This window comes from Pan paniscus, chromosome 14 (assembly GCF_029289425.2).
Source record: "Pan paniscus chromosome 14, NHGRI_mPanPan1-v2.0_pri, whole genome shotgun sequence".
Classification (NCBI taxonomy): Eukaryota; Metazoa; Chordata; class Mammalia; order Primates; family Hominidae; genus Pan; species Pan paniscus.
Genome location: NC_073263.2, coordinates 106,946,107 through 107,018,195, shown reverse-complemented (window position 1 = coordinate 107,018,195; position 72,089 = coordinate 106,946,107). Strand labels below are relative to the sequence as shown.

At 36.0% G+C, this 72,089-nt stretch overlaps 1 protein-coding gene across 1 annotated transcript; it reads right to left on the bottom strand.

Moving 5' to 3' along the window:
* Positions 1–29,469: 29,469 nt before the first annotated feature.
* On the bottom strand, positions 29,470–46,935 carry DAOA (D-amino acid oxidase activator). Its single transcript, XM_055096986.1, is given in 3 exon segments — positions 29,470–29,582; positions 29,585–29,746; positions 46,848–46,935. Coding segments are annotated over 3 exon segments (363 nt in total).
* Between the last annotated feature and the right edge of the window lie 25,154 nt (positions 46,936–72,089).

The following is a 72,089-nucleotide window of genomic DNA, read 5'->3' as shown; positions in this document are numbered from 1 at the left end:
AAGACTGAAGAGGCTGTTGAGAGTTAGATCAAAAAGACAAGTGGACGGATTAGTGTTGGGATAAGAAAGGAAGAAAGAAGTCATTGATAAGGCCATGTTTCAGAAGGTTTAGGGGTGAAGGCTGATGCCATTCATTGAGACCAGAGCCTTTGAAAGATAGATAAGCATGCTTGGGTGCAGTGGTTCACATGTGAAATGTCCTACGAAACATAAAAGTGAAAGGAGGAGATAAATATAATAAAAAATATATATTCTTGATGTCAAAACTAAAATATAAATATTTTGGAGACTTTTGTGTGTATTTGGATGCTATTCTCATGCTCTTTTTTCTGGAAAAAATAATACAAAACAAAAATTATTTCACGGGTTCTCAATTTTTGTCCTTCTGTTTTTATCAGATAAATGCTAATAACTTTCATATCTTTCTTCTCCTGCAGTTTCCCATGTCTTCCAAATTTATTTCACATCATTATCTTACTTTTCCTCAAGGCCATTTTTTTCTCTTGACTACAGCAATGCAGATTTCAATTCTGCCATTGAATTCCCAGACATATTCGTCATCCCCATTTTCATCTCCTACCACCCTGCCGTTTTCTTCGTGTTAACTTGTTTTCCTGACTCACAGAAATCACCTTTTCCTGCATACATTTTTAGGATGTCAGACTTTATTCTAATGATTTCTCCTAGTTGCCCCCCAAAAATGTATTCTATGGTGTGATTTTAAAGCTGAATTTTCAAGATGATATTTCATATCTGTATTTTCACAAGCTTTTCTTCTATGAATGTTATTGTCAGCTGTCAGGGTGTGAGATGGTTCTTGATACTACATTCTTTCCAAGCTGTTGCCTGAATCAGTTTAAGACAAAGTCATTACTAGGCTGTAAATTGTTGCTCTGCAAAATTGAGCAGCGTGTATTTAACCACTCATACTTCTTAGCTCTCCAACACTTTGAGTCAATGGAGTATACAAACACCTGTAATTTCCAGTGAGCACAGCTCCCAGGCTCTCTCTCTGTCTCTCTCTCTCTCTTTCTTTCTTTCTTTTTTTTTTTTTTTTTTGCCTCAGCCTATCGGGCTTTATTTATGGGATTTACACCTTCACCTTCTGCATGCAGTGTGCCATGGCTAGTTCCTCTTACATTTTTGTCATGATTTTGGTAGAGGCAATGATTTTCTAGTTGTAGAAAAAAGGGCAGCAATGTAGGATTACAAAAGTATTGCTAAGAAATTCCAACAAGCTACTTGCAGTTTATGTATGATCACTCACAGCTTTTGGATGGTGCAACCCTTAATTTCTGAACCAGCAGGTGAAAGATGAGAGAAGAATAAGAGACCTTTCTATAGATCTTCAGGCAGACAGGCTTGTTGGCTTCCTAATATTTCGGTGGGATACTGGGATGGGTTGGAGGCAACATACTGTTTAAATAAGTAGACAGTTTTTAAAAAAATAATGAATTGTGTCTCTAAGATATATTTTTACCAGAATGATACTATATAGGAATATGTGTAAACCCCTGGACTTTGATCTCAAGCAAAACCTTTTCCCTATTATCCCTCCCTCTTAAGTGCATGAGTTTGGTAAAGTACTGCAGAAATTTGTTCTCTCACAGTTCTGGAAACTAGAAGTCTGCAGTCAATGTGTTGGTGGGGTTGGTTCCCTCTGGAGAATCTGTTCTGTGCTCCTGCCTTAACCTTAGGGCATTGCCGGCAACCCTTGACTTGTAGATGCATCACTTCAATCTCTGCCTGCTCCACAAGGTGTTGTCCACTGTGTCTGTGTCCAGTGTCTTTGTCCAGTGTCTGCTTTTTCTTCTAATAAGGACATTAGCTATATGCACTCACCCTAATTAAGTATGATCTCATTATAACTTGATTGTATCTGCAAACACCCAATTTTCAAATAAGGTCACTTTTCCTAAGGTTAGGAATTTTTTTTTTTTTCGAGGAGGGAGAAAGGAAGGAAGTGGGCACAATTCAATTCATAACACCAACTAAATATAAATGCCACTGTGGTAAGATCAGCTTGACCATGTAGATTTTTAAATGGTGGTTTTCTTTGTTTCTATTGCGTTTTTTGCTCATCTTATCAGAAAATTTGATAACTTTAGATAATGAATATGAAAGAGTAAATCATTAAAAATTTAAAGTGAAGGCCAGGCACGGCGGCTCACACCTGTATTCACAGCACTTTGGGAGGCCGAGGTGGGCGGATCACCTGAGATCAGGAGTTTGAGACCAGCCTAGCCAACACGATGAAACTCTGTCTCTACTAAAAATACAAAAATTAGTCAGGTGTGGTGACAGGCACCTGTAATACCAGCTACTCGGGAGGCTGAGGCAGGAGAATCACTTGAACCTGGGAAGTGGAGGTTGCAGTGAGCCGAGATCATGCCACTGTACTTCAGCCTGGACAACAAAGCAAGACTCTGTGTCAAAAAAATAAAAATAAAAATAAAAAAATAAATAAAAAAATAAAGTGAATCCCACAGATTTGCTTATATTCTTTATAACTAGATTAAGTGTCTACAACAGGGCTCTTTTTGAGTAACTTTATGGGGATATACAACAGGTGCCAACCGCTCCACATTCCAAAGGGAGGCACAGACTTGCTTTGCAGGACTTGCAAAGAGGTGTCCAAAATGTTTTCCTGGCCTTAGGCTCAACATCCCCCTGAAGGTTATGAAGGAAGAGCTGTGGTCTCCACTTGGAGAGATTGGATGGATTCTGAGTGCTTATCTTCTTCCCCTTCCCTGACAGACAACTTGATGTGCATCCCTGGACTTACAAGGACAAAGAAGTGTCCGATTTATTCCAGAAAATATTTAAAGGATGAGAGGCTTGCAAAGAGGCCCAGAGCAAAATCAAAGAAGGCTATAGCCTGAAAATAATTTTATTCCCCCAATAGCAGGCCAGATTGCATCTTTCTTATCGCTTTCTGGTGGGAATCGTGAGACAGAGCTTAGCCTGGGATTATCTTAGATCTTGTCAAAGAAGGCCCTGGCCAATGAGGCGATCTCTGCAGGAAGCAGCTGGAAGTACATCATCCCAGATCCTAGGTTGAGAGACCAGCCTCAGGAGAACAGCTGAGGTTGAGGGATTCATTCTACCTGGGAAAACTGCATGTGACGGATAACCATTCGTGGGCAGGGATCTCAAAGAACCCCCAAGTATGCCCTGAAGAATTCAGCACCCAACCTCCTATTACTTTCAAAGGAATCAAACAACGGTTTCTAAGGGGGCATGCCAATGCTAGTGCCGTGCTCTCCCTTTCTCTGTAACACCTCTCACTTCAGTCCTCTGTGAGCCATAGTGTTTCAAGGGTGTGTGATGAAGCGATGGAAGCCTCAGGTCTGGAAATAGGAAGAAAGTTTACTACAAGTAGCCTGCTGATTAAAGTGGGCCCAAACATGTGAAGAGAACTTGGATCAAAGGTTGGCATCTTGATTCTTATGGAGTACACAGAATTGCAACTGATAAAAGAGACAATTCTTGAGAGGAAGGGTGATTAGAGGACATTTTGTTACCTGGGGGCGAACAGATACTTTATGAGAAATGCTCTATATTTCATTAAGCAACAGGGGTTTGCCTCTCAAAGTGGGGGTGGTTTTAAGTAGGCAGTCTGTGGGGGCGGGGTAAGAAAATGGATTTCTGATTTTATCTTTGCTCTTTTTCCAGGTTACATAAATATTAAGAACGTTGTTAATTTACTTTAATAAAGAAGTTTATAAATAGTCCAATATTAAAAGTTGATTAAATAATACTTTTGGAAATACATGAATTTTACTGAATGCCCTCTAGCCTTACTATAAAAAGAATGCTTTGCAAATAATGAAAGCTAAATAAAAATAAGCCAGCTCCAGCCACTTTAAGTGACAGAACACACTCTGTAACTTGGGGATGGGGACAGGGCAGGAAATGAAGAAATTAAAGGCAAGGGCGTCTCACTGAGGTATATCAAATCCTATTAGACCAGGTCATTTCCTTGGCTGGCAACTGGACAGAGCTCCTATTGTCTTGTCTACTTTGGCTGAAATCTTTTATTTATCCTCCACATTTGTTTCGTTTGCAGGTAATTCTATTCCTGTTTCTACATTTACCATGCTGGATCAGTTTTTTCCCTGATTTTATTTTTAAGTTACTATGATATTCGTACTAAATATGTAAATGTTTATTATTGGGTTTTAGCTGTTTCTATAATAAAGAGTTGTATTTATTGTAAGTTGCATCGCACTAAGCTTTAAAAATGTATTTCTCCACTGAAGAGAAGTATGTTCCATTGAAATTTGATTGCACACAAAGCTTGACGTGAGGTTTATTCTCTTTGTGAAATAAACCATTCAATCTGGACTGCATCCACATTCATCTGAAACTTGAAGGAAATGAGTCATCTTTCACTTATGTTTTAATATGCCATATTTCTATTAAATTAATGGAAGGTTAGACCTAAAGCTCAATTATTGGACACTTATTATTAATGATTCTTTGCACATAGAGTGCATGGATAGCTCACAAGAAAATTTCACCAAAGTCATCTTATATATTTCTCATAATAATCCTAAGAGGTAGGGTTGATAGACATTAGCATTCTGACATCAGAATTGGAGACAGATTCTTCTGTCTCATTTAAGGGATTTGCCCCCAAATTAATCAGTCCATGGTAAAGCCAACTCTATAATATTACTCTTAAGAATATTCAGAAGGTCCCGGGCACAGTGGCTCATGCCTGGGAGGCCAAGGCAGGTGGATCATCTGAGGTCAGGAGTTCAAGACCAGCCTAGCCAAAATGGTGAAACCTCGTCTCTACTAAAAATACAAAAAAAAAAAAAAAAAAAATTAGCTAGGAGTTGTGGTGAGTGCCTGTAATTCCAGCTACTAGGGAGGCTGAGGCAGGAGAATTGCTTGAACCCGGGAGGCAGAGGTTGCAGCGAGCCAAGATTGCGCCACTGCACTCCAGCGTGGGCGACAGATCGAGACTCTGTATCAAAACAAAAACAAACAAAAAAGAATATTCAAAAAGGTGCATGGGACAAGGAGAGGTCATTTCACATCCTCTTGAGGAACACAGGTCACTCCAGACCACATTTCTCCTAGATGGCCGGGGGCCCCTGCTCCCCTCCTTTTGGTTCTAGGGACTTGATTCCTGAAGAGGGGTCATGCTCCAACATCTAGTTTAGAGTTTTTCTACTACATCACCTGGTCTCTTATTTTAATTTGTTTCCCTGATTTTTTTTTTAATCTCCTGGATCACAATATAATCGTTTGAATTTTTGTTGTTGTGTATACAAGGGCTCCAAGAAAATATGTAATAAACGTGGTTGGTGGGAAAATCTTGCTAACAGAATCCAGTAGATTAATAACTAATAAAATAAGGCACACACAACAAAAGGTTGTGCATGGCTGCAAGTTCAAGAGTGGGAACTGATTAGAGTGGTAGAATAAATACATGTGCATGTGTTCTGAATCGATTAGACATATAAAAAGATATCTAGATTCTTTGAAAAATTAAAAAGAAACTTTTTTTTCTAAGCAAGAAATATGAAGTTCAAGTATAAACTTAGCAAACAACAGAGAAGTGATAAAGTGCTAGCATAAAAAATTAGCATCATGATTATTCTGTATTGTTTACATAGATCTATCAAGTCAAATGTTGGGTCAGAGCCATTCTTTATTCAGTTATCAAAATGGTAGAGCCATTTGGATGAGTTCAGAGACTTCGGCTTTATGATAAAAAAGATAATTGTAAATCAAAAAAAGTTTAAAGGCTATACTAATTAAACAGCTAATTGGAAATTAGAAGATTTGTTTCTCCAAACTTCTACTATTTTTGATTTTCTTTTCTGTTTGTGGAAGTTTTGGAAAGCAACATTTTATTCTGTGATTAGCATCAAAGAGTTTCAGGCATGGGTTATAGGACTGGACCATGCATACTTGAAGTGTACTTCAAACCATAACATTCTATGAGATTTCGTGAGCAACTACCTCTTATTGATAAAAAGAATTGCTGTTTAAACCCTATTTTAAAGTACTTACTTTTTGCTTTCTCAAATATAAGGATGATGTACTATGGATTTGTAATATCATTACCTATGGAAACAAAAGATATAAAAATTTACTGTTCACTCACTTCTCCTTAATTTCCAAGAATCTTAATCTTGAATTTAAGCTTAAACTTACTTTAAACATTATCTTTATTGTTTTATTTTCTATGAAGAAAATAATCCAACCTATCTACTAGTATGCCACTTTAAAAACGTTAAAAGCCAGTGGATAACTGCAAAAGAAGGGCTTTTAATTTTATATAAAATAATAAAATAATTTATTCTATTGATAATTCCAAACTCTCAAATAATATATTGCTGCAGTGCTAAGGAAATGCACAAAGGAAGAAAAAACAGCTTTTCATGCCTTTCCTGAAACAATTGTAGGAAATTTTTGTCATGCTACAATTATTCTTTGATCATGAAAAATTCTTTTAAAGACACGATAGCCACAACCATTTTATCTTCTGACTTACTAAGCAGTCTGAGGGTGAATAGAGAGTTTTGATTCCAGGTTATGGTTATAATTACTAACTGCAAAAATCCTATTGCCTTTCATTAAGCAGTTAAAATATTTAATTGAGACTATGGGGTGTCTACACACAGCGTTGTACCATGCATAATTATCCCTACACATACAGGAACACTGAGGGTACTTTTAACAATAAAACAGATTATCAAAAAATTACATTTTTAATTTAAGTTTTGACTTTAATCTTCTCCGTGATTAAATACATATCTCTGCATGTTTTCTGCAAATGAGGACATTAAGCTAAAAAAAATGAACCATAAAGTGATGGAAAAAAAAACTTTGCACTGTTAACATAAATGGATAAATCTTTAATATGTATTAACCATTGCACTATGTCTTTATTTTCTAACAGCTTGTATGAGAAAGAAGAACTGGTGATGCAGGAAGTCAAATACCGCCAGCTTAGCGGGTCAGCATCCTCTCCTCCCACATAAGCAGAGATCGGAGCATGAGATAAAATACCTGGATGCCCTTTGCTCCAGCCTCGTGCTCCCACAACTTTGCTTCTGACAGAGTACTTATCTCTCTGACCACTGGGAAACTGCTAAAAGAGAGAAACTTGAAAAGGATTGGACTTTTCTGTGCAAATCTCTTTGAAAATTGCCACCTCCCAGGTTAGCTTTTAAGAGAAGCCCAATATATTAGGAACCTGAAAATAAAGGAAAGTTTGCACATTGAAACATCACTTGCTAATAGTTCTATTATTGGAAATGGAAATATGGAATTCTAGAAAAAGAAATGTCATTATGGGGTTAGGAATTAACCACTTGCTACTTATGTTAATGTAACGTGGTTTAAAAAAGCTGCAGGAAGTTCCTGAAATTATTGAAACAAAAATAAAGTATTTCCCCCTGGAATCTAAGTAATGCAAGTGAAATTCTTTAAACATTCTCTTCAACTTTATATTTCAAAATTGCTTCACAGTAATTTCTTATGTTATCCATCACTTGTCTAACTGGAAGGCAAGCATTTTTATTGTTTTAGTTACTATTTAGCTTTATGAACAGCATTCTTGCTTTGTTGCAATTACAAACATTTATTTCCATAGGGATGGAAAGATTATGCTCTGCTCTCTCTGCCAGGTACCAATTGTCAATAGAAAATAGAGCCAACTAGAGTAACTTTAGCTCTTCAATCAACACATCCAGTATTAAGAAAAAAATACATTGATATTTGAGACGTAAATTCAAATCTTTATTCAATACGCAAGAAGTGTAATTGTGGGAGATTAGGTTGGGAAATAATAAAAAGCCGTATAATTAGAGTGTCAGGATTTACACCCTCCACTGGAAGCTACTATATCAGGTATAACTCTGCAAAATTGTAGATGGTTTGCAAATAATCCTTGCTCACATTTAATGATCTATTACTATGTGCCAGGTGTTCTGTCTGAAACAGCATGGGAAGAGGAATCAGAGACAGAATTGCCACCGATGTGGGGCCTTGCTGGGGTGCAGAAATTTTATTTCTCACATTTTTGAAATGTAATACTTTGATTTGAATTTTACTCCTGCTTAAGGACACCAAGATGAAAGCGGATGGCACCCTGCCCCCCACGCTGCTGTAGTTTGTTAAGAAATGACTTTAGTTCTATGAAAGTGGATTCTTAGTTACAAACATAAAGAACTATCACCGGCTAGTGAGAAAGGATTTTATTGAAAAGATGTTGGGAGTTCATTTATCTTCAGGGATTCTGCAGATGGGCAGAGAGACTAGAAAACCAAGAGCATGAACCAGGCATAATTCAAAGTTCACAACAGTGAGGGTACCAGAACAGCTTCTAGGGAACAATGCAGGCACGACTGCCTGGAAGTTGCTGGTACCGGGTGCTTGATTGTCACTATTTCCTGGCATTGCCAGCTGCAGAGGCAGCTAACTAACAGAGCCAGGGGTGCATCCGGGGCTCTCTTTATGGGGGCATCCACAGTGGGAGGTAGTGGGTTTTGATGCAGGAAATTACTGTGTTGTACCTTGGGTTTTCTCAATTTATACAACAAATGTATACATAGGTTCAGATGGAAGTAAGAAGTACCACATCTGAGAGCGGAAGAGGCACTGTAATCACCCATCCCAAAGGAGATGATTTCTTAGGAAAAGAAGTGAGTTTGGGAAATATATTAGATGTATTCTCCTGTCTCTTCCATATTCTTGGGAATTTGAGCCATCACTTATCTCTGATGTGCCTTGCTTGAGAAGTGGTTTCTATACTATATTTGATGATGTGGATCTGATAACACAATATTCAAATATTTTCCAGCTGTGTTAACTGAGTCTCTAGAGGCAGATCTCCTGAGAATTGTCAGTTGTGTTTATTTTCCAGTTAAGTCTACTTTCAGAGAGCCATTATTGAAAGAGAAAAGTTTCAACAGAAAGATGATTATTGTTAATATTATCGTGGTAAGACCACTTAATGTGAGATCTATCCTGTTAGCACATTTTTACACACCCACTGTTGTGTTGTTAACTATAGGTGCAATGTTGCACAGCAGACTTCAAGAGCTTATTCATCTTCCATAATAAAACTCTGTACCATTACTGTTGAACAGCAACTTGCCATTTCTCCCTCCTTTCACCTCTGCAACAGAATGATAAACCTGGAGAGCATTATGCTAAATAAAATAAGCCAGTTACAGAAGGACACATATTGCATGATTCCACTTATATGAAGTATCTAAAATAATAACGCTTATACAAATACACGGTGGGATTTTTACTGGGAAAAACATTCGCTCTTTTTAAAAAAAAATTGAGAGAGATTTGCTTTAGTTGATCAAAATTATAAGCTACCGGAAACTCCCCAAGATGGCATATTGTTGAAGCCATAGTATGTGCACAGGTGTTGAATAGGCCCTTCAGAGATAAGAAGAGTAAAGTGTGGTATAAAAAAGAGAAAAAGTGCTAGAATGCAGTCATTGCAACATTAAAAGAAATGCTTTATCTTGGGGGAGATCCTTTGGCCAAACTATTTCAACTTGGAAAGATGTAGTAATATAAAAAGATTTCAATACAAGGAAATAAAGAAATTGCAACTGTGCTACTTCTCAAAAGAGTAAGAATTTAACTGCTAAGGTTAATTATTATAAAATTAACTTTTACCATCTACATTAAAATTAGGAATTTTCTGAGAATTTGTATTCTTTTTGTCCTTTCAATAAAGGACTCAATATGTTTAACTCTATTTTAAACAGGAATGGCTGCCTATGTCTTGCAGTTTGAATGCAAGACCCTCAAATGCTCAGGAATTATCAAGTAAAGTTTATGTTAAGAAACTAGCATTCTGTTGAATCACTCAATAATGGTTATTATTTAGGATGCGCAAAAGTTAATCACAAAAACTTAGACTGAAAGATACTGCTTACAATTATGGGTGGGAAATACCCTAAAATACAAACTTTATTTATTTTGGAACTCGTTTTAATGCAGAATAATCCTAGCGCTCTATTTAGTAACAAGAAGAAACCAATTTAAATATCATGCTGATTTAAATAGTATAAATAATAAAAATGACAATTTTTTGTTAATTTTCAGACTCTACATAGCTATTTTTTCTCTATTCTATTCTTATGAAATATTCAGGGAAGATATTATTACTTTCACTTTACAAATGGGATAACTGAGAACTCAATAAATTGTAAAATTTGTCTCAAGACACAGAGCTGGTTCATGGTAGAGCTATCATCAGAAATCTCACGATTATTAGTTATCCCTTTCCAATTCTGAAGTCCTCTGGGAAGTGTCAGAATTTACACTCCTCACTAGGAACTACTATTGCAGTTGGAACTCTGAGGCTTTATTTAGGAGTTTTTCCTGATTACAGAAAATCTCTTCTTAAGAGAGGTTTTAATAAACAAAATAAGTCGGGGATATTACCAGATAGCCCCTATATCCTCAGAGCTCCCAGCATCACACCTTTTATAAGAACAGTATAGAAAAACAAAGTTCCTTCCCTCCTCCTGCCCTGTGTTATTTTTCCAAAAAACAAACAAACAAAAACCTAACTACACACTAAGTGTGAAAGTGATTGGAGTGGGGGAAGGCAAGCTGGGGCTGTACCAAGTCAAGGGTTGAAAAGAATTAGGGGATTATTACAGTTCTAGTTCGAAGACAAACACTTTTCAATGTATGTCAATGAACTTTATTGAACAGCCGCCATGTACTAGTAACCCTCTTAGGTGTGTTGTACACTTACACATCGAAACCAGGGTTTCCCAGATTTCTTATGATGAAACAGATAGAAGGTGATAATGCTGGCACAGCACACATGGACAGTGTGATGGAAGGAGACCAATTAAGGATGAGCGGGTCCGTATTTCTACACACCTGCCACCAGCTGGACGGCTGTGCTGGAAGTCTAAGCCCTGGATGCTTAGCTGTGTGATCTGTGAACCGGCAGCATCAGCGTTCCCTGGGTGCTGGTTAGAAATATACCTCTCAGGCCCACCCAGACCTGCTGAATCAGAATCTGCTGTTTCCAAAATTCCCAAGTGATTCTCATGCACCTTAAAGCTTTAGAAACACTGTTCTAATTAGTGTTCTTAAAATATTGCTATGGGATACAGGCTTTAGTAAATTCTCAGGATATTCTACCATGTACTCAAGTTTGAGAAACAGGAGATTTAATAAATACTGATGTTTGGATCCCATCCATAGAGATTCTGTTTTGATTGGTGTAGGGTGTAATCTGGCATTAACATTTTTAAATTGCCCCTGGTGAGTTTCATGAATGGCAATGTTTGGGAACACCTGCTTTAAGTTAAGCCATGAGCTAATTGTTCTTCATCATATTACAGATGTGGGAACTGAGACGTTATAAGGAAATCCAATTTGCGAGTGGTAGAGCCAGACTTAAGCTTAGACCCTTAACTCACTTATTCTCAAAACTGGTCTGTGCTGTTTATTATTTTACAGGAGAGTTCTATATTGCTATGTTCAATACATTAGTATCATTTAAATATATTTTAATATATGCCGGTGATGGATAATACTGAGTGTCCACTTGATTGGATTGAAGGATGCAAAGTATTGATGCTGTTGTGTCTTTGGAGGTGTTGCCAAAGGAGATTTGAGTCAGTGGGCTGGAAAGGCAGACACACCCTTTATCTGGGTGGGCAGCACCTAAATCAGCTACCAGCTCGGCCGGGATATAAAGAAGGCAGAAAATCATGATGGTTAAGCAAACTAAATATGGCCTGAGAAGGACTCTGTACTTCTATAGGTGAGTCCTTGTGGATGAACTGTAACCTAGCTTAATAGTCAGACAAAATTTAAAACTTAACTTAATAGTATGCACTGTAACAATGGCTGAATGTTGCCCAATCCCAGTGGGATTCAACCACTCATAGACTGCTTTTGTTCAAACTGCGTTCAAATAAGGCAAACGCCGAGCTGGAACCAATCTCACTGTTTCTGTACCTCGCTTCTAATTCCTGTACGTCACTTTACCTTTTTTGTCTATAAATTTATTCTGACCACAAGGCACCCCTGGAGCCTCTGTGAGTCTGCTGTGGTTCTGGGGACTGCCCGATTCGCGAATCGTTCATTTCTCAGTTAAACTCCTTTAAATTAATTCAGCTGAAGTTTTTCTTTTATCAATGAAAAGACTAGACTGGCTTAGCCTTCCAGCCTGCACCTTTCTCCCATGCTGGATGCTTCCTGCCCTTGAATATCAGACTCCAAGTTCTTCAGTTTTGGGACTCAGACTGGCTTCCTTGCTCCTCAGCTTGCAGATGCCCTACTGTGGGGTCTTGTGATCGTGTGAGTTAATACTTAATACCCTCTCCTTTATATATACATCCTGTTAGTTCTGTCCCTCTAGAGAACCCTGACTAATACAATGTCTCCATTGAAAAGAAAAGAAAATCTATTAATAAACTGATATAGTCAGAGCCCCTCAAGAAAAATACCAAAGAAACTCCAATGTTGTAGAGAATTATTTTGTTATTGCTCTAAAGACATCAAAATAATTACATGCCTTGTTTACGATGCTTTTAAGTTGATCACATTCAAAGATGTGTCCTATCCATTCATGTACATACATTCAATTTCATATTGACTCTTGCCTTTTTCAGCAGTGATCAGTAAAAATTATCTAAAAATCAATCCTGAAGGTTATACTTTATTTTTCCACTTTGAACCTTGCCTTTGAAAGATCATTTATATATTTTAAACACATTTTTAAAAATGAATCTCCAGAAGTCTAATTGCTCATGCTAACCAAATTAGAGAGGTTAATTCGATGACGAACTCTTAGAAACAATCATCATTAGAACTTGGGTATTATTTCAAACGCATCTCTCTTCCAAATCTTAGCAGTTGAAACAATTTCACAGGTTAAACCAGCCAGCTTGACAGCCCGTGAATGGCTACTCACTAAAGGGTCCAAGCAGAGGCAAAATGATGGTCCTATCTCTTAAAGACAGAGCAACAGAATATTTGGAATTAAATAGAACTGGACTTAAATCTCATCCCAGTGGACAACTGGGAAAACTTGGAAACATTAATCCTGCTGAATGTTTGTGCATCATTTAATAACTAATACATACTGAATTAAGTAGTTAGCAGGATTTACAACACTGTGTATAAGGAGCCTGGCATGTGTTTCCTGATCTTTGGTGTTTTTAGAGTTAATATTATGACAGTGTGTAAACTTGGTGTCGAGAATTAAAATTTGCTTAACAGTTCTAGTGTTCTGTACACTGTTACCTATGTTCATCGCCTCCAACTCATTGAGGCTCATGATGCTAAGGTGAATTCTGGATTGAAACCCAGGTCTGTCTGCTTATAGGGCCTTTTTCCAACTTCAGGGTTTCCTGCTTTTGCTCAATTGATCCTTTCAAGGCTCAATCACGTTTGAGCTACAGCAAATCATGGCGTCCATCGTTCACTGATGGGCTATGTTCCAGAAGTTGCAAGAAAAGTAAAGGGGGATAAAAGAAGAGAGAGAGAGAAGACCCATAAATATTCTGAAGTATATGACTAATCTAGTATAATGGAAGCTCAGAAAATAAATTGTATTTCCAAATAAATATTTCTGAATTTTTTGGTATTTGTTATTGGTATTCTCTGAAGGGCCACTTTCTTTTCTTTCTAATGCTCTATGTCCTACAAAGGAATGACGATTAATTCACTGGAATAAGAATCACACTAATTGGCACACAGTCCCCATCTGCTTGGCATGTCATTTAATGTGCAGCCATTTACCTGGTCAAGTGAATACTTGAAAATTAAACAGTTTTCTTGCGCTATGATTGATGGCAATGCAGTCTAGGGTTAAGTCTTAAACGTAATCCCTTATAGGATTTCCTAGGTTCTCCCTCAGAGTTTCTAACTCCATAGATTTGGGGGTGGGTCCCAGAATTTCCATTTCTAACACGTTCCCAGGCGATGCTGAAGCTTCTGGTCCAGGTACCACACTTTGAAAACTGCTGTTTTAATGCTTACATGGGGTAGCATGAGTTAGTTTTGCCTGGGGCTTTTAATTCCAAGTTCTGCTACTTAACAGCTGTGTTATAATGATTAAGTTATGTGATGTCTCTGTAGCTTGATTTCTTTGTATAATGAGGAAAATAATCATACCCTTTTACATAAGATTATTGTGAGAATTTAATAAACAAGAAATTTCTTATAATGCCTGGTACATAGTAATCACTCAATAAGTTATGTCAATTGTCAAAGCACATGTCTGAATTATAGATGAGAGAGAAATATTGTGAATTCTATAGCACTTTAATGGCCTGTTCTCTCTACCCGTCTCTAGCCGTACCTTACACTGGCTTATCCTGTGCTCTTCCTTTCCTGAGGGAACCCAACCACATATACTGCCTAAAGCACTCTTTTGGCACTTCTAACATAGGTGCAAGGAGGAAATTTCAAGAAATTATGACAAACTACAAGACTCAAGTCTCCTTTTAAATTTTAAAAATCAAAACATGTATTCATATCCCATGGCACATATGGATGAAGATATTGTTTTTCTCAGTTAATATTTTAGTTTTGCTTTTGTGCCAGAGCCTTGCTTTTTTTTTTGTAAATGTCCTTTATCAGGCTACTGCAGAATTGCACAAACACTGAATTGCCCCAAAATATTTGCCTTTAATTTGTTTCTTTAAAGCAAATGTAAAACTACAATGGGTTCTATTTACCTAGAGGTTTTATCACCATACGCTTAATTTAAACTCATGTAAAAATAGAATTAGTTATATTTAGTCTTATTTTCATCATTCACTTAATTTAATATAATTCTTAGTCCATAACTTAGATATAACAAAAATTTGTATTTTTTCTGTCCTCCATTTGCCCTAAATCCCCTTAAACAGAACAAAACCCAAGGCAACATTTTTGCCTGGAAAACATGAAGTTTGATTAGTTCCAACTACTTTAATGCACTTTAATTTGGGCCCCTTCTCCTCGGTAGTCTAGAATATAAACTTTTTTTTTTTTTTTTTTTTTTAAGAGATCTGTTTGGAAAACCTACCAAAACAAGACAAACTCAATGATTTCCTTACAGAGAGAAGCCTGGGGAAAGAATTAGCAGGAATTTCTCAACGGGTGCCGCTGCTACTAGTTTTTTATGCATGAGTGCTTGTCATTTGGCAGAAATCAATGGTTCTCTTTACACCACAAGAGTGGTGGAAATGGGGGTAAAACTGCAAGTTAAGACTGCTCTGAATGTGGATTCAACACTTCACTGTTGTCCTCCAACATGCGCCCTCAAAGTACCACTTGGCTGGGAATTAAAAAGGGTTGCCTTTAGCAAAGCTTTAATTTAAAATAGTCACAGGTGACAGCTCTATTATTTTTGCACGTTCAGATGCAGCCACAGCTGTTTTTATTGATCTCAGCTGCATACACACCCATTTGTTGTAATTATTAGTTTCTGATGTAGCTGAAGATACATATCTCGAATGCCTATCAAGGCTAAATTAAATTAAGGAAATTGTACTTTTCACCTTCACCCGCTTTGGTCCCGCTTTGCTGCAGGAAATTGCCACAACGTAAAACTTTGAGCCTCATTTCATCTCCCCCAACTAGAAGTGATTTCCAAAGTTGTCCTAGGTTCCTGATCTATTCCAATTTAATAGTTACTGACATTTTCCCCTGTATATTTAACACACCACAAGCAATTACCATGTGGCAATTATGAATTTAAAAATAAAAAAACACAATTATTGCTACTACTGATTAAACATTGTTAGGCCTTTGAAGAATAAAAAAGTGAATCCCACCTGCCCTCGGCTTTCTAAAAATTGCCTTTTTGCTCTTAAAAATGCATGTACAGCTTTTTTCATACAAAAATAATTTCAAGTTTCTTCTATACGCATAAAATATTTTCAGTTGTTTTTGATTTCAGGAAGTATGAAAAATTATGTATACACAAAAGAATTGCGGCCTGACCCATTCGAACTCTGTCTCAGTGACAGACAGTTTTGGATTGTAGACCTCACTTTGTTTTGCGTATTTCTGTTTGTTGTTTCACCTGTGGTCCATTCACCGTATTTGATGTGTTGCAAAACAATGGCATAAGGGCGTTCCCACCAGTAACGTAAGAAGAAACATGGAGGAACCAAGTAAGGGTCTAGGAAATTTGGGAGAGAGGAAAAGAGACATAATTAATGAGGAGAGGGATCAAGAAGATTAGCAGGATTTTTAAAAGGGAATTTGATTTGCAAGGTACCCAGAACATGGCACACAAAATTGTAAGAAAAACAAATTTTTCTTGAACATTTATATAAAGATTCCTTTGGGAAAATAGAACAAATTTGGTTGCAGAGTGGTCTGGGGTTGATTTTAAATTGGAAAAACACAGTTTTGTTTTTTTAAATTTGAAATAAGAGCTGATATGCAATATTGTAGGGGAGTTGGTTGACTTTTTAGTCAGAATAGTGGCTTTTACAACCATGGTGACAACATTAACTGTGGATCCTCTTGACGTCTTCATAAGTTCATTAATGCTGGGGGAAAATATGCATAGCAACTAATCTACCAATATTTGAGAGAATTAGGCAACCTCTCAAGAATGTAGGAAAGAAAATGTAAGTCAACAAGCTTATGCAATGTAAAAACCATGAATAGGCAGGTAATAAATAATAGAAATTGATTTTTTCTGTCCAGTAAAGACCATGAAAAGAGAAATATTATAATTTTAACTTAAGAGTGCTCTAGAATACTGGGTTTATTTTTTTAATTGGTTAATATGATTTTAAAAATTATCATGAATTAAAAAATATTTTCTCCCTTACTTTGAGTTATCACTTTAAACATAGGTAATATCAAGATATGTTTCTGAATTGTATATTTAATTATGACCACTAAAGAGCACCCATGAAATGGAAGTGTTAACAGCAATGTTCTGTTGTAGGAAGATAATCATATTGGTTATGTCTGCTTTATAGTAATGTTATTGTTGATTGATTTGCCTTTTCCTAACTTAAGTCTTTTTGGTCTTTTCTTCTATTTGTTCTAAGAGACCCTGTTCAAAGGGACATTTTATTTTCCTTTGTACAACAGTATTTGCCTGACATTTACTCTCCTCTAATAAATAATATTAAACTCTAGTCCTAGTACATTTACTTACCTAAGGAAATCGGCCTTGTGATGGACCCCCGGAGGTGAGATACATTTCTGGATGAGGATCTGTTGAGAACTTGAGCATTTGTTCAGCTACTAAGTCACTGCCACCACCTCGTTAGCTAAACATACTATGTGCTCATTCCTTCATCAGTAAATTTTGATTGGGACACATGACAGGTGATAATAGAGGTTATTAGCTGCAATGCTTATTAAAATATTTGAAGATAGACTTTAGCACATTTTAATAATTATTGAGACTGTCCCTTAGTAACAGTAGCTCTTCTAAATGAAAGCTTTTAAAATTGCATGTAAGTCAAAACAAAGTATTATTTGTTATTCAACTTTATATAAAAGCTGTCCAGTGATTTCAAATATGTACTAACATTTAATTTCAATTCAAAATAAGTATTTTTATGTTTTTATAAACGGATTAAATCACTTTATTGAATTCTATCCCTTTATAAATGAATAAGGGAATTAACTCAAGTTGTTTCTATTCTATTAGCCTTTACTTTTCCCTTCCCCCAATTAACCCCAAGCAAAAATGCATTGATTTTGACCTGAGAAGAGATACATCAATTTTGTTATTTATTTTGCCTCTACTCCTATTTCCCATACATATATGGGACATATATATCAGCACAAATTAGCAGGCCCACCAATTTCTTACTCTTGGATCCAGTCTGATCTTCTAACTCGTGAAATAAACTACCATGCAGCACTGATGATCATTCAAATTAGAGCTTAGGGTTGATCATAATGTCTTCATTTTAGTATCCCCTTTAGGTTGACATTATTTATTAAAAAGGTAGTTTTCAATCTGATTTATGGGGCATTATCAATAGTAAGTCTACTTGATACATTACACATACCTTTCTTCTGCCAAAAAGAAGTGTTTACAAAAACGTATTTGACCAAATACTTTATGGTAAACATCACAGTCTGAAAGGGAACTATCTTCTTTGAAAGGATTAAAGCCTCCAGATAGATACAAATAAGATTTTTTTAAAGTAGACACATGTTAAATCATGGAACAGCAAAGGGGATACTTTATGGAAATGAACTCACAAGATAATAATTTGAATTTGACAAGGTGATAATTAAAGTCCCCAGATAGATTTCTTCCACATCTGTATGCCTTTCAGTAAAGTTGGTTAGCATATTAACTACTGCTGGAGAATACAGAAAATATTCATGGGATGTAAAACTGCAAATTGTTATTCATTTCAATTTGTATAATAAGTGTAACAAAATGCAGTGCATACAGTATTACACAAGAGGTACCAAACTCCATTATAGACATTTTTAGAGCAAACACAGGATCCTTATATGACAATTTTTGTCTTCAAATATTCAAGACATTTAAGTATGAATTACCACTTTTTGCAGTTTAAAAGAAATTTTGTTTATCTTCAATGCTTTCTAGGGCTAACAAATTCTTACTTCAAATGACTAGAATCATTTTTAAATATTATGTACTAGGATATGTGGATATGAACATATATATTTATACACAAATATATGTACACAGCCAAATAAACAAATAATTAGTGTAATCTATATGTATTAATATTGTTATATTTTCCTCCAGAGAAAAATTGAGGTTTGGTGACCAGAGAAGAAAGCATCAATGTGTGATTAAAAAAAAAAATGTATATATATATATATATATATATATCCACTACATTTCTAATTTGAAATAGTGATCCTACATACTAATTCTCTTATTCATAATTGAGTTTGATAGTACATTCATTTTAATTTAGACACTAATTCTCTTATTCATAATTGAGTTTGATAGTACATTCATTTTAATTTAGACATTTATATGAGAAAGCATGTTTAATATGATGATAAGAAACTGTATGAAATTTTGGGAAAGAACTGTTAAGTGTGCCCACACACTGTGGGCACTGAATGTCACACTTGAGAATGTCCCTCGTCCTAGTTGATCTATAACAGGAATATTTTCTGTCATATGGAATTTAAAGATAAGAAATGAATCACCACGCAGAGAGATGTGCTATCACATCCCATCTATGGAAAAAACAAATGAAAAAAAAACATGAAGAAAGACTTTTTGAAGTACAGCATCACCTGCATTTATGATATTTTCATGCATATAAAACAAACATTATTCTCATGGTTTTGAATAAAATTGTCACTTTTAAAATTTGCCATGGGATATCACAATGGACAATGCAGGGACCCTTCAGCCCATAGTCAACGGGTGATCAATTGTGAAAACTGATATTCTCTATTAGGAAGGTTAGCTAGAGTAGGAGATAAAAAACAACATGATTACAAAAAGGAGGATCATTTGAGACCAACTTTAATGTGAAATTGTGTAGAAATGGGGGAAAAGATGCAGAAAACTTCTTCACAAGTCCACTTAAGAAACTAAGTTGGTGCAAAAGTTATTGCAATAATTACTTTTGCACCAACCTAATTATAAGTTATGCTTGAAGAAACTTAAAAGGAGAGACAGAGAGAGTACACAACCATAAAAGCAAGTGGAACAAGAAGTGAAAATGACCAAAGAACATATTTGTTGAACATGGCTATTTTGACAATCAAGGGACAATAGTAATTTAAAGTACGATGCCACAATCTGGAGAAGACTGCTCTTGCACACAAGTGAAAGCTCTCGTCGGTCCTGTCTGATGCAAATTACAGGTACATTGCTGCGCAGGTGTCAGATCGCACATAGCTGGGCTGGCACTGCCTCTCCTCTGGAGAGGAATGCAGCACATTCTCCACAGGTGACTGGAAAGTCTGGATTCTGTCATCTAGAAATACACTTTAGTTATCCCCTGGGCAAATTAATGGGAAAACAACCTCCTCACTTCTGTGTTTTAGAATTTTTGTTTTATGCCTTTTCATTGTTTCATGCAATTTTATTTTTTCACGAGGTCAGGCACAGCTAACTGTTGATTTTCACCAAATTACCTTGTTATTGGCTTGGCTCCACGGAGCAGCCCCTTCCAAGAAAGTTTCCCAAGAAACTATGTATTTCTTCTACTTGGACTCAGCTGTGTACCTATTTCTCTCGTCAGCCATTAGAGTGTTCCACTAATATAGTCAAAGCAGAACATCTGGCCTATTATATAAATGAATATTAGTTTGGAAGAAGATGTCTTTGGAGACAGTAGAACAAAATGGATTTTTTTTCCTACACAGGAACTCTTGGTTTTTCCTCACTGCCCATTGTCATTTTTTCTACCTTACTCAGAACACGATTTTCCCTCAACTGCACCTTTCTGTAACTTTGACCTGTGCCGTCCTTGTGAAATAAGTGATATGTGATTTATTTTACTGTTTCTCCTTCTAAGTGAACATGCAGAATCCTTCAGAGACCATCTGTGCCTCCTGCTGAGTCTCTGCGTTTTCTACCCGGGCTAGCTTCCTCCAGAGCCCAGTCTCAGGTAGATCTGAACCACACACGGAGGAGATTTTAAGAACAAGTCTTGTGACACTTCCTATGCTTTGCGTCCAAAAACTATTGATTTTCTTATTTCCCTGCAAGTGTGTCAGATTCTGGCAAAACTAGCTTGGAGTTTACCGAGTTTAATGATACTGAATGACATCAGGACTCACTCTTCTCTTTTCATTTTTTTGCTATGAGTGGGAAAAAATATAACTGCATAAGCACTGCACTTTTTTTCTTAATGCAATTTAATCTTTACTAAAATTAATTTTGATAATCATATTTGTACAAAGTGTTTAATTTTTATGTTATTTTTTTAATTCGTAGACATTGATTTTTAAAAATCTTAATCATTGCTATTTTCACCCCTGACTTTATCCCCAGTGTCTATATGCATAAACACAAATTTTTCTACTCCTATTTAGCAAAATGTAAATAAAATGTCTTTAATTTATTTCAATTTTGTGTATTTTTTTTCAATTTACTTGCCTGGGTTGAGCATCTTTTAGTATATATTTCATTGTGTTTTACTGAAAATTTGACTTAAGACTCAGCGTGTTACTGTCAAACTCTCCTGTCATGACTATCTCAGGTAGCTGAGGTATCACTGACAGCATAAGGAGCGACAAACCCTCGGGTAATGCAAATTGGCATATCCGACAACCCCAAGCTACCAAGATCATAACCGGGAGCTTGCAAACATGTTTTTAGGACATAAACTTGTCTTAAGGTTTTACTTAAAGTACCATCCATCTCATCTTTAACCAGCCTCTCCTAATCTTTGCAGAATTGTCCATTCTAATGCAGTCTTTCTTCATTCTTTCACCCGTGGCTCCATTAAATGTTTTTGTGCAGGTAGCCTCTCCATTGGAGTAACTGGACTGAGGATGGACTCCTTTCTTAAGAAATCCAGAAAAGCAACAAAAATCTTTCCAGTTACTACTGGAAGATTTCTGCAGTCATCATACACGTATCATTAGGAAGATTTCTGCAGTCATCATACACGTATCATTAGGAAGATTTCTGCAGTCATCATACACGTATCATTAGGAAGATTTCTGCAGTCATCATACACGTATCATTAGGAAGATTTCTGCAGTCATCATACACGTATCATTAGGAAGATTTCTGCAGTCATCATACACGTATCATTAGGAAGATTTCTGCAGTCATCATACACGTATCATTAGGAAGATTTCTGCAGTCATCATACACGTATCATTAGGAAGATTTCTGCAGTCATCATACACGTATCATTAGGAAGATTTCTGCAGTCATCATACACGTATCATTAGGAAGATTTCTGCAGTCATCATACACGTATCATTAGGAAGATTTCTGCAGTCATCATACACGTATCATTAGGAAGATTTCTGCAGTCATCATACACGTATCATTAGGAAGATTTCTGCAGTCATCATACACGTATCATTAGGAAGATTTCTGCAGTCATCATACACGTATCATTAGGAAGATTTCTGCAGTCATCATACACATATCATTAGGAAGATTTCTGCAGTCATCATACACGTATCATTAGGAAGATTTCTGCAGTCATCATACACGTATCATTAGGAAGATTTCTGCAGTCATCATACACGTATCATTAGGAAGATTTCTGCAGTCATCATACACGTATCATTAGGAAGATTTCTGCAGTCATCATACACGTATCATTAGGAAGATTTCTGCAGTCATCATACACGTATCATTAGGAAGATTTCTGCAGTCATCATACACGTATCATTAGGAAGATTTCTGCAGTCATCATACACGTATCATTAGGAAGATTTCTGCAGTCATCATACACGTATCATTAGGAAGATTTCTGCAGTCATCATACACGTATCATTAGGAAGATTTCTGCAGTCATCATACACGTATCATTAGGAAGATTTCTGCAGTCATCATACACGTATCATTAGGAAGATTTCTGCAGTCATCATACACGTATCATTAGGAAGATTTCTGCAGTCATCATACACGTATCATTAGGAAGATTTCTGCAGTCATCATACACGTATCATTAGGAAGATTTCTGCAGTCATCATACACGTATCATTAGGAAGATTTCTGCAGTCATCATACACGTATCATTAGGAAGATTTCTGCAGTCATCATACACGTATCATTAGGAAGATTTCTGCAGTCATCATACACGTATCATTAGGAAGATTTCTGCAGTCATCATACACGTATCATTAGGAAGATTTCTGCAGTCATCATACACGTATCATTAGGAAGATTTCTGCAGTCATCATACACGTATCATTAGGAAGATTTCTGCAGTCATCATACACGTATCATTAGGAAGATTTCTGCAGTTATCATACACGTATCATTAGGAAGATTTCTGCAGTTATCATACACGTATCATTAGGAAGATTTCTGCAGTCATCATACACGTATCATTAGGAAGATTTCTGCAGTTATCATACACGTATCATTAGGAAGATTTCTGCAGTTATCATACATGTATCATTAGGAAGATTTCTGCAGTCATCATACACGTATCATTAGGAAGATTTCTGCAGTCATCATACATGTATCATTAGGAAGATTTCTGCAGTGATCATACACGTATCATTAGGAAGATTTCTGCAGTCATCATACACGTATCATTAGGAAGATTTCTGCAGTCATCATACACGTATCATTAGGAAGATTTCTGCAGTCATCATACACGTATCATTAGGAAGATTTCTGCAGTCATCATACACGTATCATTAGGAAGATTTCTGCAGTCATCATACACGTATCATTAGGAAGATTTCTGCAGTCATCATACACGTATCATTAGGAAGATTTCTGCAGTCATCATACACGTATCATTAGGAAGATTTCTGCAGTCATCATACACGTATCATTAGGAAGATTTCTGCAGTCATCATACACGTATCATTAGGAAGATTCTGCAGTCATCATACACGTATCATTAGGAAGATTTCTGCAGTTATCATACACGTATCATTAGGTTCTCACCTACCATTCCTAGATTCTGTCTATCTATTTACCTCTGAGGTTTCTTAGATTAGCCAAACACTTTTGCAGCTCTCGTATTTGCATTGTAGGGCCTTGGCTGAGACTAGATCTCTCAATATTTGGATATATTGAGGACTGGAAGTAAAGAAAGACTGCCACTTCACACCTATGGAAATACTACCTTTTTCCATAGAGGCAGCTTGAATACGTGATTAGGAATTCACTGTGACTTTGGTTTGGAGGAAAAAAAACAAAATGGGTTATTGGTTATATAGAGAAGGAAGGAAGGAAGGAAGGAAGGAATGAAGGAAGGAAGAGAAAGATCCTTTCTTTTCCCCCCCAGGAACATGGCAGTTTGAGAAAATCAGGAATAAAACATGTCTTATAATTTGTTAAATATTGTAAAATACTTTCCTTATTGTTAGTAGAATTCCATCTCGGCAGACTATTTCTTCTGGGAAACCATTTACCCTTCTCGCCTTCTCTGGGCACTACACTTCTCTTTCTGGTAAGAAATCTGTCAAAGGCACTTCACCAGGAATCTGGCTCTTATAAAATGCAATAAAACTGCAGGCAATGGGGAAATGACCATTACTGAAACTCCTTTGGAGAGGGCTTAGCTTATGAAGTTTTTGAGCAGTTCTACCTGATGACCAGCTTACTATGCTCATCTTTACTTCCTCTTGTAACAGGATGACTGACACGTCTCCTCTTTGTCATGTGACCTTGCAGAGCCTTCAGGAATTTATGTCAATTGCACATTTTCCTTGGCCAGTGGCTCTGGTCTTGGCCATTGACTTGCATCAGTCAACAGAAATGTTGCAGACCTAACATGAGCAGAGGCTCTAAGTAAACGTGTGTGATTTGGATTGGCCTCCTGTGCTTCTGCCATTTGTCGGAGCAACATTATTCATGCCACCACAGGTCCCCAAATGAGAAGATGCATGCAGCTGATCTAGACTTAAGCTATAGCCTAGAATCACATCCAGCCCAACCCAACAGACCCAGAGTGAGCCGAAAGCTTCCCAGCAGTTTCAAGAGCAGGGAATGGCTGTTGTTGCAAGCCTTTGGGTTTCCTGGTTATGTATAAAGCAGCATTACTCACTAAAAACTTCATAAATATAAAGCTTTCTGCATGAATTTCTATTCTGTGCCCTGCAAGCTTTTATTAAAGGCATGTAGAGTGAAAGTCTGATTTTACCTGAATTTTAGGAGGTAAGGGCCAAGGCTGGATGCAGCCTAGCAGTCGTGCTGTGCCATGGGAAGGGACAGCATGTGCCCCCAAAAAAAAGTCAGAACAAAAAACCCCACAAAGTTTGAGTGTGGAAAAGTGCTACAGGCTTCTGGAATCAGTTGGCTCACTGAAGGTCAAGCAGCAACTGTGAAAAAGTTGTGGGACATATTAGCATTTTATAGGGATTCTCAGAAATACCTAGGGAGAGAAACCCCATAAAAGGCTAGATTTTCTGCCATAATACACAAAGGGACACAGGCTATTGGTATTTAGGCATTAAAGGGAAGCTTGACCCACCCCTGAAGGCTGAATAAGTGTGAGACACCTGGTTTATATTTATATAAATTTTTGCACAGGACAATTCAACCTTCTAAGCACAATGCAAAGTAGCATGTCCAATCTATTAAGCACCATGCCTCTTAACTCATAATAAATAGCATATAGCAATCCTGCCACAGGTGCTAACATTTATTGAGTTTTTCTACTGACTAGGCTGCGCCAAAATATTTCTCAGGTTTTAACTCATTTACTGATTCATGAGATAAATTATTTTACTATCTTCATTAAACAACTAAGTAAAGTTTTGTTTAGAAGAGTTTAGTAGTTACACCAAAATCCAGCAGAAGAAAATGACTGTAATTTCCTATATAACAATCCTTTGATAGTTTTTCTTTATCCCTTCTCCTTACATCTGTGACTAACACATTATACTTCCTTAAAATAAGGTGGGAGCCAGCATTCATAAAATATATACATACAGAGAAAACTAACATATACATTAAGGAGAGGTGGAGAAAAAAAGAAAGATCATATATAATCATTTATTTTTATGTCCATTTATGTAATTTATCTATGTATATAAATGACTTACAATAAAAATTAGTGTATTCCTAGAAATAATAGACAACAGGGAATTGTATTCTTGGGGTGAAGTCTACAATGGATAGATGGAATAGTTGTATGAATAACATTTTTGAGTATATTAGCTTATCTTCAAAATGTGCTTGGTCTTGTCATTTAGATTATATTATATCCATGTATATAAAGAATAATGATATTAATATACTCTTACTGCTAAATTTATACATTACTAAAAATAAAAAGTGTCATATATTTGAGCCTGAGGACTTATTTGAAAGTCTTACGTGAAGAATATTAGAAACATAGGGAATACGTATCTTGAGGATGAAATCTGTATAATTTCTACTTCAGCAAATCTTGAAAAGCACTCTGATATGTCATCTATTGCCTAATAATGCTGATCATATGGAAACTGGATCAACTTGCAAATGCATTACATGTAGTAATATTAGTTTACTTCAATTATCTTTCCTAACTCTCACCTTGAAAGTACTCCACTCATTAAATTATTCATATACATATATATATATATATATATATATAGAGAGAGAGAGAGAGAGAGAGAGAGAGACAGGATCTAGCTTTGTCACCCAGGCTGAAGTACAGTGGCACAACCTTGGCTCACTGAAACCTCCGCCTCCTGGGTTCAAGCAATTCTTCTGCCTCATCCTCCCCAGTAGCTCAGATTACAGGCATGTGACACCACACCAGGCTAATTTTTTGTATTTTTAGTAGAGAAGGGGTTTCACCATGTTGGCCACGCTTGTCTTGAACTATGGAACTCAAGTGAACCGGCCTCCTCGGCCTCCCAAAGTGCTGAGATTACAGGCATGAGCTATGGTGCCCGGACTATTCTTGTATTTTGGGTGTCTTTTTTTTTTTTTTTTGAGTAGTCATAAAGAATTATAAAGTGATTCTCACCCTCTTATTCTAAATGTGTTCAGTCTAAATGCAAACATTTTAGTATAAATTAATTCTGTATATTTTTATTTAATTTTAAGAGTGGAGAGATATTAGCTAATAAAATTAGCTTTGGAAATAAAAAGAACAGATACGGTTATAGTTCCTTTCCCCAAATGTTTTAAACTTACAAAAGCAATTAAGAAGCAGTATCACAAGATTTAAAGTTTTTAAGGATATTATTTTGTTCCCTAATAGACTACACACCGTCAATAGTTAAAGTTCACTAAAAATCCAGAAGTTGCCACATTAGGCTGAACCCACATTTATTATTTCTGTTATTAGTTTAACTTATATTTATTATAGGAGGAATGACTTCTTTTTACAATCATTTAATATGACAAATAATATATTACATTTTGATTTAATGACAACTTTATGCTTTATCTAAAAGGTAGCATTATTTTTGTGTGTGAATTAATCTATGTTCCAATAAAATTTCCAACATAAGTAAGGCTCTGTATGTATGTTATGTTCTTTCTATATCTCTGGATTATATGGATTTACATACTTGTATGCCAGTACATATGTACATATGTTTAAGTATAATATACATGTCTGAGTATAATATATACATTCTTACTGTACAAACTATGCATATGCGTATCCATATTGCATGCAGCTATGTAGATAGACTCTGACAGCATAGAATAATTTTAAACTTAAGCAAAGTTGAATAGCTCTTAAGTACTGATATATTTGTGTGTCTAATATTATGATTCCACCACTGCTAATGCACACAAAAAAACTACCAATTTATTTTTTACTTATATAATTATATCTCTGATAAAATTATTGTTTATTCAGAAACCTAATATCGACCATTAATGTTCCAGTTTCAGAAAACAAAAACTCCTAAGAGAATGAATAGAAATTATCTTAAGGAATTATAAAGAACCATCTCAGAATTTTACTCTGTTACTGCAAAAATCTCATGCAAAGATAACCAAGTACGGTATGTGAACATCTCTTCTTCTAAAGCTCATGAAACTGCTCTCCGATTCCTCTAGTGTTGACAGAGACTCTGGAGTTCAGTACTCCATTTCATTCCTGGACATTTAGCCCATTATTCTTGTATCCATATTTCGTATTTTCCTTTCATGGGGGATAACTGTAAGTTAAAGGTGAATTTGTTGACTCAAACCTTATTTCCTAAAAATATACCTACATATTGAATACTTGCTTTGTCTAAGCTGCTTAACAACAACAGAAAAAAACAAGCAAACAAAAACTCAAAAACAAAACAAAACAAAATGAAAACCTGATGGCCCAAACTTGTAAAGTCTATTTTCTTGGTTAATTATTTAAATAACAAATATGAGGAAGAAAGGCATTCTAGTGAATCTGCTTTAAATTACATAGGAGAGAGTCTTATGTAAACTAATGATAATGAATGTGTTCGGAGGGTTTGTATGTGGAGGGCTTTGTGTTAAGCACTGTGAATACTTTGTTTCATTTAAACGCCACCTTAGACTCTACAAAGCTAAGAGAGATTATGACAGTTGACCAAGATTACACAATGAGAAAGTAAGAGATAGAAGTGGAACTTGATCACAGGAAGTCACTTCTAAAGACTCAACATTTGACCATGGTCTCTAACGCGTTGATTTTGAGCTAGGAGCATGTGAATTTATTCCTATCAGGATAAATGAAATGCAAGTAACTTATTTAACTTGAGTCTCAGATACATCCAAATAAAAATGAATGCCCTCATTTGTAGCATTACATTCTCAGTACTAAGTAAGCTATCTATAATGATACAATTCCATTAAGGCAGAAGACTTCATTTCATATCTACACAACATTTCATTCTTTTCTTTCTATTTGTTTTTTTCTAGAAGAATTAACTGAAATTCATCCCAAGATGAGGCATCTTGGCTGAGGTGAGATATGCAAATCATCTGTGTTGTTTGACAGTCACAGGCAGATTAATCATATCACTAACAAAAGTCAGTTGTTAAAACTTGAAGCACATTTAATAAAAAGAGAGATTCTCCCAGTCACACAGGCCAGGTGGGTGCATAGAAATGGCATTTTATCACTTACTGACCAGAGAGTTGCAAATACAATCCCATCACCTAAAAACAAGGAAACAAAACAATAATAATAAAACTTTTTTTTTTAATTTTTAATAGAAAGTCAGTTTTGCTTCTGAGTAGGTATTTTGAAATATACTTATGGGTTCTTTTAACTTTTTTTGCTTTACCTCACTAGACACTGAGTTATTATTTTTTGAAGGAAAGTGAATTATAAATCAGAAATTATTTTCTCTTTTTGTTAATAACCTTAGGACATAAGAAATACATATTTCCAGAGGAATTTATAGAAAAAATAAAAGTAATGCTTCCATTATTAGTATTCTCCCTAAAACCACAGTTAGAAATTATAAAAGTAGGGAAGGGTCCATCAATAGTATTGATTGAAAATGTAATGTTACATGTATCAGATACATAAATCCATAAATCCATAACAATGGCAAAGGGAGACATCATTACTATTTGAGATAAATTAATATACTTGAATATTTTCCCACATAAATTCACTAACTATTCAAAAAACTTCACAGGACTTTTGAATTTCAGTTGTTTGTTTTACTGATTATGACATCTCACAAAGCAGTATGTGTAACTTTCAATAATAATTTAGTGATGAAATATTACCAAACAAGAGGAGAGGATTTTGATTACCTATGGTATTAGTTTATATCACTGTGTAACGAATCTTCATAAAAATATAATTTTATAAAACATATTACCATGTGTTATCAGCTGGGTCCCAGACACAGAGTCTGTCAGAGTCCAGTGAAGATGTTGGCCAGACTACATTGTCATCAGAAGGAATGGCTGGGAAGAATCTGCTTCCAAACTCATTTGGCTTTGGTGGAAGTTATTTCCTTGTGGTTGCATGACTGGTCTTTTTGCTGGTTGTAGTTGCAGGTCCACATTCGTTCTAGAGGCTGCCTGCGGTCCTTAGAGGCCACTCATAGTTCCTTGCCATGAAGACTTTTCCAACATGGCTGCTTACTTCTTAAAGCCTGTAAGGAGATCCAGTCTCAGTTGGCCAAGTCTTGTAAAAGGTAACCTCATCACCGGAGTCACGTCTCATCACCTTTCCCATGTTCCATTGGTTAGAAGTCCCAGCTCCTGCCCACATTCAAGGGTAAGGGGTTATACAAATGTGTGACCACCAAGAAGTCAAGATTATGTGGGTCACTTAGGGTCTAACTGCCACAACTACATATTTGGATATAATTTCAAAGAAAGACTCTGAAAAAGCATAAAGAATTGTGGGAATTGCCTGAGAATTGAGGATGTTTATCCGCAATGCCTGTAAGGCTTACATTAAACAAGTCTAGCTTACTGAGCAAGTTTTAAAAAATGGGTTTGTATGACTTTACTTATTGGGAAAAGCTATTTGACTTGTCTTTGAGGGGAAAAATAATTAAAAAATACACATATACTCTCTCTGCAAAACAATTCCTGGAATATGATCTAACAGAAAAGCCCAGCAGACCTGATTCAAACCTGATGTGAACACAGAATGCTTTGAAATGAGTAAATTTAATTATTAAACCTAATTTTTCAGGTGAGGAAACTGAAACACTGGGGTTAAGTATCTTTTGCAGAGTCACACAGCTAAAGAATTTTGGAGCAGGAATTCAAATTCAGGCAGCTGGCTTCAGACCTCATGCTATTAAACCTGATATTAAACTTGACATCCATCTTACATGCAAATGTTACTCTCTCTATCAGGAAAATAACGCATTTATAAAACCCAGCTCAGATGTTACTTCCAACCAACAAATTTCCTGGACACACTAAGTAATAGAGTTAATCACATTGTCCTGTAAGTACTACCCACAGTATCCGGGCTCTACCACATTGTAATGCAATAGGTGTGTTCACACTGTTTGTCTCTCCTGGTGAATAGTTAATTCATCAGAGCATGACTGTGTTGTGTGTCCCATTATCCTTAGTAAATAATGTAGTGCCTTGTGTATAGGAAGAAATTAACCTTGATGGCTTTCAAGTTCCACCCCAAACAGTCAAGCCATGTTGATTGAAAAGTAGCTCCTCAGTTTGAGAGATTACCATCAGAGTATTTGAAACAAGATCGTATCCTTGGGGACTCCATATTGAGGACATTTTCTTCATAGGATTCTAAGGTCTAATGACTTGGCCTGATCCTAACCTAATCCTTTAGAAGGCTAGAGAATAAAATTAAATATGTTTTTCACTTTTCCAGTGGAGTAAGCAGGGTTTTATTGTGCTTCTTGAATCATTGTCACACTAGTAATCTCTTCAAAAGCGAATTTGTTCTGGAAAATAATGGGTTAGAGGCCTCTGTGGAGGAATACAGTAGTGGAATATTTTGAAATAATTGTAAAGCAAAACAGTTAATTGTGTTTTCAAGCTCTTTGAAATATATACGTAAGATGTTATGTGCCTGAGGTTGAACAAAAAGATAAATAGTTACAGTCATTACCCAATAATGTACCAATTATAAATAGCATTGTGTGTACATGTCCTCTATTATAAAATCAGAACGGGATGAAAAAGATTATAATCACGTTAATAATTTGATTTGCTTCATTCATCTTTTGAGTTATCTTTTCATAAAATTAGATACTGTGTTATTTCCTTCTGGAAAGTACAATTGTGCATGTGAGGAGAATGTTTTCATGTTAATCAATGCTGACAAGAATATTACACTTAAAAAACACAGAAGGCAGGCAGGTTGGGGGTTGGAGGACAGACAAATGAAGAAGACCAGATTGAAATTATTAGTTGCCAGAAATATATCTATTGACTTTTTACATTTTTAGAAGTACCTCTGTTAGCTTCCCAAAATACAGCTGTTTACAGTGATTGATAAGTTCCCGTGCTTTTAAGCTTATTCACATCCATTAGTTCTGCCTTTTTCCCCTGTTAAAAATCTGAAGCTGTCACACTGAAGTAGCATGATCAGCTAATGTTCCTGCCAGATTCAAAGCATGTCCCCAGGGGTGGCAAAAGTATTCAAAATCTCAAAGAAATGGCTTTTTAAATGTTGCCTGTTGACTTGGTCACTCCATTTGCTGTATCAGAAATGTTGAAATAAATATCAGGCAATTATAGAAATAGGACTTTGATGATCAATTTTCTATAAATATTTTATGTTTAGCCCAAACAAAAGAAGGCATTTGGAATTCACTATTTTATATAAAACTTTTATTTTAAAATAGTATGTAGTATATTTTCAAAATTGGTTAATTAATTTTCTAGTTTTCACTTCAAATAATGATTATTTACTCTATTCCCTCTAGCATTAGATTATTTTCGTGCAAACTGGTTTTTTTTTCTTTTTTTCTTTTTCCTGTAATAGTTTTAGAGTTTCTGCCTTAACACATTTAGGTATATTTTGTAGGAACAAAGGGAAAAGGTATCAGGGAGAGGAAATGATTTCTAAAATGTAAATTCCAAAGACAGGGAATGTTAAAAGTGTTTGCCAGTCCTGTTTCTTACAGAGCACAGAACTCAGATGCTCTTACAAAGATACAGGATAAATCACATCATTTCCTGCTCCATCATCAGAATATTATTATATGAATTAGATCACTTTTTAAAAAAAGAACATGGCCTTAGTACAGAACAACAGCAAAAGCCTGGGGAAGGAGAGGAGTGCACCATGAGGAGTCGATGGGGAGCAGAAGCCAGTTCATTTACTGATTTGGTTCATGTGCAAAATAATTGCTAAATAATTGCATATATGTGAGACTCTGGGTATTTTCAAAATTAGCTGGCAAAATTGTGTTATTTCCTACCCTCTGCTGGCTTTCACGGGTTCTCTGTTCTCTCTCCTTTTCCTCCATTCTCCTCTTACCCTAATTCCTGACCACTGTAATCCAACACACTAAGGTTTTAGGATTTGGACGATTAAGGTTATCCATGGAATTGTTTGGAAATGTAGACCTGTAATGGAGAGGGGAGAAAATGAAGAAATAGAAGCTGTACAAAAATAGTCAATACTGAGGCCAGGTACCGTGCGTGGCTCATGCCTGTAATCTCAGCACTATGGGATGCTGAAGTGGGCAGATCACTGGAGGTCAGGAGTTTGAGACCAGCTGGGCCAACATGGTGAAACCTCATCTTTACTAAAAAATACGAAAATTATCCAGGCTTGGTTGTGGGTGCCTGTAATCCCAGCTACTCGGGAGGCTGGGGCAGGAGAATCGCTTGAACCTGGGAGGCAGAGGTTGCAGTGAGCCGAGATTGCGCCATTGCACTCCAGCCTGGGCAACAAGAGTGAAACTCTGTCTCAAAAGAAAAAAAAAAAAAAGAAAGAAAGAAAATAGTTGATACTGAGACCTGGAAACTGAGAGCGTTCACGAATGCTGCATCCAAAGAATATTTTGTACTACGTCTTATTCATTATACAAATCAAGCAAATAAGCACACTCTGTTGTTCACATATGACACTATATAGGTCAACGGGGTGAGAGAGCCGCCCAGAAACAGACACACAGTTTTGTTATCAGATATTCTGGAGAGGTTTCTCTGAGGCAGTGGCATCTGAAGAATATACAGATGTTAACCAAATGAAGCAGGTGGGTTTGGGGAAAAAAGTATTCCAAGGAGAGGGGCAGCGTGCGGGACAACTAAGGAGCAAGAGTGACTAGAATGCTTTGATGAAGTGGAAAAAACACTCCAATGAGTGAGCGCGTATGAAGAAAAGGGTGGAGAGCAGATTATTGAGGTCCATTTAGATCATGTTTTACATCCTGGACAGCATCCTTAAAATAATGAGCCACTAAAAGTTTGAAGAAGGGCAATGACATGTTCCAATTTGCTTTTTTACAAGATCACTCTGACTTCCGCCTGGAGTAGCGTATAAAGGGACTAAGCACGATACCAGGTGGCACATAGGAGCTGAAGTGGCTCTTGTCAAAATAAGGTGATGGGGATGGGAGTGGATTTGTTTCCTAGGCTGCTACAACAGAGTACTGTGAATGGAGTAGCTTAAAATAACAGAAATCTATTCTCTCCCAGTTTGGGATGGAGGTTTCAGCAGGACATGCTCTCTCTAAAGACTTTAGGGGAAAATCTGTTCAATGTCCTTCTCTTAGCTTCCAGTGTTGCTGGCAATCCATGGAGCTCCTTGCTTGTTGGAATATCACTCCATCATCATGGTGTTCTTCCTGTATGTCTTCACCTTCTCTTCTCCGTGTATGTCTGCCTCTGTACCTCTTCTCCTCTTCCAACAAGGACCCCAGTCATAATGGAATAGAGCCACTCTAATGACCTCATTTTAACTGATTACATCTGCAAATATCCTATTTCTAAATAAGGTCATATTCATAGGTATTGCAGATTAAGACTGCAATATATCTTTCTTGGGGATATAGTTTAAGCCCAAACAGGGGATTATTGAAAGGAAGTGAGATAAGGGTTAGTGGAAAGAAAACATGTAAAGGTTTTAAAATATATTTTTGGTGGTAGACTCAACAGGACTTCATGATTAAGTCTGAGTTTAGGGATGGAAGCAGAGTCGTGGTTGACTTCCAGGTTTCTTCCAGATCATGATGCCATTTGTTGAGACACAAAATCCAACGGATCAAGTAAGTGGTGGGTTGAACATGGGTTCATTTTTTGACATGCCAAGTTTGATCTGTCTGTGAAATTTTTATGTGGAGCTGTAGATTTGGTGGTTAAAAATGTCTTTGGAATTCAAATGAGAGATTTGAGTTGGAGAGATAAGTGTGGGAGTCATTTCTATTCAAATTATCATCAAAGCTATGCAAGTAGATAACTTTCCTCAACCAGATAATGTTTAGTCAGAATAGAAGAAACCTTGACATCAACATTAAACATTTTAAAGAACAATGTGGACTATTTCAGACTAATATGAACAAAAAGGACCAGACTAACCCTGCCATAAGAAAAAACAAACCATCAAGAAACAGGACATTTGAAACGATGGTTTTAGAGACAAAAAACATCAGGCAGCCAAGGACAGAAAAATAAGCAAATACATTGAGCCCAACAATTGCCTGAGATTACCTAAGTTCAGGTAAAAGACAAGATTGTCTGCACTCAATATTTCTATTTAATTTGACATTGAAATTTGCACTCATAGTAGTAAGGCAGCAATAAATAAAAGGCATCCAAATTGTATAGGAAGAAATAAACTGGTTTTATCTGTAGACAATATCATAAACTATATAAATAACTATGAAACATACAAAAAGGTATAAGAGCTAATGCATGATTTTAGTGAGGTTTCAAAATTCAAATTTAATATATAACATTAAAATCACTTGATACAAGAGCAAAGAACAATATGTAATTGAATTTTTAAAAAATTGTACTTATAATAGCAAAAAAATAAAATATTTCCAGATAAATCTGACAAAATTTGCGAAAGTTTCACACAGTTAAAAATGGAAAACACTAAGGAAAAATTAATGATTACCTAAATAAATGCAGAAAGATACATTTTTAATGGGTTAGAAGACAATATTCTTAAGATGTCAGTTGTCCCCAAATTCATCTATAGCTTCCATGTAATCCCAGCAAGCTACATTGTGGAAATTGACAAGCTGAATTTAAAATTCCTATGTAAACGCAAAAGAATTATTATAGCTGTAACACTTTTCTAAAAGAACAAAACTGGGAATAAGTATATTTTTAAGACAGTTATTAGCATTAAGATAGACAAATCAATAGGATAAAATAGAAAGTAAAAAAAAAATAGACCTATACATAGATGGACAACTGATTTTGGCCAAGGGGCAAAGGAAACTTGTTGGGAGAATAGCAATATCATATTTTCAACAAATGATGTTGGAACATCTGGGTATTCATTACAAAATGGTTAATCTTTGATCCATATTTAAAATTTAACTCAAGTTGAATTATAGATGTTAGTGTAAAATCTTAAACTATAAAACTCATGGAAGAAAACATATGAGACTAACAGTGTCAATTAGCGTTAAGTAAAGATGTATTAGATGCAACAGAACAAAACGTGATCCATGCAAGAATAAATGTGATAAACTGGACTTCATAAAAATTAAACAATCGCAACAACAAAAAATAACAAAGAAATTGAAAAACAGCTTCTGCTCTTTAAAAGTCATTATTAAGAGAATTAAAAGACAATTCTCCATGGTACACAAGAAAAGATTTACAAAGGATATATCTAATGTAAGATTTGTATCCAGAAAGTATAAAGAAACCTCAATGCTCAATAAGAGAAAAAAAAATAAAAATGAGCAAAAGCTTTAGCAGACCACTGGAAAAAAATGGGTAGAGAATATGCATATGAAAAGATGCTCAATATCATTAGTCATTAGGAAAATGCAAATGAAAGCATAACGAGATAGCACTGAACTCTTTTTTAAAAGTCTAAAACTAAAAATGCTGACCATACCAAGTGTTGGTGAGAATATGGAGAAACTAGAACACTCATATCCTGTCTGTAGGAATGCAAAATGGTTAAATTACTTTGAAAAACAATAATGAAGCAGATTCCTTAAATAAAGGGTGATCTATCCAACTACTATTAGATCTATTCAATTGATCTAGGTATTTACCCATGGAAGTAAAAGCGTATGTTCATTATAAGACTTCTACACAAATTATCACATCTTTACTTACAGCAGCTGAAACCTGGAAACAACTCTAATGCCCATCAACAGAGGAATGGATGGATAAAGAAACTGATGCAGTGGAATACGACTCAACAAAGATGAGACTAAAAATAATTACACTGAGTAAAAGAATCCAAACAAAATAGAGCAAACACTGTGCCATCCTGTTTATACCTTACTCCAGTAAATGCAAACTAATACACAATGACAAAAATTACTTATTTGAGAACTGGGGAGAGGAAGGAGAGGGAAAGGGGTAGATAAAGAAAAGAGGAGAGATTAAAAGGAGCATAAGAAAACCTCAGAGAATAATAGGTTTGTGGTAAACATTACCGTGGTAATGTTTTTAGGGTATATTCACATGTAAAAACTTATCCAATTATACATTTTAAATATGTACAGTTTAGTGTGTCAGTTATGCCTCTGTAAAGTTGATTTTAAAAAAAGTTCCTATTTCCAAGTTCACAATTTCATTTGAACTCTTAAAAACTGGCCGGGCGCAGTGGCTCATGCCTGTAATCCCAGCACTTTGAGGAGCAGAAGCAGGCAGATGACGAGGTTAGGAGTTTGACACCAGCCTGAACAACATGGTGAAACCCTGTCTCTACTAAAAATACAAAAAGTAGCCAGACGTGGTGGTGGGCACCTGTAATTCCAGTTCCAGGAGGCTGAGGCAGGAGAATTGCTTGTACCTGGGAGGCGGAGGTTGCAGTGAGCCATGATCGCACCACTGCACTCCAGCTTGGGTGACAGAGTGAGACTCCATCTCGAAGAAAAAAAAAAAAAAAACTTACACCAAGGTCAAAGCAGAGGAGCTGGCAAAAGAGACTGAGAAAAAGAGCAGAGTGATAGAGAATAAGAAATGAGAGCTCCCACGGAAGCTAAGGGTAGGAACCACACAGTCCTTCCTCATGCTACTTAGAAGTTAAAAGAAAATGAGAGTTAAAAAATGCCATTCGATTCAGAAGTAACATTATGGACTAATGAAAAGGAAATTAGTTAAATAAGGCATGAGACAAAAGAAAGTAGGTTGACTGAGAAATGATGAAATAGAGGTAGCAAGTAATATGGTTTGGCTGTGTCCCTACCCATATCTCATCTTGAATTGTAGTTTCCACAATCCCACGTGTCATGGGAGGGACCCAGTGGGAGGTAATTGAATCATGGGGGCAGGTCTTTCCTGTGCTGTTCTCGTGATAGTGAATAAGTCTCATGAGATCTGATGGTTTTATAAAGGGGAATTTTTCTACACAGGCTCTCTCTCTTGACCGCTGCCGTATAAGTCCCTTTGCTCTTCCTTCATCTTCTGCCATAATTGTAAGGCCTTCCCAGCCATGTGGAAAGATGAGTCAATTAAACCTCTTTCCTTTGTCTCAGGTATGTCTTTACTAGCAGTGTGAGAACAGACTAATACAGCAAGTATAAAAAGCATTAAATGTTTGTCTTCTAAAGGAAGAGAGGAGAGTAGAGAGAGAGAGATTGTTAGCTGAAGGGTAAAGGATTCTTGTTATTAAGATATCAGAGCCTAGAACATATTTAAATACTGATGAGAAGGATACAAGGGAGAGAGAAAATTTGAATCAATAGTTTGTTTCCACTACCACAGAAAAGGATGAGATCCAGAGGTTTGATAGAGGAATGAGTTTTCCTCATTGGAGAGATAAGAGCAGATGGGTTTGAATGCTGGATCCTAAGGGTGGGATATTAAGGGAGTCTGTTTTTTATGGCTTTTATTTTCTCTTTGATCTTGGCAGAAAGGATGTCTGCCAAGATTTAAGGGTTTGGACAGGAGGATCATAGTTTTAATGAATAAAAACATATATGAAATAGCCACTTCAGAGAGTGGGGCAAGCAGTATGTGTTTTAGTTTAGACCAGAGTCCCTGGAGTTACAGGGGTTTGAATTCAAATCCTAGCTCCTCCATTCACCTGTGGTACTGTGAACAATGACAGAACCAAGTTAAGACCCCAAATCTTCTTTAAAGTGGGATGATAATGGCATGTTCACCATAGGCTTCTTGGGAGTAATAAATGAAATACTTTAGTTCAACTATTTTCACAGGTCCTGACGCTGGGTTTTGAATAAATTGTGCCCAGGACTATTGCTATTATAAAGCAAAATGAAGAAACACAATGGCCCGATTAATATGTTTCCAAGGAGTTCAATACTAAGAAGAAAAGTATTGCTGGAAATGGAAATCCACATTACTAGGTTAACATGTGGAGATCTTGCTCAAAGAGGAGGCTGGTTTAGATGCTGTGATGATTTTAGATGTCAAATGGACTGGATTATGGAAATACCCAGAGAACTGGGAAAGCATGATTTTTGGTGTTTCTGTGAGGATGTTTCCAGAAGACTTTGGCATCTGTGTCAGTGGACTGAGTGAGGAAGAGCCCTCCTTACCGTGGGCAGGTGCCATCTCATCAGCTGATGGCCCAGATGGAATAAGATAGAGGAAGGAATATGTGTTTCTCTCCTTCTTAGGGCTGGAACTTACTCTTCATTCCCTGCTCTTGGACAACAGAACTCCACTTTTTGGACTCTAGGTATTATTACACTAGCACCCCACTTCCCATAGCCGAGTTCTTACTCCTTAGATCTTGGTCTGAGAGTTACACCATTGGCTTCCAGGGCCACACTACTCCATGCCAGGATCTCCAGCTTGCAGACGGCTTGTCTGGAGGCTTTTCAGTCTCTATAATAATGAGCCAATTCTCCTAACAAATGCTATCTATCTATCTATCTATCTATCTATGTATCCATCCATCCATCCATCTATGTATCTATTATCTATATCTATCCTATTGGTTCTATCTGTCTGGAGAACCCTAATACAGATGCCAGCAAACCAAAACCAAGTGGCAAATGTCTACCATTGACATTCCTCTCCTTCCTTAATGACTCTTAGGAACCAAAAACACATGCAAAATTCCATGTAATACACAAGCCAGAAAAGGTAAAATATTGTATCTGCTAGTTCACACAGCTCATTTCACTACTGCAATCTACCATTATTCAAATACTGATTTAGAAAATGACAACCTTCAAAAGACTAAAATCATCAATTTTTACTTAGAAGGAAAAGAAATGAAATTTTAATGACAGGGAATTTTAATCTTACTATTTCAATTTATAAGATGTGACTGGCTGAATATTGCTATGTACTAAAATGATAAATACTATGTGTTATTAAATATTTTGTCATTGAAAAATGACCTATTATTCTGACCTATTTTATTTTCAGGGGTACTTATAGATAAAGGAGTTTATAAAGGCTTCTGCTAAAGAAGACATCAGAGAAAATGTCTTCCAATTGATTTATCTTGCTTTATTTCTGAGCATCTTGACTCCAACTGTATTGCAATTAAAAATAATTGTTTTAAATGGCAGAGACTCTGATTTGTCCTATGCCCCTTCTTCTAAATTCCAAGAGTCTGTGTGAACTCTTTCTATGAGTTTCTTAAAATTCACGAAAGTAGTCTCTACTGGTTTAAATGGTGTCCCCTCAAAATTTATGTCATTTCCAGGACCCCAGAATGTGCCCTTATTTGGAAATAGGGTCATTGTGGATGTACTTAGTTAAGATGAGGTAATACTAGAGTAGAGTGGGCTCTACATCCAGTATTGCTGGTGTCTTTCTAGGAAGAGGAGCAGAGCCACAGGGAATGGTGACTATGTGAAGACAGAGGTGGAGATTGACTGATGTGCCTGCCAGCCAAGGAAGGTGGCGCATTGCCGGCCACCACCAGGAAGTCGGAGAGAAGCCTGGCACAGATTCTCCGTCCAGTGGGAACCAGCCTCTGTGTTAATTTCAGACTTCTACCCTCCAGAACTATGAGACAATAAATTTCCTAAAACTGGTTTAAGCCACTCAGTTTGCAATAGTGTATTATGTCAGCCCTAAAAAGCTAATACAAAGCCCTAGAGAATTTCAATAAAGGTGTCAGGAAATATAGATCACAGACAATACTGATAGGACCTTCTAACATTCTTACACTTCTGTAATGTTTGTTGCTCTTTCGGTCTTTCCTATTTTCTTTTATTGTGATTGGCAAAAATCCCTTGAAAAAAACAAGAAACAATACGAACAGAAACAAAGCTATGTACTTGTTTTGGGAAGCAACCTCAAATGGAAAGATGGGGGCTGTGTTCTAAAAGGTGAGGAGAAATTTATAGCGAAGATAAAGAGATAAAGATAAATGGTCCTGTGCACCACTGAATTCTGAGAGCTCTGAACAAAACCTAAGTATATGTTAGTGCCCAGTGAATAGTTGTTGAATGAATGGATGAATCAACAAATAAATGAATTGATGAGATAATCAATCTGTGAGACAAAAAGCAACACAAATGAGTAGACAAGAGTGGGTTAGTTTGACTAAAAATTGAAGATCACCCATTTTTTCAGTCAAGTAGGCGGACATCTGCTATTTGCCAGGCATGGGTATTGGTGTTTGGCGTAATGAAATAGCAAAACAAAGTCCTACTGTCAAGGAACATAGACTCTTGGAATTTAGAAGAAGGGGCGTAGGACAAATCAGAGTCTCGGCCATTTAAAAAAAATTATTTTTAATTGCAATACAGTTGGAGTCAAGATGCTCAGAAATAAAGCAAGATAAATCAATTGGTTTAAAATATCTTTCACACTACCCTTCCATGGAAGGTGCAGAGAAGGGTCTAGTCTAAATGTAGGCAACTGGAGACTCCCTTTTCCTATATTCCTTTAAACCCTATGCCCCAAAATGTGTAATCAAGTCTATTCTTGAACAGAAAAGAACACAGTGCCCTTTCTCTTTGGAATTTTATGTAAGCCCTTAAGAAAAGCTGCTATTGTCCTAGTTTGTAAAAGTACAAATGGGTGAGTATGCATCTGCTCTGTTCAGTTGGAAAATTAGTACACGTTTCAGCACTCCTCGATACCAATTGACTATTGAATGTGTACTAAGGGAAGCTTCTGTACAGACCAGTAAACCACACAATTGCAGAAATCCTCTAATTAAAGAAACACACCATAATCTTCCTGGTGAATCTGAAGAAAAGGTTTTTTAGAAAAGTACATCTGTGTAAGGTACATTTGTGTAAAAAACAATCATTTTTCATTGAAGTGCAGCTGTATTGTTAGAAGTTGTTCTAAGAAAACTCAGCTTAAAATTTCTTATAGGCTGCTTTGGCTTAAAATAATTGCCTAACTGGATGGTCACAAATGACCAAGAAACCAAATATATATCATAGTATTAACTATCATTACAGATTGTTAAATAATACTGCACAGTAGAGATCTTTTGAAAAATATTTTAAATGATAGATTCTATTTTGGTTTGAGGCAAAGTCTTAAACATAACAAGTTAAATAAATTTTTAATGAGATTTTACAAGTGAAATAATTAATGTTCAAGACATAGAATCATGCCTTTTGGAAATGACTCTCATGATATTCTATTATTTTAAAAACTATGTGCCTATTTTTAGGAATTAAATTGCTCTGGTAGATACCTGATAAATATCTATCTCACAAATCATGTTTTTCTGTCATAAGTAGATTTTTAAAATGTTTTAGTTTATAGGTTGTTTGGCTCTGTCACCCAGGCTGGACTGCAGTGCTGTGATCTCGGCTCACTGAATACTCTCCTTTCTGGGTTCAAGGGATCCTCCCTCCTCAGCTTCCCAAGAAGCTGGGGCTACAGGCATGCACCAACATGTCTGGCTAATTTTTAAATTCTTTGTAGAGATGGCATCTAGGTTTCCCTGGTTGGTCTTGAACTCCTGGGCTCAAGCAGTCCTCCTACTTTGGCCTTCCAAAGTATGGGATTACAAGTGAGAGCCACTATGCCTGGTTAGTTTCTAATTTTTACATTCAGTTCATTTTTATGTGACTGGCATTTGTGTAGGATTATTTTTATAACCAATATGTTTTAGGTATGTAACCCAGAAGTAAATCACTAACTAATCTGCACCGGAGGAAGTATAATTTAGGGAGAGTAGAAACTCTATCTGATAGACTGCACCGAAGGTAAGGTGTCACAGCCTTGAAGAGCCTCAGTGACTTTGGGAAAAACAAGCACCAAGACTGATCTTCCAGATCCAAGGTCTGGTAGCAGGATGGTTTTCATTTCCATCTGTTGGAAGTCTCAGCTTCTGACATAAAGGCCTGCTTTATACAAAATGAGCCTGATTGAAAGATGTAAGCCACCAGGTTAGAGGGAGAACTACAGGAGGCAGACAGGAGAAAGTAAGAGAAGAGTGACGTTGTTCTTCCACTAGCTTGTGGCTACTAACAAATTTCATCAGAAAGTTGCTGAGGATTCCTCAGAACAATTTACAGAGATAACTGTAAGCAGCAGAGGGCTATGAAGACGCTCATGGGTGCTGACAGGAGCCCCTGGTTGGTGGCGGATTGGGAATACAGGGGCTCTGTAGGGGGTGAAGGAACTGTGCTTGACACCAATCAATGGGAGCCTGGAGAAACTGAGGCAGGGACTGGAATCGTGCTGAGACTCAAACATTTTGAGTTAGAGTACTCACCAGGTACTCTAACTCAATCATATGCCTTGGGTATAAGGAAATTAGGAATAATTGGAACTGTGGCTGGCCCCAAATTTCATGCCCTATTTATAGCCATTCATCAGATTTAGAATGAGGTAAAGGAAGGATTCTTTTTATTATTTTTTAAAATACCCACCTCATTTTTTACATCCACATCATAAATCACCGAGAGGGAGAATTAGGCCTGTGGACCTCCCTTTTTGTAGTACCTCATATGTAATTTTTTTTTTTTTTTTTTTTACAGATTCATGTTTTTTGGTACAAGTGAATGTTTTATAACGAAAAGGCTTTTTTGTTGTTGTTTTTATTCTCTATAAAAATACCTCTGGGTGAAAATTATTAAGAAAGCTAATTATTGTATCTTTACATGACTCTAAATTTGGTCTATTTAAAAAGTCAAAACATAGACATTTGGAAATGACTTTCTCCTTTCAGTACTGAAGTTGAGAGGGAGAAGGAAAAAAAGTGAGAAATTCCAGTGCCTGGATGTTCCCAGGCTAATTTCTAGACAAGTGAGTTTTGATAAGTTCAAGTTTCAGATAAGAATTTCTTTTTTCTTCTCTCGTTGGTTTTCCCAAATCGTGAGTTAAAATGTCTCTGAAAGAGTCTGAAAAAAATATACATTAATGTGGAGAATTATTTACATAAAATTTTAATAAACTAGTATGAGAATGAGACCCTCCAATAAATATTATTTAGAGTTATTTTAATAGTCCTCTCCCCTATCATAACCCATTTAAAAATGTGGGTATATATATATATATGTGTGTATGCATTCATAAAAATTTAGTGTGCAGTTCTTAGTTTTTCTTTATGGAAAACACACAAAATAAATGTGAATAATTGAAGCCATTACACAGACATTGTTCCTCCTAAGTTCTGTAAATAGATATTCCAATAAAGACACTACCAACATCTTACATTCTGTCTCAAATATAATTGAGAGTATTTACATATTAAACTTTTTAAATAAAAATGATTGGATTTCAAATTGCCTTAAAGATTCATAATGTAATATTCTTCACCCTAAATCACCCAGATTATTTCTAATTTTTTCTTTATTTTACCTTCATAAATACAGCCTTTGATTAATCTAATTTAGCGGAATTGATCAATCTGAGATATTTTTACCTGCCCACATTACAGCATGCCATGGAATGAAAACTTACTTTGCTGCTCAAATGTATCAAACACAGTTTCTGTGGTCAAGTTCCTCTCCTTTTCTAAATTTGCTTAGAGGATCTCATAAAACGTAACTCCTCTGACAAGGGAACCATTTTAGCACCAACACTACAAAAGCTTCTGTGTTCCTAAGGGAAAGATCCTTTCCTGAATTAAATTTAACCTCTTTAGTACTCCCATTTAACCACCTGATAAATCCACTTGAGCTATCTTTTGGGGAGAGAGAGGTATCTGGGAACAATAACACTTCCTTTTTGAACAGTTTAATAAAGCTTTGTGAGATTTCAAGATGAAAGATAATGTGTAATGCTGATAGTGCCCTCCAAGGCTCTGCATTCATGGATCCAATTACGTTTTTTGTCATGGTAAAAGCCACAGTGGATATATTAAATGAGAGTGTGGTTTAAGAATGAAGGCCCAGGAGTCTGGAGATCTGGTTTCTAAGGCTGACTTCACTTCTGCTTTCTTATCTCACTGGGAGTATGCAGCTTAACATCTTTACCTCAGTGTCTCCTTCCATAAAGTGCCCAGCAAATATCTGAGAAATTCTTTTAAAATGGCAGTGCAAATTGCCATTTAGAATCACCTTGGAATGTCTAGAAAAAAATGAGGTGAATGTTCGTTCAGAAAGGGAAATACAATCTTCTGCTTAATTTCAGATTTATCATCATGTTTGTCTTTTACTTTTTAAAAGTCATGAGATTTCCAGAAGAGGAATGACATTTTCAAAGCCTTAAGGACACTTGTGAAAACACTCCTTCAACTATTCTTTATTTCTCACCAAAATTTTGACTCTGGCTTTTCTCCAACTTCCTCTCTTCCCCAATTCCCAATTCCAACTTGAAAAGAGTAATTGCAATCTTAACTTTTTCCATTCTGGAGTATTTTCTTGCAGCCGATTTGTTTCATATAATTGTAAATTTATGCATGTCAGATTTTGTTTTAGATACACGTTTGCTGGCTTTAGTCAGTCAATCCCCAAACCCTTAAACTGATTAATTTCACCGTGAAATAATTGATTACGAATTTGTAGCATTTTCTGACTTTATTTTAAAATGCAAGTTGATAGAACATTGTCATTTATTGATTAATCTATTGCCCTTTGCCTTGAGATAATTTTGAAGAAGCAGAATAGTGCCATTAGTAAGACAATATCTATGTATTACAAATGATCATGTTCCTAAAATACACATGCACACACACACACATGCACACACACACTCACACTTTCTAGTAATAAGCAGTGTTTTGAGTAAAATCTTTTGAAAGATGTTTAGCAAATCGAAACAATTTCTGTCTTCCTATGTGATGCCTGCAATTATATGGTTTAGATATTTATTGAAGGACTTGGGAAACATCATAGTCCCATTGGCATTATTCTCAGCATATCAAAGATTCATTCAGTATAAATAAATAATTTCATGACTTATAATAATAAAAGTTATCATGGAAAAGTTTATAACCTAGTAAATAGGATGCCATAGAAATATTCAACACGGATAAATAAAATACATACATAGTTTAAATTAGAACACCTGTTATAGAATGGTACAGTCTAACTCTCTGGCCAGGTAAGCTTCTAGCATGAAACTTCACACAATCATACCTACAATATATTCTTGCCTAATTCCTTGTTCCAAAGGAAAGTTTGATAAGGAAGTTGAATAATTTAGCTTCCTTTTAGAGATGGTAGAGCTTATTTAAGTAGCTTTCCTGTAGTACAAAAAGATTAGGCAGCTCTGATTGGAACTCTAGATTGAAAATGAGTAGAAATAACCTCTTATAGAACACGTCTAAATTTAACTTTGCTTCACACCAATAAACTATAGCCTCTACTACTTTATAGACAGATTATAGCTCATCAGTAGGACTAAAAATCACTGTGGAATTACTCTGCAATAGTCCTGTTGCTATGTCTATAAATATAATTTCAGTGAGTGACTTTTCCATTTTCTAGCTGCTTGGCTATACTTTTTTTGCGTGGCAAACTAAAGGGCTTTAGGGATATGGTAAATGACAAATTTAAATAGCCTCAGATAAAACATGAAAGTCAACATTAAATTATTTGGTTAAAAATTATTTTCAGAACAATTTTAAAAAATAATATTTTGCAACTGATTTTAACTTAATGTTTATACTATTCTAAAAAGGTAAAAAAAATGCAATGTTGCTTATTCTCGTTAAGCCTAACATAAAGAAAATAAAAGCATTATTTAAGGGAAAAAGTCCCATTTAATTATGTGAACACATAATTAAATAATTATCATAAGAGGCAAAAAAAGATAGATAGCATCAGATATTGTAGCTTGGTAGAGCTTCAGTACTAGGGGGTCAAACAGTTGAAAATAATCCGGGAAACAGTTTTAAGTGTTTTATATTTAAAACACCTACACACACACACACACACACACACACTCTCTCTCTCACGTAGGCAGTGTGAAATTTACATTGTTCCTTTTCCATGTTATTGTTGTGTATGGGCAGGCTTATTTTTCGCATATTCCCCTCTCAATAGCCTTGGGGTTCTAAAGAGAGACACAGCATTATCACCCAAGATGCTTGACAAAGATGGGTATTTTGAGGGTGATCCAGATTTACTGATGATATGAGGCCTGGAAATCTGAAAATTTAACAAACTTTCCTGGTAATTTTTATAAAAAACAAAATTCAAGGAAAACTACTGCATGAAAAAATGTGAAGAAGCCAGTGGATACTTTTTAAAAAGTGTTAAAATGGTTCCTATGTAATAGACAAATAATCTCTGAGCTAGATAAAAGTTCAACATGAAGTATAATCTAATATTAAAAAGCCCAGAGAAGCTGCTTTCATAAGTTCCAAGATTAGCATTTAGCTTTCTCCTGGTTAAAAGTTTAAAATGAAGAAGATACATACTCTGTGCAGGGCTGAGGAAGGTAAGAGACCCTAGGACACAATGATCTCTGTCAATGCCTCTGTGCCATTTCCAAATAGCCGTCCTCATGCCTTCTCTTCCATCCTTCTTTCCTTGTTACCATCTCTCTTCCTTCTTCTCTCTGTCTCCTTTGCTGCAACAGTATTTAAGTGGATATATAATACATATTAACTCTATCACATCTTTTAACATACATGTTGGTTTAATGATTGTGGAGCGATTGTAGGAATTGTCCATTTTACTTAATTTTTCAGAGGTTTTTGGTTAAGACAAAATTCCCTCAGAGACTCAAATGTCATCTGCTGATTGAAATATACATCTGTGTTTTGAGATTAAGCCCAAATGAAGGGTGGCTTCTCTCTCTGGATCGGACTATACTTTGAGTCATTTAGTTACAGTAAAACAAAAATATCAAAATGGCAAGAAAAAATTAACTGTGGTGCCTAATTCTTTGTTCCTCATGAAATGGATTGCCTATACCATACTTAAATAACATGTGCATAGCCTTTCCAAAGCTCCAAACCTCACGATGAAATAGTCCTCTCTTCCCTTCCCTGTGTGAGTGTTGGGAAGATTCCTTTTCCCTGTCAAGGGGCCTTTCCTCCCGTGCTGACCACAAGGTAGTTTTTTGAGGGGATCTTAAGTTGTATTAGTATTTTATGAGATCTTGGATAGGGTTAAATAATTCCTCTTACTTTGGTGTGGAAAGAGAATGGAGTGTGATAGTGAATGCGGGAAAAATTTGTGAAAGACTGTGAAATGAGCTGTAAAGATTACTAAATCACCTGACTAGCAGAGTCTTCCAAGATTTCTCTGCCTTTCATCATCTTTGAGCTATTTCGCAACTTTGTGAAATTTTAAAAATATGATATAAATGCAATTGACTTTCTTCCAGAAAAATGCAAAGAGATTGTGTCCAGTGAAAATGCTAAGGATTATTGCCCTGTGAATCGACCAGTTTTACCTATAGATGATTTTAAATTTGCCTTTGAATTGGTTGTAACATCTTATTGTTTATCTTATTAATCAAGTAAAATCTTTGATTCATGTTCATGATACATCTGTATGAGCTTACCATGTCTTTAAATACCTTATGATGTTAACATAACCTACTTTCTAGACAAATAGCACTCCCTTTCTTATTTTCAAGTAAGTAGCAAACACTTATTTGAAATTCTGAGCCCATCAATTTATTTTTTTATATGAAAGGATGAACATTTCCTAGAAGCCCTCTTGGTATCATCTAGGTAAATTTCGTATCAAATCTGTGCTAATATGTTATTTGTCCTGGAACTGGTTCTTAGTCCAAATTTTATACCATTTATTCGACTCCTATATCCTTCACCTTGATCAATATAAAGTGCATTTGCCACACATTCGGTTTGGCCAATATTATTCTCTGTATAGTGGCTTTAACTCAATTATCAAACAGTATTTTAAAAATTGAATGGCCAGGTGTGGTGGCTCACATCTTCTATAATCCCAGCACTTTGGGAGGCCGAGGGGGGCGGATCACCTGAGGTCAGGAGTTGGAGACCAGCCTGGCCAACATGGTGAAACCCTATCTCTACTAAGAATACAAAAAATTGGCCGGGCACGGTGGATCACGCCTGTAATCCCAGCATTTTGGGAGGCCGAGGCAGGCAGATCACAAGGTCAGGAGATCAAGACCATCCTGGCTAACACGATGAAACCCCATCTGTACTAAAAACAAAAAATTAGCCAGGCTTGGCGGTGGGCGCCTGTAGTCCCAGCTACTCGGGAGGTTGAGGCAGGAGAATGGCATGAACCCGGGAGGCGGAGCTTGCAGTGAGCTGAGATCGTGTCACTGCACTCGAGCCTGGGCCACAGAGCGTGACTCCGTCAAAAAAAAAGAAAAAAAGAAAAAAGAAAAGAAAAAAAATTAGCTAGTTGTGGTGGTGTGTGCCTGTAGTCTCAGCTGCTTGGGAGGCTGAGGCAGGAGAATTGCTTGAACCCAGGACGCAGAGGTTGCAGTGAGCCCAGATGGCACCACTGCACTCCAGCCTGGGCAACAGAGCAAGATTCTGTCTCAAAATAATTTAAAATAAACAAATAAATAAAAATAGAATATTTTGGTTGGGTGTACATGGGTGAGCTGCTTTATTTTATGTATGTAGAATTTCTAAAATAATTGTGCTTTTACCGTCTAGCTTCTATAATTTATAAATATGTAATAAATAGTAGATAATATTAATGAGTGTGTTGTTTGGCATTTTATTAGTTGGCTTAAAAATGAGAATGATAAAAAAGGCATGGTATCAGGGCATTTTAAAATTATTAGCCATGGGGGTAAAAAAGAAAAAGGAAACTGAGACAAGTTGCCAGCATGGCTACACAGAGAAATTCCAGTTTCCCCCAAACTGGAAAATAATAGCATTTTATATGAGGACAGTGTGCTTAATATATAACAAAGATAGCTGCTATATATTAGAAATTATGTTTGTTATTCCTTAAGCAATTATTTTTAATCTTGATAGTTTATTCTGGTTAGATATATAACAAGAATATAACTCTAGTCTCTTCTTGCAAAAAAAAAAAAAATTCCAATGAGCAAGATGATTAATCCAGTAAAGAAACATGTCCAGCCTGGGGACAAAAAAAAGTAGATCAAATTTTGGTTAGGAAGATTAACCAAGTAAAAATCCATTAGCTGGAATTTATTGTAAAAGCCGATAAGAAATCATCCAAGAAATAAAAAACTAAAAATAGCCCTCAATATGGAATAAAAAAAAGACATAGAGTGATTCTCTTTGCATTCAATAGAGACTGAGACAACACAACTCTCAGAATATTAAATATTGCTTTGGAAAGTTTAGAAATATGATGAAAGTAAATTAGACAATTGCTAGAAAAATATCCTTCAGTTGGTTCCCCACACATCACAAAATTCAGCTTGATACCATTTTCTTTTTCTTGACAAATTTAGGGCTTTTACTAGTGCTATGACAGAAAGAATGAATGCTACCAAAAAGACCATTTGAATTTACTTTAATTATTTCAGAGTAGGGAAACGATAATTGGAAAGTAGTTTATAACCTTGAGTTTGTAAAATCTGTAAACTCTCACAACGATGTGAAGGCAGAGAAAGTATCAAACTCAGTCCCCTATAATAAGCTCATTACTTCATAAAATATATATCCCCTTCATCTATGTGTCAGAAATGTTTAAAATTTTCACCACTGGTACATTATTTTTGGGCCTTACATTTTTGTGGATTTGGTGAATACTTGAAAGAAATAAAATAGGATTGGATAATGTGAATTCCTTTTACACTCATTGTCATTATTAGAAAATAAAGCCCAAATAAAATATGACAGAGCAGAATTAGTTTTAATACAGGAAAAATTTGCAAGTTGAAGAGGAGAAAATGCAGCCAGGAACTAACGGTACACACCTAGGTGGTTAAGACAGCATGGATGATGATAAGAGAACATAAGGAAAATTCTGCCCTCCAGCTACTTTGAATTTAGTGTTCTGCCTAGTATGAATATTATTGAACCCTATGGTATGGTACTTAACTATCTAATGAGATGATAACTCTCTCCTACCTGTAGAAAATGTAGATGCCTTGCCTACTTCTGCTTATATACATGCTGAAACATACTGATGTCTGCTGTCTTCTTAATTTTACACTAATTTTTAAAGTAAAGATTGATTTGATAAAAAATATGCACTTGGAAAAATTATTCTGCTATTCCCACATTTCATGTTCATGTCTATTTACAGCTAACAAGACTAGCACGCAAATAGATATATGCTCCAAGATCTCGCTTCTTTTCATGTCTGGCTTCTCCCTGTTTACCCACAATTATTTTCATAATATTTTACTGTGATTCCACAAACCAGAGACAAATCTCTGAAGGGAATAGTGTTCCAAGGCATGGCCATCATTAGAAGACAATAAGCTTGTTTTCATTCCAACATCCTTAGCTTTGTTGAAGGCTAAGTGGAAGAAATTAACATACTGCACGACTTTCAATGAAAATTGTTTCTAATTATTTTGCTTCTCAAATTATTCCACCAGGCATTGATTAGACTTTTTAAATTTATTTCATATCTGTCACTCTCAGCTAACATTTGTAATTTTTTAATTGTTGTTAAAGAGAATCTATTAATTGAAATACAATTATCCTCTTTAATAAAAGTAAATAAAATTACTTGGGTAGCCAACATATTCAAGTAATCATCAATCTTGGTCAGAAATTAAAAGTAAGATGAGCATCTAAACTTGGCACTCAAAGACTGACCATCTGCACCTTTGAGGCAAAATAAAATTCAGTTTAGGAAAACCTTATGAAAATCAATGTTTTAATTATGCTATCAAGGGCTGTGGTAGGCAGAAACTTCTTTGCTCCACCCCCCAAAAATGTCCAGTTCTTAATCCTGAAAACCTGTGGAATCTTGTGTAACAAAAGGACTTCATAGACGTGATTAATGTTAATGACCAGGAGGTGGAGAGTGACCTCGGTTATCCTGGTGGGTCCAAGGTAATCACAGGCATCTTTATAATCAGTGAAGGTCTCCCTGCTGTGCTTAGAGAGGGGGATGCTGGAAGAAGAGTGGTCAGAGAAGCAACATTGCTGGCTCTAAAGACAGAGGACAGGCCACGAGCCAAGGCATGCAGGAGGCCTCCAGAAGCTGGGGCAGGCAAGAGAATGGACTCAGCCCTGGAGCCTCCAGAAGGCACGCAGCCCTGCCCATTCCTTGCTTTTAGCCAGGTAAGATGTCTGTCAGCCTGATGAGAACTATGAAATAATGAATGTGCTTGTTTTTTCACCGCTAAATTTGTGCTAATTTGTTATAGCAGTGATAGAAAACTAAGACAAGGCTATATCTTGGCATGTCAGATTTTAAGTTATCTGCTATAGTTTAGAAAAGCCCAGAGAAGGAGCTGCAATTTGTCTCTTTGAAAAAAAAAAAAAAAAAGGATCACCTTCTAGGGGATTAAACAGTAATGGGCTGGGTGTTGTGGCTGACACCTGTAATCCTAGCACTTGGGGAGGCCGAGGCGCTGCTGCACTCCAGCCTGGGCAACATAGTGAGACCCTGTCTCCAGAAAAAAAAAAAAAAGAAAAAGAATTAAACGTTAACAGATTATTAAGTGAGGCACTGTGTGAGACCTAGCTTGGGTTTGTGCCTATAGATATTTAAAAGTTGATCCAGGTTTTCACTTGAAAGCAAAACTACTGCCTTAAATTTCCACTTTACAAAAATAAATCATGGATTGAGGGAAATAATTTACTTGTTTGCTTTATAAAAAGAGATCTCGATCTCTTCATAAGTTATATATGTTTTACAAGGTTGCACTGTTTGAACTGTAAGTGTGAATGGTTACTAACACTCCAGAAACCAAGAGGTACATTTTAACTGGAAAAATTTTCTTCCTGTATCTTACAAATTAATCGAAGTTTGCCTACTCTTGAAAATATGTCAAAAGTATTATGTAGCTTTACCACAGTTTTATCTAACTTCTAGAAGAATTTAAATTCATATAAAGATAAAGAGTAACATACCAATGGAGTTTAGAGAGTTTTCAGATTTGCTCAGAAGAATGCTCCTTTGAAAACCTATGAAGTAGATTTTACCCAATGTATATCTGGATCTAAAAATTAAAGAAAATATCAGTCGTGTTCAGATTCCTTTATACCCTGCAGAAGAGAGAAAGAATAAGCAACATCAATGGAGCATATAACATGTATGGTTTAGCACTTTCATATTTTTAATCTTAACTATTCAGCCAAATACGTCTTATTTTTTTTTTATTTTTATAGATGAGGATATTTAGGTTTGCATTTTTTTTTATAAATTGCTCAGTCATACAGTTGGTAAATAGCTGACAGGAGAGTTCACTCCAGGTCTTACTGACTCTCAAACCTTTGCTTTTTAAAAATCTCCAAACTAGCGCCTCTCCCTTTTAACTGCAAAATAAGCACAAAGTTATCCCAGTTCTACACAGTGCTAAACAAATTCCTATGAGCAAACAATTAGCACAGGCAGATGGAGTGAGGGGGAGGTGGTTTATAACAATGGAAAGCTGTCTGCCTGCTGTGGATTAAAGATTCAAACTCTTTGATCCTCCTCCCAGGGATAGGTGAGGGCCTATGTCTCCCCCTCATTAACATGAGTGATCCTTGGCTAGGTTCTCCTTTGATTGACAGAATATGGGAGAAAGTAAGGCTGAACCATATACTGGGCTCAGGCTTCCAACTCTGACATGTTCCACTTCCTGTCTCCAGGAACATTCACTCTGGGAGCTCTGTGCTGCCATGCAAATGTCACATTGCACTGAGGCCACCATGCTGTAAAAAACCCCAAGCTACCTACCTGAAAAGCTGGAGAGAATCAGCGCCCATCAGCTTTTCCAGCATTTTGGGTCTTCCCAGCTAAATCATCGGCATTGTGAAGCAGAGATGAGACATCCTGCCATGCCCTTTCCAAATCCTGGACCAACAGAATCATCATATACACTAGTGAGCTTTTACTTTAAGCCACTAATTTGGGGTGTAGCTCTTTTGCAGCAAAAGATAATCAGAACACTGCCATGCAGGAGCTGATAAACTTGCTCACTGTTATGCATGTATCCAATAACTACTCACACACACATTACTTGCTTCACTCTGCTTTCTGGCTTTCCATTCAGCAAATTTTAAGAAATGAAAAAGTTATTCATGGGAAATTAACTCAAGATGAATATTGTTGTAGTTAATCTCTTTGTAAATGGTAAAATATTAAATTATTGTGAGTCATTTTTATTTAAAGAAGTTTGGTTCTTTAAATGAAAAAAGTTTGGGTCTTTTGTGGATACTTTGCATATAGACATTCTAGACATGAAAGAATGTTGAAGACAAAGAATGTTGAAGGAATATAGACATGAAAGAATGTTGAAGTTTGGTTTTTTGTGGATACTCTGCATATAGACATTCTAGACTGGAGTGATACATCTTGTTCAGGTTTCTATGTTTTCAAAATGATAACTTGACACACCTACCAATGCCAATTTTTAGGATATATATCTGTATATCTGTGTGAACTAAGGAAAATTCAGGAATGATTAAACCTACATATTTTGCCAGGAGAGACTGGATAATGTAAGTCTTTATATTTTTCACAACTTCAAGTTTATAGCATCCAAATGAGCAATTGCTGACATACCTAGGGGATTTCTCTGCAGGTTCAAGTCTGATCTGGCCTGAGGGCAACACTCTTACTGAGTGTGTTCCTAGGCATTCCTTGGCAGTTGGCTCCAGGCCACAATAAAGAGCCCTGATGATTCTCTGAGCAGGCCCAACTTCCATTCACATTCATGGGAATATGAGGATGACTTGAGATCTTCAGGACTAAGATAGACTCTTTCAGTTGGTGTAGGGTAAGCTCAGCTCATCTCTAGAGACTTCCCACAGTGGAGCTCATGCATGACTCTGTGCAGGTGGCACAGGACAGCCAGAGACAGGCACCTAAGGAGCGCACTATCAGCAGGTGGACTCTCCACTGAGGGAGGTAGACAAGGGAGAAAGCCAGGTATCCACATGGAGCAGGCCTTACTCAGGGAGACTGAGATTTTGCTCTACACATCATAAAACGTGGAGGTCATTAATGGAATTTTTCACCGGACATGACTGCCATAGCCATGATAGGGTCCCTGGCTAATCTTTCAATTATGATAGCATCATAAGATAATTTTGAATATGAGGAGAGAAGAATAACTCTAGAACTGTAATGTCCAATATGGTAACCCCTAGCAACCTAAGGCTACTTAAATTAATTAAAATTACAACTTTAGTTCCTCAGTGCCACTAGCCATATTTCAAGTACTCAATAACCACACACACTTGGCTACCATGTTGGACAGCACAGACATAGACCATTTCCATTACTGCAGAAAGTCCTCCTATTTGACAGTCCACCTCTGGAACCAATCCGGAGTCTTTAGGGACCTAAAAGACTGAGGTGCTGAATCTCAGAGCAGTACTCTGCTTAATGCTTAGTTAAAAGACTTGCTAATCTATATAGTTGATCTAGAGAACTTTAAAGGCAGCTAGTTCGTAGCAACTATGTTGCTGGACCTTGAGACTGTATGTCAGAGACTTGGTGTTCTAGTGGTGACTTCTCCTTTATGTACCATGTTCACACTTCTCCTACCACTCATTTATCCATTCAGAAAGTATTTCAGAAGACCCTATGATTTACCAGGTGCTATTGCAGACACTGAGGCACTGTGGGGAACAAAACAAACAAAGTCTCCTTTCTCAGGGATCTCACATTCCATGTGGTGATGCAGACAGTAAAAATTCACACACAGAAGATACTTTCATACAGTAGGAAGTTTTATGAAGAATATTTCAAAAGGGGTGTGGGGTGGGAGAGGTTGATGTTCAGGTGTTTGCTTGAGAATGAACTATTCATACAAAGAGTCAATAATTCATTTGTTCCACAAATATTTATTGAGTACCTGTTATTAGCAGGCTACTTTATTAGGTTGCCAGTGCAGGGTTTTCTTAGCACAATTAAAACACAATAACATTTGTTAGAAATTCAAAGACCCATGTCCACTCTTGCGTAATGAATCAGAGTCTCGAGGTTATGGTCCAGAGACTGGTGTATTTAAAAATCACTGAAGTAATTTTAAGGTATAGCCAGAACAGAGAGGACACCGGCATTCTTCCTGAAACTCAACACACTAGACAATGATAAATCATTAAAATGAAGTAAATATTTTGATTGAGATTGTTTTGGCTTCAAAATTAATGATAGCTTGGAGAGGAAAGAAAGTAAATTATAAAAGACAATTAAGAATCTCTTAAATGTATTTAGATAATAGTTACAGAAGGACAAAAATGAGTAGGATCTGTGATAACAGAAAGAATAAAAATAAACAAAAGGACTTAAAAAAGTAAGAATAAGAAAGAAGTCAACAGTAACCCAGAAATTTTCAACCTCATGTCTAAGAGAATGATGATGCTCTTTAGCAATATATCCAAACCAAAAATACTACGAGAAGTAGGTTGTGTTCACTTGTGATGTTGTAAATTTATAATTACTTTTTCTTTATTTTGGATGCATGCTTTTCCTTTTTCTGAAGTTCTGAGACATACAAAAACAATAAAGAAAAACATGATTTTATGCCAGAAAATAGATAGGAACAATTCCTCATGCTCAGTATAATTTTAGCCTCCCACATAATCCAAAATATATGTGCTGCAAATTGTGGGAGTTTCGAAATTAGATCCAACTTCTTATTACAGTTAAAGATAAAAAGAAAACAAGGCTTTGTCTTTTTTAGGATCTTTTTTGGAACTTGCAATATAAAAATACTCTTTCAAAAAATATAACTCAACATCAAAGTCCAATAAAACAGTAAACTGGACTAAATATATTCGTATATTAGCTTGACCTAAGTCTGGGAATTGAGCCAGACTTTTCAAATTATACTATCATTATTTACAGAAAAAGGAAATGTTAACTAACATTATTAAATAAAAGCACATATACACATGCATAACAGGAAACAAAATGAATGTTAATGTTAACAAATGTTGAAGATGTGTGTGTGTGTGTGTGTGTGTGTGTGTATACAAAGCAGATAAGATATTCTCTTGAGCATGATTGGATTGGAAATAGTAGCTATGCCAGGGGAAAATTTATGCAATCCCCTTGGCTGTGGGCTACACATTTATTGTGTTATACAAATATGCCAAAATAATGCCATTTACACAGTTGCCTAAAACAAAATTGAAATTATACATTAGTGTTTAAAGTTTTTTTTTTCTTTCGCCTCCTTTTCTTAATGAATGGCAGATAATGAAATTTAGGAGTTTGCAAAAACAAACGTAGTTTAAATTGTACCTTAGTTGTCTATGAAATACAAATACATTTTATATATTTATGGAAACATTTGTATGTGTTCAGAAAGTCCATATTTTGCATTCAAGATTGACCCTGTTTTAAGTCATATTTCATTTGCTACACTCAAATTGACTAAAGGCAGATACTTTGGCATTCACTTTTTGATTCATTATTAAGGCATTATTTTCATTGATTCTGCTTAAGGTAGTTTTCCTGATCAGAGTAGACGTTTAGGCCACCTATCTAGACAAATATCCCACTTTCCTATCTGAAATATTTGATCTCTCCTTACCCATTCTAGGGTTTTGTGCATCTCTAAGATGATCATCTTGGTGTGGGGTCCTGATCTTCCCAGTGACTTAGCAGCACAGTAATTTGGCTGAAATGTTGATGAGTTCAGACAAGAAGAAGGTGATGATGACAAGAGAGCGTCACGGGGAAATTCTGCCCTGAGGAAGGAATAGTTTGAGGCTGGAGAGATGTGCTACCCCCGCCACTCTTTCTCAAATGGTATTTATTCTTGAAAGACAGTGTAAAGTTTCTGAAATTGCAGAAGCAAAGTGGTTGCTGTAGAAATACATACCATGACGTGCTTCAACTCGTTTCCTTAAAGGTTAAAGAAAGAAAAATGTGCATCTTGAAGAAAATTCCAAACCCTCATTGTGAGGAGTAATCCAATGTTTCAATTTAGAAATTCAGAGGGTTTTAAATAAGAAGCAATTATTCTAGGCAAAAAGCAAATATAAATGCCAGCAGTCAAAAAACCAGTGAAAAGATATGATTAAAACTGAGATGTAAAAAATAGATATTTATCTGAAGTTCTTGACTTTTAAAGTCCACAGGCATTTTCCCTTAAGAAAAGAATAAAAACATTAAATGTTAAAGAAAAACATACGAAATATTATAAAAAAGATAATTATTCAGAAAATATTAGTATTTTGTTACCAACACCAAAGACAAACAGAATATTTTTCAATGACTGGAAGCCAGTTTGAGTGAGGAAAAAAAAAAACACATTATTATTACTGTTATTATCCATTATTTTTATTTTTACTTTTGGCAGTGTTATTTGCTAATCAGCTAACACATGGTAGTGGACTTGATCTTTTATGTATTATAAAGGTTGTATCTTCTCATTTTAAGGGAATATTTTAACTACATTGTTCAATTGTACACTATAAATGCAGCAAGACCAGGTCAAGTGAAACTTCAGTGGACGAGTCTCTTTCTTTTCTTGTGTGTAGGGCTCTCCCTCCCACCTGCTACCTTGATTTTTTAGATTCCGTGTTCCCCTGGTCTGTGCTTGTATAATATACAAGCTGTCCTTGACATAGCACGTTCCTCTTTTTTCCTTCATTATTTTTAAATGGTTATAATATACTCTTAAAAACAAATTTGAATATTATGAATAGATTCTAATATTATCTTACTCTCTGAAATTAAGTAGTGATGTATATTATGTTAAACGCTTGTCTATGCTGATGCAACATATGGGCAGGTCTCTCTCTGGGCCTATACGTATTTGTTTCATATCGTTGTACACAGATTCATTCATTTCTTTAAATGGGTATATAATATTTCAGTGTATAAATTAATCACTCGTAAGTGGCTAGTAATTTAATTTGTTGCTACTTCCTCCCAAGATGAACAGTGCCTTAGTGAGCATCTAGCCATTTCTGTATCTCTCTACTTATTGATTTATGCATATATTCACCACCTTCTTCTTCCACAAATAGACTACACATCCTCTTCATGAGAGTCTACACAAAAATGTTACAAATAACATTTTTAACGCAATAGTTCCCTTAAGCTCACACTTGTAATGTTTCTGCCCAGACTTAAGCCAGCCAAATGTGTGGAAATAAATTCCATTTGTGTATTAAATATCAAAGATAGGGAACATTCATAACAAATGTAAAGATAGCCAAGGATTCATTGAAACATTTCCACATACCATCTCTCCAAATCTGGTTTTAAAGAGATTGTAACATAATTTCAGGAATAAAGACCTTCTGGAATTGAGATTTATGGAAAAGAGATTATAGCTCCACAAGATTCTAGGGATGCAAAAGGTCTGGAGGAGCCTCCAGGCACAGGCACTTTGTTTCCATGCTGAAGATTCAATGTGGGTTCTGAAAATGCTGCTTTAGCAAGCACACATTTGTTCCACTGGTGTTGGATTTTCTATTGATTAATAGTTACCATTTTTTTCTTCTCTTAGGAAAGACAACCTGTAGGCACAGAAATCATTGCTCTGCTTACACTGAAATCTCCTGCTGACTTTGAGAGCTGAGCACTGGATTTTGATGGGAGAGTGAAACTTAGTGAAGGAATGATTTGAACCTTTGTTGATCTAATACTTCTGTGATACAGTTATCTAAACAGAATGAGTCTAAAGTCAGTATAAAGACCTGTGTCTCTCCATGTTTTGCTACTTATAATTGCAGAGGAACATTTTGAGATAGAAAATTTTATCCCCCTTTCAAGTGACTTTTTATAAAACATAACCTTTTAAGAGAGGTCATTCTTTTGAAAAATTGTCTGAATACAAGAGAAGTAACTGAACAGCAAGGGATTGTAGCCATAATGTTCTTGACCACTTTAGATTGACAAATAGTGTCTCAAAATTGATCAGGTTCCGGAGAATCTATTGAGGTTGTATGGAGTAACCAAGTGATGGAAGAGGTTGGAAGTGAATAATTTTATGTGGTATTATGTGATTTTTTTTGGTGGGGGTAGTGTCTGGAGCTGAGCATGATGGGGCCTAGATGGGGCAGCCTTCTAATGCTCCCAGTATTTCGCAAATCATATGTCACGTCAAAATTGTAATGACAAAGCTCACAGCAGCTGCCTACGCCAGGTTTGGTGCCAGCTCTAATTAGAGCATCGATCATTTCTCTCCCCTTCATGAATGCACGTGCGTGCACATTTTCATATACAAGGGCAAAGGACATTTCAAAGTTTGGATGGAATCTTTCCTACTTAGAAGTAATAAAAAACAATACTTTGAAATCTTACCAAATATTAAACAAATAGCAACAATTTTTCCATTTAAAGATGTGTGTCTTAAGGTCTGTTGGATCTTTCAAATTTCTATTTTGGACATGGAAACTACAGATGAAATTTAACTTACTCAAAGTTACACAGAACTCCTGGCTGATCTCTTTTACTTAATTCTTCTAAAATCTAAAGTAAGAATAATTTTGAAATTTTATTGGTAATGCTTAAATAACAAAAGTTACTTTAATATGTTACATGTTGGAAGTTTCATTTATACTTAATATCTAATTTAACTCTTGTGAAAATATTATTCAGTTTTTTTTTGTTTTCTAAAATGACTTGTTCAGGGCTCCTTTTGGGATTTTTAAGTGAGAAAAACTCTATTTCATAATATTGTTACCACGCTCATCCAATAACACTTCATAGATGGTTAGCCATCTCTAAAATTAAATTTTGTAGTTGAGAAGCATTGAAAATACCACCTATATTTGGATTTCTGTTTAACACTTCAAAATGCATTTTATCATAATTTAAAATTTGATTTAAATACAAACCTCTTTATAGAAAACCTGATAAATGTGGTTTTATTTGTTTGCTTGCTTTTTTTTGCAGGGAGGGATATTCCCTTAATAACACTCTGTCTTTATGACTCATTGGTTATTTATAAATGTTATCATCATTTTTCTGATTTTTAAATAAATTTCAGAATTAATACATTTAACTGAATAAATCAACCAATAATGTCACAACTTAAAATGTGTTTGTAACAAGAGTCAGCACTTATAATGAAAAATATAATTAATTAAGAGGTTACAAAACTTATAAGCAGAGGTTACTCTGCTTACAGAAGGGCAAACATTTGTTATTTGATACAACATATTAAGTATTTATCCCATGCAATCACTGTCCTAGGCTTTGAGTTTATAGTGATGATCAAAACTATTTACAGGTTTCAAGAACCCTGCTCACATACAGCTTACAATCCTATGTGGGAAAAGGATAATAGTGAAATAATTACATTAATTAATATATACTTGATTCAAATGTAAATAATTATTCTGAAGGAAAGACACCTACATCAAAAGAACTGGCTTAAATTCGGGGATCAAGGAAGCCTTTCCAAATAATTGTTGATGGGGCTGAAAGACAACTGTGGGATGAGATGACCACCTGGGCTTGGTATGGGGGAGATACAACTGTCAGTGGGAAAGCCCTGGAGCTGGGGAAGAAGAACTTCTTCAATGGAGAGAAGTTCCCGAGTGAGTAGAAGGAGGGTGACCACAGTGTGAAGTGATGCTATAGAAGCCAACCACGTGGCTATGCAAGCAGAAGGAATTTATCCAAAAAGAATGGGGGAGGCATTAGAGGGATTTAGTGTGGAGAGTGGTGGTGACAAGATCAGATTTGCAACTTGCAACTCTCTCTCAGGTTGCAGCATGGGGGATGATGGGATGAGCCCAGAGTGGACGGACGCATTTCCAGTAGTCCAGGAGAGTGGCATGTGGCATGAACTGTGTGAGGAAGGGGGAGCTGGGGGGAAGAAGTGGGGTAACAGCACCCTATTTGTTCTTTTGCTTCTTACACTTTGAAAAATATTTCAAAGCGGGAATGCTATTCCAGACATTTAACACCTGGAACAGGAATAAGTACCAACCAAATATCGTGGGAGACTGACGAATCAGAACGTACTCCAGCACATGCATGAACATCAGCTCTGCATGGTAGTATGGTTTTAAAACACTTTCATGTCTATGTAAACAAAGTAAAAATGTTGAAAGATTATTTTACGCCTTTGGTTATCAGATAGTCAGACTTTTAGTAGTTTATATTTTATTGCAGTCTGATGAGGTCTGCTTTTAATAGTAGTTTTCTCTTCTTCCCCCAATCCCATTACATTAAAATGGCAAATGATACTTTTCCTTGTTAGTAAGCAAGGCCAAGTTAGGATTATCAGAAAGTCAATACCTAAACACAAAGAATAGTGCAGCCAAACCCGGAAAATATTGTCTGTTTTGCCAAGAGGAAGCATCTCACCGAATATCTGGAAAGCTCATTGTCTCTCAATTATGGTTACTTTATGAGTTGCCATAACTCAGCTATAGTCATAATGTAACTGACCAGCACCGATGATGAAATCAATAACCACTACAACAGAGTAAATGCTGTTTGGGGTGCAAGAAACATCATTTTTATCTAAGTGAAAGTACATCTCATTTAAATGTATTTCAAGTTGACATTTTGTATATATTTTTAATAAACTTCAATTTTACTAAAATCTCTGCAATATCTAATCAATATACTGAATGATATGCTCTCCCCTTTTGTGCTCAAATAGCATCTGTTTATATTTTAGTTAAGAAATGCTATGCCATTTTATTATATTAGAAAAATATTTACTGGTAGGAATTTGGTTTAAACTCTCCTTGTTATTCAGCTGGGAAGTATATTACAAGTAAGTCTTTAAAGACTACAATTGGAGGCCGGGCACGGTGGCTCATGCCTGTAATCCCAGCACTTTGGGAGGCCAAACTGGGTGGATCAGGAGTTCGATACCAGCCTGGCCAACATGGTGAAAACCCCGTCTCTACTGAAAATACAAAAATTAGCCAGGCAAGGTTGCAGGCGCCTGTAATCCCAGCTACTCAGGAGGCTGAGGCAGGAGAATCCCTTGAACCTGGGAGGGAGAGGTTGCATGAGCTGAGATTGCACCATTGCACTCCAGCCTGGAGAACAAGAGTGAGATTTTGTCTTAAAAAAAAAAAAAAAAAAAAAAAAAAAAAAAAAAAAGTCTAAAATTGGAGAGTTTAAAGTATCAAATTTAGGAGATAAATGGTAAATAATATGTTTGTATATGAAAATATTTTAATACAATATTTGAAATGAAGAAACTGAGATTACACAACTTTTTGAGCATCAAGTTTATACATTTATTTTCTTTCTTTCTTTCTTTTTTTTTTTTTTGAGATGGAGTCTCACTCTGTCACCCAGGCTGGAGTGCAGTGGCATAGTCTCAGCTCACTGCAACCTCTGCCTCCTAGGTTCAAGTGATTCTCCTGCCTCAGCCTCCCGAGTAGCTGGGACTACAGGTGTGTGCCACCACGCCTGGCTAGCTTTTTGTATTTTTTTTAGTGGAGATAGGGTTTCACTGTGTTAGCCAGGATGGTCTTGATCTCCTGATCTCGTGATCTGCCCATCTCGGCCTCCCAAAGTGCTGGGACGTGAGCCACTGCGCCCAGCTTATTTTCTTTCTTTTACCTATATCATTTCATTTTTTTATTGATACAGAATATTTTACATATTTATGGAGTATATGTGATATTTTGTTAGATGCATAGGTGTAATTATCATCAGGGTTTTGGGGATATATATCCCCTTCAGTATTTAGCATTTTTATGTTTTAAGAACATTTCACATTCTCTCTTCTCGCTATTTTGAAATATACAATACATTGTTGTTAACTATAGTCACTCTATTCTGCTATTGAACATTAGAACTTAAAATACTTTCCAGCCAGGAGTGGTGGCTCACACCTGTAATCCCAGCACTTTGGGAGGCCGAGGTGGGCAGGTCACCTGAGGTCAGGCATTCAAGACCAGCCTGGCCAACATGGTGAAATGTTTGTATTTGTAAAACTACAAAAATTAGCTGGGCGTGGTGGTGGGCACCTGTAATCCTAACTACTCAGGAGGCTGAGGCAGGAGAATTGCTTGAACCTGGGAGGTGGATGTTGTAGTGAGCCCAGATTGGGTCATTGCACTCCAGCCTGGGTGACAAGAGCAAAACTCTGTCTCAAAGAAAAAAAAAAAAAGAACTTATAGCTTCCAACTAACTCTATGTTTGTACCCATTGATCATCTTTTCTTCATTCCCCACTCTCAGCCATACACACTTCCCAGCCTCTGGCATCTATCATTCTACTGTCTACCTACATGAGATCAACATTTTTAATTCCCACGTATGAGTGACAACATGTGGTGTTTGTCTTTCTGTGTCTGGCTTATTTCACTTAACATAGTGACCTCCAGTTCCATTTATGTTGCTGCAAATGACATTATTTCAATGTTTTTGTGCACAATTAGTATTCCATTTGCTTATCTATTTGTTAATTGATGGAGACATAGGTTGATGCTATATCTTTGCAATGGTGAATAGTGCTACAGTAAACATGCCAGTGCTGGTCTCCCTTTAGAACACTGATTTATTTTCCTTTGGATAAATACCTGGTAGTCGAATTTCTGGATCATATGGTACTTCTATTTTTAATTTTGTTCAGAAATCTCCATAGTATTTTTTCATAATGGCTGTACTAATTTACATTTCCACCAACAGTGTATAAAAGCTCCCTTTTCCCTGTACGCTCACCAGTATCTGTCGTTTTTTTGTTTTTTTAGTAATAGCCATTCTACTGGGTAAGGTGATATCACATAGTGGTTTTGATTCTCAATTCCCTGATAATTAGTGATGTTGAGCATCTTTTTTATATACTTGGTGGTTATGCCATTTGTATGCCTTTTTTTGAGAAATGTCTACTCGTGTCCTCTCATGTCCTTTGCCTACTTTTTAATAGGATTATTTGTGAGATTTGTGAGGTTTTTTTTTGTTTGTTTGTTTGTTTGTTTTTACAGTTGAGCTATTTGAGTCCCTTGTATTTTCTGGATATTAGTCACCTGTCAGATGAATAGCTTGCAAATATTTTCACCCATTCAACAGGTTGTTTGGAGATTCTCTTTAAAATAGCTACAAAAAACAAACAAACAAACAAACCCGGCCGAGCACGGTGGCTCATGCCTGTAATCCCAGTACTTTGGGAGGCTGAGGCGGGCGGATCACGACGTCAGGAGATAGAGACCATCCTAGCTAACACAGTGAAACCCCGTATCTGCTAAAAATGCAAAAATATTAGCCTGGCGTGGTGGCGGGCGCCTGTAGTCCCAGCTACTCGGGAAGCTGAGGCAGGAGAATGGCGTGAACCCGGGAGGCGGAGCTTGCAGTGAGCCAAGATTGTGCCACTGCACTGCAGCCTGGGTGACAGAGCGAGACTCCATCCAAAAAAAAAAAAAAAAAAAAAAAAAAAACCCTAGGAATAAATGTAACTAAGGAGGTAAAATATACCTACAAGGTGCACCAAAACACACTGACAAAAGAAATTGAAGAGGGCGCAAACAAATGGAAAAGATATCCCATGCTCATGGATGAAAAGACTTAATATGATTAAAATGATCCTATCTTCTGAAGCAATCCACACATTCAATGTAATCCCTATCGAAATAGCAACATTATTTTTTCACAGAAAAAAATTTAAAAAACCTGAAGTTTGTATAGAACCAAAAAAGAGCGCAAATAGCCAAAACTATCCTGAGCAAAAAGGACAAAGCTTTAGGCATCACACTACCTAACTTCAAAATACAAGGCTATAGTAACAAAAATAGCATGGTGTTGGTATAAAAAGACACATAGAGACCAATGGAACAAAATAGAGAATCTAGAAATAAATCCCCATATTTACAGCTCGCTGATTTTTGACAAAAATGCCAAGAACATACATTGGAAAAAGGATATCCTCTTTAAAAAACGTTTGCAGGAAAATTGGATTTCCATATGCAGAAAAATGAAACTGGACCCCTACCTCTCACCATACACACAATTCAACTCAACATGGACTAAAGACTTAAATGTAAGACCTGAAGCTATAAAACCACTAGAAAAAAACAGGGAAGACACGTGAGGACTTTGTTCCAGGCAAACATTTTATGGGGGAGACCTCAAAAGCACAGAGGACAAAAACAAAAATAAATAAATGGGGCTGTATTAAACTACAAAGCTGCAGAGCAAAGGAAAGTATTTTCTTAATCCTTACTGGTTCTTAAAAAGTTTTGGATCTTGACCAACACATCTATTATGATAATTAAATGATTTGGACATGTTGAGCTTGTCAGGATATGCGCAGGTTGCCCCCTTTAGGAAGAGTACAGTGACGCTTTCTAATTCTATTTTTCTATTTCTTAAACATAGCTGACTATAAAATTGCAATGAAATTTCTGTATGAGCTAGGGAAGATGTTGGGTTGGGTTGAGATTCAAGGAAGGAGTTGGACTTTAAAATGGTGGAATCACCAGTAGAGGACAACACAGTGTACCAAAAACATTCACAGGACAAGCCAGGTTGTACACCATGATATGAGTTGTGATGCTGATGAAGGACATAGTAAGCTTCCAATAATGGGTCAAAAAAAAAAAAGAAATGAAAAAAATAAAAGCATTAATATTAGGCAATGTATTTTGGTGCCTATAATTTATATTCTTATCAATACGGATAGCTCCATATTGATCTGTTTATATATATCTATTTGTTTATATCATTTGATTAAAATATGGCATTGACCATTGGAAAGGTACATCTCAAATTATCCTGGTTAAATGTGAAAGTATGAAGAGGCTATGATTATAAGCATTTAAGTTTCAATCAAGTAGAAAGTGCTGTCAAGATGGTACATCCAATCAGATATTGTGAGGCACATGTGATTGCTATAGATTATTCTGCTGTCTTAAGAGATATACTGTGGATATTCAGATTGTGATTTTGGAGTTTAAGAGGGCAAAGTAAATTGCCTGCTGAACTCACAGTCATGTTTGAGAGAGACTGACAGGAAAAGGTAAAAATGAATCATCATCTACAACTGGCTGGATTGGACCTGATGGAATAAGATCCAGCAGGAAAGGTGTGTGACTACCATTCCTGGAACTGGGTTTTGCTGAATCATTGGACAGTTTTGCTGAATCATTGAGCATACAAGTTTTGAGGGATACATATGCATTTAGAAAGTAACAAATAAGAATATTCATAATTATCTGCTACTTTTCATAGCCCATGTATTAACACCAAAGCAATTTTAGATGAACTATCAATAAAAATATTAAAAAAGAAATTACAGTCTATTTATTTAACACACATTGGTTATAGTCAACAAGGTAATGTGTTGTGCTGCAATAATACAAGTAAACATCCGTCTAAGAATCCATTGTTTAGTAGGTATTACTGTACGAATTTTTAACAAAACTGCTTTAAACACTACACCAACAGTTTTAAATACAAAAGCCCAGTGGTCAAGCTCTAATATAAATGAATAAATGTGGCCTTCTGGAAGACCCTAGAGAGACAACAGGACGCAGAGTGGAGCACAGGAAAGAAAGAAGTCCACTTCCTGCATAAATGGCGGCGGCAACTCTGTTTCACCTGACCGACGCCTCCTCGAAATGCAGTCCCATTTAAAACATTTTTTGATGGTTTTAGATAAAACTTATAACATTGTTGAAGAAGCAACTAATTCTAGATATTTTTATAATTTTAAGCTGCCAGAAAAAGTAAGTCCATAATTGGAAATGGCCCAAGGACCCCAGGATGTACCTTACCTATGCCAATATTGAGAAGATTATTCCAGTGCAAAAGGTCCATGTAACTTTCATTAACACTATGGTTTGTTGGAAACACACTGAACCACTGTTCCATAATTCCCTTTTTTTTTTTCCAGTTACTTAAAGCAAAGATACCAGAATTTTATGTTTACAAATGTGAGTTTTTAATATAAACATGCACAGTGTATACTTTATATATTGCCCGAATTGACTCATCGAATGATAATTTAACAAGATTGTTCATTTGAAGTTTATGCCCACTTTTATAAATAAAAGAATCATTTTGGTTGTCTTCCTCTCTTTCTCTTTATTTTTCCTTTCTTATTTCAGTCTACAACTACTCCCCCTTCTTCTGGCCCATATAGAGATATCCCATTTCCCAACCTGTTCCCTGTTCAGTTACAGGGAGGGAGGGAAGACATCTGGCAGAGGAAGATTCCCAGGGAACTATGAAAGGAGATAGTGACTACTGCAGAGCTTGTTACAATAACAGACTATTAAGGCTGGTGCCGTGGCTCACGCCTATAAACCCAGCACTTCAGGAGGCCGAGGAGTGTGGATCACCTGAGGTCAGGAGTTCGAGACCAGCCTGGACAACATGGTGAAACCCCGTCTCTACTAAAAATACAAAAATTAGCCGGGTGTGGTGGTGAGCATCTGTAATCCCAGCTACTTGGAGGAGAATCACTTGAATTCAGGAGGCGCAGGTTGCAGTGAGCCAAGATTGTGCCACTGCACTCCAGCCTGGGAGACAAGAGGGAAACTCCGTCTCAAAAAAAAAAAAAAAACCCACAAGAAACAAACAACAACAACAACAAAACAGACTATTAGCACTTTTTCATATCCCTTGTTTGCTTAAGAATAGTATATGAATAATATAACGGCCTATATTTTATCTACCTACTCTCTGACTTCCTCTGGTTTGGTGGGGGGTGAATCATCAGAGGTGTTGTCGCACGGTATGTGTGTGGGTAAATAGGGTCCCTTTTCTCTACTCATCTTTTCTATGCAAAATAAAGCCATTGGTTATAATGAAGAGGAAATCAGAGGGGAAGAGGTCTATTTTGAATTTTTGTAACCGAAAGAGCTCATGATTTTATGTGAATATTCCATTGGCTGCTTAGCTTGCCTACTTACTTGAATTTGGAGTTTATTCCCAACACTGCAGCTTACATGCACCAAGGTTTGGGAACATTCTGTAAAATTTCCTTGAGGACAAATATCCCCTTTGTTGTATTCTTTGTTATTTATCCATTTTGCCAAATTATCTGCAAGTAGAAATATCGAAATAAGAAGCTCTTTAGCAATTTACTTTGGATGTTGGTTTTCTTTTGAAGGACAGTTATTAAAATAAGCTTGTAGGATTACTCATTTTCCTTTTTCTTCTTTTTAAATATAAAGCAATGTCATCACTTTTTTTTCCCTGTATTATATTTCTCCTCAATAATTGATATGCTACATTAAAGGAACACAAAATGGTCTTAATTATGCAATAATGATCAAGGCAAAGAGTGTTTCCTGGGAACTAATGGTTGCCTGAGAGGACGTGATGGCTTGAGGTCCAGCTGGTTATTAAGCCGCAGGAAATGCTGCAGGCCAGGATTTGTATTATTTCTCTGAGATGAAAATGAACCCAAAAAAAGGCAAAACGGGTTTTTCTCCACTAATGGGTAAAATGAACTCATTTTGGATGCAGAAGACCTTTATATAGAAGGAATGTATTCCATAAAAGCAAAATCAAAATGTTCAGTGGTCTCTGCTTTTTGTTTAAAATATAGCACAGCACAAATAATAGTCCATTATTGATTTTAAACCTTGATGCAACTAAAAATATCATGCAACACTTGAGTTTTTGTCTAGTTCTGGAACTTCCATAGAATATTATGTCCAACAATTGTTTTGACAGCTTTTGTAAGCTAAGAATATATTTCGTATGCATTTAACATTGAAAATAGTTACTTTTGAAAACATTCAGAAAACAGTTATCTCATCTCATAACAAAAGAATACAGGCATTATTTTCTTTTGTTTCTGGAGTTCATTCAAAAAATATTGGGGAAAGGTGTCTCATTAAAAGATGCGTTGAGATTTGTGGTCTCTCTGCATGATTAGAGATGAATCACTTAACCCTCTTAAAGAAACTGCCTAATCAATTTGCAAAGTAGTTAGTATAGCTGCCCCCATCTCTGATTTGTAGTAGGATTATGCAAAGCAGAGTATTTTGTAGATATTAATATTACTAATATAAAAATGTAGTTATTATTATATTTACTTTACCATCTTAACCAAGTGAAACAATATATTTTATCATATTTTGCCATTTTTGCCACCCCTGTGACATGGGGTATGTCACAGGGCATAGTAGACAACTGAAAGAGCTCCTAATAGTCAAAACTGGAAAATTTTCAGAACAAAATTAATCAGTAGTATTAGATTATAACCCAAAATACAAAATAAATGTTTCTGAATTCATTTTGATTTAAATGAATGACAGAATACGTAAGTCAATGGGGGAGAGTTTATTCTTGCATGCAGAAGAATCCAGATAATTTATGTGGATGCCCTGCCTTCAAAGAGGCAGAGCCTAACTCTCATTCCTGGGCAGCACAGAGTGACTTCCTTCCAAAGAGTACAGGACCGAAAGGGGTGACCAAAAGATTGAAGAAAGATCAAGCAGTTATCATGAGTAAAGCAAACCTTGACAAGTTTATCGCAATGTTTAGAATTTTGTTATATTCAATCGAGGACTTTACAAAATTGTGTTAAACTTTATGATGGATATGGGTGTCCTTCTTAATAGAGAAAGTTCAAAAGCCGGGTGCTTTGGGGGAAACATTATCTTTTGTCTGCCACTATAAATGTGACTAAAATAGTATGTAATAAGCATATGGCCACAAACTTAAATGCATTATGTTGCCAAGAAACTATGTTGGCGGGTGTGTAGCAGGCCTTGCAGAAGATTTGTAGGAAAAATCATAAAACAAAGTACATAGTGTGAGATGTTTGCTATACATGAAGATTTTTTAAAAAGCAGATCCAGTAGAATATGATTTACTTAGAGAAGATTTGTATCTCTTGTGTTCAGCTGAATCATAACATCTAACACAGCCTGTGCCACTCAGTAGGAACTCACTCAATTTTTGTTGAAATTATTCAATGAATATTTTATTTTAGGCTTTTGCAAGATATGACTTTGGTAATAAATGTAGCACCCTTAATTCGTTGAACACTAAAGGAAACAAATGCTAAAGAAACTAGTTTCCAGGCACAAATGACTTGCTTAATAGCACAAGGCACATGGTGGGGAGGGGAGGTAACTACAGGATGCCACCCTGAAGGAGTCACTGTTTCTTCTGGAGCACTAGAGACAGTGGGTGCTATCGATGTTAGCTAGCAAGACTGAGGGGCCAACTTTCTGAGTTCAAACTGTGGTTCTTTCACCTGTAAATCAGGAACAACGATAGGACTGGCCTCAGAGAGAGCTCATGAGGACTAAGTTGGTTAATGCAGAGTACTTAGATAGCTGCCTAAAACTATGTAATCATTATGTAAAGATAAGCTATTATTAATTTTAATGGTCATAATTTAAATGAACATTCTAGGATATAGTTGCAGACATTGCAATACACCAAAGTCATTTCTGTTATAATTTATATGCTATCCAGGAGAGAAATTGCAACACAGATGTGCAGGCACCCCACTATCACCCCAAATTAGTATTTTGGTTATTAATTCAAGACCTGTAAAATAGCATGTGTCATTTATAAAACTCTCAAATGTCCATATTTAAAAACTTGCTTAAAATTCTTAAAAATCAAAAAGTTAACGGGTTTTGAAGTCTCTTGTTAAAAAAATAACAAATCAGTGTAAATGAATGACAGTTTAATATCAAAAAGATGAAAAGTTGATAGCCAAGTAACAAATGAAATTGTTAAGCAGGGTTGAAAAATTACCAAGTGCAATGGAAAAATTAACACAGGGATTTTATATTTGCAATTACTGATTAACTTCTTCTATTAATTCTTATTTTGACAATCTTTAAAGCCAAATATTGGCATATATTAAACTGAGAACCTAATCCTTAAATTGCTGTATCTCAGGGTACTAAACCAAAATTTTCTAAAACGTTGAAACAAATTTCACTCACTTTGGCTTTATTGAAGATATTATTGCTTTATCCTTTAGTTAGAATGATGTTATTATAATGTTGTTTCTGAAGAACATACCATAATTAATTAATGTTAATTCCCCATTTCTTTTATCATTTAGATTTCTACTTTTAGTGGATTTCATGAAGGACATGAAACATTACTATTGAATGACATATACAAAAAGTTGAAGATGTGTTAATCTTCTTTTATTAGGCTGATGGAAGTAATCAAACATGTTTATTATTTATCTTAGGTGAAGTTTAAATAATAAAGTCTTGTATACTATTAAACTATATATTACTTTTACTTGTCACCATCTTTTCTCCAAGCCTGGTTTAGAGGTAAAAATCTTTTCAAATTGTGTGGCTTCAACTTCCAACTTGGTCACCTTCTCTGGGTAAGAGTTGACCATATTCTAACAAGGACACAACTACTGTATTCCTTCTTCCCAGGGCATTTATATAGTCACAGGGAAGGCCTTAGCCTGCCTTTTGGACTTCCCTATGCTTTAAGATTTTTTCCTTTATGTACGATAAGTAGAAGAGGAAGAAATACATCAAAAGAAGTTTCGCTGCAATTCAACTACCTTATTGATCTTAACTTCCTCAATCAACGAAAAGTTTCTTTCTACATCATTCATTTCAGCATTTTTCCTTTTTTCTTATTTGTTTGTTTTTCTTTTTTCTTTTCTATCATCAATTTGACTTTTGTCACAGATAGATTTTAACAGCTTGCATTGTATGTTTATTTTCCTAAAATATTAGAGCTTCTATTAAAAGATTGGTGTAAAGAAATTAG